This window comes from Peromyscus maniculatus, chromosome 3, assembly GCF_049852395.1.
Source record: "Peromyscus maniculatus bairdii isolate BWxNUB_F1_BW_parent chromosome 3, HU_Pman_BW_mat_3.1, whole genome shotgun sequence".
Classification (NCBI taxonomy): Eukaryota; Metazoa; Chordata; class Mammalia; order Rodentia; family Cricetidae; genus Peromyscus; species Peromyscus maniculatus.
The window spans coordinates 9,466,030-9,538,118 of NC_134854.1; the positions used below are offsets into that span (position 1 = coordinate 9,466,030).

The 72,089-nt window shown below is 42.9% G+C and overlaps 1 protein-coding gene across 1 annotated transcript; it reads left to right on the forward strand.

The window, feature by feature from the left end:
• The first annotated feature begins 1,543 nt into the window (after positions 1-1,543).
• Wnt2 (Wnt family member 2) lies at positions 1,544-42,383 on the forward strand. The gene is made up of 5 exons (XM_006991230.4): positions 1,544-1,758; positions 3,773-3,999; positions 9,501-9,778; positions 25,232-25,496; positions 41,578-42,383. The coding sequence occupies exons 1-5, from the start codon at positions 1,676-1,678 to the stop codon at positions 41,805-41,807; spliced, it is 1,083 nt and encodes a 360-aa protein (XP_006991292.1). The 5' UTR covers positions 1,544-1,675; the 3' UTR covers positions 41,808-42,383.
• Positions 42,384-72,089: the final 29,706 nt, after the last annotated feature.

Here is a 72,089-nt window from a genome sequence, read left to right on the forward strand (position 1 = left end):
CCCTCCCCCGCTGGCCAGCGTGCGTTCCTCCTCAGAACAGCAGCGCGCCCCCTCCCTCGCCCAGAGAAGACGAAGCAGAACTTCCCCTGGGTTGCAGCCCAGTGATATGGAGCAGCTCTGGCGCAGAGCCCTGCTCTTCCCGAGTCGTGGGTGGCGCGGTGCTTATTTCCCTCTCCTCCCTTTCCGGACCCAAAAGGGGATGTATCTGGGTCAGCCTGGGAGGGGCCGGACCTGCCACGGACAGCGAGGGGGAAGGGGTGGCGATGACAGCATCTTTCAGGTTTTTGGCATCTCTGGGCTGTGCCTCGTCCAGCCTCTCACCGCTCGGTGCTGGGCGATAGCTGACGTTCTGGCGAATCCGGCCCAAGAGGTGGGCGATGCGGGTGGGGAGTACCGTCGTCCTTCCTATCAGCATGCCTGCCCTACACAGAGTGACCACACAACCCCTTTATATTCCCTGTTCCCCGAGGCACGCTCCTGGGTGGTGGCCCCCTGCCCCAGGATAAGAGCAATGGAACAGTTCAAGGTCCCTGTAAGTTCCTGGTCTTCCTTTCCGGTGATAAACCTCGAGGCTACAAGCCAGTTGCTGCTCAAGATGCCCCACCCTCGGGCCCAAGCCCCATCTCTACTTTCTGGGGACCCAAGTCCGAGATCCAGCGTCACTGTACTTTGGCCAGACGCACAGGTTGGGCACCCTGGCTGGAGAGGTGCAGTCCAAGCCAAGGAGCAGACACCTGGATGTCTAGGAGCCCCTCTGTGAGCTTTTGCGCTCCCTCGACAGCGCTAAGAGGAGCTTGAGTGTGCATAAAAGCCGCACCTTCCTAGGGGCGCCCTGGCCGAAACTGTTGAGGGAGATCTCCTGGGTCCGAGCCCCTCTCCCCCACTCCCTTCGTGTATGGAACTCAGGCATCAAGGCCAAAGGCCATCTGTTCTCAACCTAGCCTACTCAGACACTGGAGATCCTAATTCCCATGAGTACTACCTCCCAGTATTGAAAGCAATGAGTTGAGAATCATTTTTTGGTTTCTTGTATCCTGTGCGCAGTTATCTCCTCATCCCCTCCCGGCCCCCGCTGTCTCCCAATATTGCAAGATCAGGGACCTTAATTTACCAGAAACTGCTGACCCTGGCAAAAACGGAGCCTACGTTCCGGTGGTGGCCCTAGCCCACTGAAGCTCTTAGGCTAGGAACTTCCCCCAAAGGTGCCTTTGCCTCAATGATGCTCGGGGTAATCCCGAGATTTGCCAACCTCCTCTGCTCCTCCTCACCCGGAGGCATCTCTTGCCATCGTTTCTCCCACTCCTCTATAAAACTTGGTGCCCCCCACGCCCCGCCCGGCGCAGCGCCCCCTTCTTTGCCTGTGCCTGGTGGGGAACCGAAAGGACAGGGTGCGCGGGAGGCACGCAGAGCTCGGGGCTGCCTGCGCGCTCGCAGCGCCTGGGGAATTGGCTGTGGGCGAGGCGGTCCCGGCTGCCCTTTATCGCTAGCTGGGCTCGTCTTTTGAAACTTTATCAGTGAGTCTCACCACTAGCCGCAGACGCGAGCGGCGGGGGGGCGGGGGCGCAGAGGCGCCGGCAGCCGTGACGAGGCGCTCCCGGAGCTGAGCGCTTCTGCTCCGGGCACGCATGGCGCCCGCACACGGAGTCTGACCTGATGCAGACGCAAGGGGGTTAATATGAACGTCCCTCTCGGTGGAATCTGGCTGTGGCTCCCTCTGCTCTTGACCTGGCTCACCCCTGAGGTCAGCTCTTCATGGTGGTAAGTCCACGTATATGGGCGCGGTGCTGATGGATTTTTGGAGATGGGAGTAGGGACCCTACTGGTCGCATAGACCCTCCCTGGCTGTTTCTCAGTCCTGGCAGTTGTGGATTCTGGAGCAACAAGATCTTATCACAGCACCCTGAGTCTAACCCCTTCGCTTTTCTCAAAAACCCATTTTAGCTTTGACAACTCCAAAAAATGCACATGCACCACAAATGAGAGCTCTAATGTTTGGTTGTTTGGATCCAGCTGAGTGACAGCAAAAGCAGCCAATATCTTATTCCACTGAGAAATGTGCTAGCCTGATCTCTAACTCTAATAGAGACGTGTGTGTGTGTGTGTGTGTGTGTGTGTGTGTGTGTTTCACCTTGAAAACTACAACTGCCACCCCCCACCCCACATTCTCAAAAAAAAAAAAAAAAAACTGCCTCGAGATCTTGAGATAAATCAATCCAGGCAGTTGGAGTTGTAGAACCTGAAGCCTGTGATTCTGTGTTATTTACCGTCCTTCCACATTCCTGGTGCTTTACCCCAATGAGACAGCCTCCAGGTACAGACTATTGCCTACATGCCAAACTACGGGGTCTCAGGTACCCAAGATGCTACTCAAAGCTGTTTTCCTAAAGGGTCACTGGGCTGCTGTCTTTGTATGCTGGTCTATGATTTATTATGAGCATTCTCTGCCTGTCCAGAAATAGTCCCCTTCTCTCAACTTTATGACCTTGAAAAGAGATGGAGTTGAGAACTCTGTAACGTTCTTGTACATAGAGTACCAGGGCAGATATTAAAGTACTCTGATACCAATTCAGAAAGATTGGCTATCCCCCCACACACAGCTTATGGTACTGGACAAAGGTAAGGCTCTCAGCCAAATTCAGGACAAAGTCACTGACTATTTAGACACCAGAGTGCCTGAGAGAGACAGAGCAAGGCACTGATGCTAACGGGGGTGGGGTGAGGGTGTCAGCTCCCTCCTCGTGACAATGAATGACTAGGTAAACTTGACATTGCTGACACTAGATCAAAGAGTGACTTATCAGATTGACCATTCTTTCAATAAAATGATGGTTTCTGTTTCCATGTGTGTTTAACTATTATTTATTGCCCCCGCATTTTGTCACATTGTCTCTCAGCTGTCACTTAAATATATTTTTGTAAGTCACAGCTGTAATGAGTTTATGATCATATAAAATAATGGCAATACAAGAAAAAGATACTCCCCTTGTCTGGTCACTTAAAAAGACACCCATGGCAGCTTGGGTTGTATAAAGGGTACCTTTCTAATCGTTTCACAACTAATGGAGAACATCTGCCCACAGATAACGATGAAATTTTTGTTAAAGTTTCTTTTCAAAACGTACTTTATGGAGCTATAATGCTGATTCTTCCAAATATTTAGTGCTCTTGATAACAACAGAAAGATTTTTTTTCTCTCCAAAAAAAAAAAGTGTCTATAAGTGCCAGAAAAGTAGAAAATGAAACCATTTTCAGGATTCTTTAGTGTGGAAAGAATGGCATGTTTGTAAGAAGAATGTAGCCTCAGATCCCAGCAGGTGCTAATAGGATAGATGCTGGCAGTTGTGAAGACATTTAGGTCAAACAAATGGGATTGAGGAACTTCTAAAGGTCAGCTTCCTCCAAAGCCAAAAGCAGACATATGGCATTCACTGAGAGCAGAGACTTCTTTGAAATTCTTTCTGTGTTCTCCCAAACACACTGCCCCCCTTCAGGCTCTGATCTTCACAATGCTACTGCCTCTGCCTCCCGGTCCAAAGCATCCTTTGGTGGCCCCAACTTCGGGAGCTAGTCATCACTCTGTTTGGAAGTAGCTTTGACCAGGTCGTTGGCCATGCTTCCCTTGCCTGCTTCTGCACGGAAGGAAAATGAAATAGCCCCTGCCTTCTAGTGTTAGCAGAGGACTGGGAATTCATGCTCTAGCAGTGCTGGTCTCCTGCAGAACGCCGCCGAGCTCTGTTCACAGCACTTTCGCCTTTCTCTTGGATTCCCACAGGTACATGAGGGCTGCAGGCGGCTCCTCCAGGGTGATGTGCGACAATGTGCCAGGCCTGGTGAGCCGCCAGCGTCAGCTGTGCCACCGCCACCCAGATGTGATGCGTGCCATCGGCCTGGGCGTGGCTGAGTGGACCGCAGAGTGCCAGCACCAGTTCCGGCATCACCGCTGGAGCTGCAACACCCTGGACAGAGATCACAGCCTCTTTGGCCGGGTCCTCCTCCGAAGTGAGTCTCCTGCCTCCCCCCAGCTCCCGGTTCCCGACCTTCCCCACTCGAGTGCTCAAAACCCCTGCTCATTCTTAGCGGCATTCTGTGCAGTGGAGTTTGTGCTTTGGGGGAGCATCATCTCCTTCCAGAGATGAGAGGTGTGGCAGTCGAGGAACGATCTCATGTCTGTATGCCTTTGGTGGAGCAGGTTGAGAGACTATGGGTGAAGGATTGCAGGTGGTGCCTTTTCATTCTTTGCTCTATCACTTCAACACTCATGACCATTGGGGATCAAATTTTGTCTCTGGAAAGAAAGAAGCAACCATAGGACTCTTTTTACTTTTTTTTATTTTTTAATGTATTTCTGAGGCCTTTCGGAAGAATTTGATCTGAAGATCAAGATAATCTGTTCAAATCTTTGGTCATCCAAAGACTATCATCGATATTATTTAAAATACACTGTGAAAATTTTGTGGGTAGAGACAAATCTCACCTCACTTTTGACTGGTTAGTTGAGAATTCCACTAACTAGATCAGGCTCACTCTATATCTACCTAACACTATTTTCCATAGAATGTAAATTCCACAAGGGCAGGAACTAGCCTGTATTTTGTGCACTTTGATTGGTGCCTGAGTATTGTAGGTCCCACACTTTTGTTATAATGAATGACTAGGTAAACTTATAGTGAGAACCTGTTGCTTTTCCAACTACATTTTAGGCAGTAAGAATATTTATGAATGAGGACTAAGGACCCTGAATACAGAGATTTCTTTTTCTCTTGGAGATTTAATTCATTTTTCTAATTAGATAAAGGGAGCCTTTAAGTGTCTGAATATTGAAAATAACTCAAAGCTAGTGACCTATTCTCATATAATCAGAGAAAATAAATTAAAGTCAAGTTTTACTTTCCAATAATATTCATCTATTAAGCTGGCAGGAGTAGCATTCTTCAAGAAATAATTCTGTCCAACTTATTTGTTGGAAATTTGACTAGAATTACAACAGTTTATGTGCACAGACAGAAACAGAGAACTTTACACTTGTTTTTGCCCACCCCACTCCCTCCCTCCCATTCCCAAGAAAATCATCCAGGCTGTGCACTTGGTAATGCTTAAGAGGGTGTTTCTACCATGTCATCATCAGAGCCCCAGGGTTTTATGAGGCCAAATGCATAAATGAATGTCTCTAAAATCCCCCAAGGGCGTAGTACTCTCACTCTTAGAGTATCCCTAAAGTTAATTTACTGTGATACTCTGCAATTTTATTCTCTTGTTTAAGAACTATATTCTTATGCATTCCTTTTAGAGTTTCGAGATGACATCGCAAATTTTTGAAAGGATAATAGCAAATGTCAGCCTCATGGAATTTTAAGACTTCACCTAGATTAGTTCACCAGTAAATCAATTAGTGCTGGACCTTGTCAAAGGGAATTTGCAAATATCCATCACAGGTCATCACAGGGTGTATTGTTTGTAGGTTTTCCCTGATGGTTTTCAATTAGAGGAAATTTCCATTTATACAGTGATAACTTATAGGTCCATTAAGTCTTTGCTTATGAACGGGTGAAAATAAAAACAGCCTTTAAATCACAAGTGAAAGGAAGCAATTTAGAATTTTTTTTTTTTTTTTTTTTTTTTTTGGTTTTGCGAGACAGGGTTTCTCTGTGTAGCTTTGCGCCTTTCCTGGAGCTCACTTGGTAGCCCAGGCTGGCCTTGAACTCACAGTGATCCGCCTGGCTCTGCCTCCCGAGTGCTGGGATTAAAGGCGTGCGCCACCATCGCCCGGATTGCAATTTAGAATTTTGAAATGTATTATTACTGGGCAGGGGTGGAGGCATGTGAAGGTGGGGAGACAAGTTTCAGGATTGGGGTCTCTCTCCCCACTGTGCATTCCAGAGGGTCAACTGAGGCTTTTCTTGCTGAGCCATGACACTGACCTGAAAGGAAACAGCTTCAACAAATGATCCAAAAGATGGCATCTCTGCCAAGCTGAGGATCGTTTCATAGAACACTTTGCAGTCACTGAGAGGGAAGAGATTTAATGGAGAAAACTGAACGAATTGACTTGGCCTATGGCCCCAGGTAAATAAAGGTTTCCAGTTGGGACTTCCTAGAGATGATGCTGAGCACTTTGCCAAGGTGCTAAAAACTTAAAACCCTCACAGCACATCATTTCTTTCCACTCTTCACAGAAGGCCAACTTCTTCCCAGACATCTCTGCAGATCCCTGCAACTGTCAGTGATGATTTTGTATTGGTTTGTGGAGGGCTGAATTTGGCCTACAGCAGCTTATCCTGGAAATAATCATGAAATTCCAGTGAAGTAATCCATAGACCTCTTACAGTTAATTACTTAGAGGGACATTTCAATGTACAGTTGTGAAGAACTCTCTGTTAGAAACCTAAATGTGCCTTTAGGCAATCGATCGGGGAAGACGAAGGCTAACATCGCTGTAGGGACATCATTATTGCTACTAAAATCCCCTATGATAATTCAGAAGTGGAGAACAATTGCCTTGTGCGCCCTAGAGACCCAGAGTAAAACACAATGACTTTTTTTTTTTTTTTTGGTTTTTCGAGACAGAGTTTCTCTGTGTAGCTTTGCACCTTTCCTGGAACTCACTCTCTAGTTCAAGGCTGGCCTTGAACTCACAGAGATCCACCTGGCTCTGCCTCCTGAGTGCTGGAATTAAAGGCGTGCGCCACCACCGCCCGGCTCAGAATGACTTTTAAGAACATTTGGAATTTACTCTTTCACAGGTAGTGAAAAGCCCAAACATAGTCTTTTAAGTAGATATCTCTGAAATTCTAGAATAGGCTTAAAAAACAAAAGGTGATCAGGGTTCATCCTTGTAAGTTACAAGAGGAAAAGACAACAGAATGTAAGAAAAGTAAAGTAAGGATAAAAGAAAGCATTTTTTAAGATTTGGACAACCCATGACCCTCAAGAAACTCTAGCTCAGTGTTTCGCCTCCGAACCCAAACAAACCCTGCCTGCCTGCCTAGTTGGCATTGGCTCTCAATTCTCAAATGATAGCAGCTTCAACAGTAACACACCAGGAAGCATCCATATCACCATTTAGATCAGGATCTTATTTCAGTTGTGATGAGCTGAAGGAGAACCAGTTTCTCTAAGAACCCCGTGATCCAACTTTGTTTTGTTATGAAGCCAGATCTCAAAATGTGCTACTATTTCACACATAGCATTTTAGTGAATCATCTAAAACACTTAACTGAAAACATCTTAAGTTCATATCTACATGTCCCTCGACATCTGGAGGTAAAACAAAAAGTCATGTGGTAATATCTAGACATTAAGGAATATGTTTGACTAATAACAAATATCTATAAAGATGTTTTTTTCAGAAATTGTTTTTGAATTATAGAAAATGACTATTTTTTGGTCAAGTCAACAAGTTAATGTGATTGTTCAGCAGTCGCATGAGGATGAATTTTGCACCTTAAAAACCTCTCTAGTGCTTTTAAAATACTGTGAGTTCCTAATATGCTATGATCCACATCTTCAGTGCTTTTTCTCACTTACAAAATATCTTGCTCAAATTATAAGATAAATATATTAATCATGTATGGTTATTTCTCACATATGATTTCTGTAAATATGGACACTGGGTTCCAAATCCCGAACTAGATTTTCAATGATAAAACAACTGCCGGGCGGTGGTGGTGCATGCCTTTAATCCCAGCACTCAGGAGGCAGAGCCAGGCAGATCTCTGTGAGTTCGAGGCCAGCCTGGTCTATAGAGCAAGATCCAGGACAGGCACCAAAACTACACAGAGCAACCCTGTCTTAAAAAGCAAAAAACAAACAAACAAACTATCAGCAAGGAATTTTTCAAAACTATAAAAATAAATAAGTGTTATTTATCCAAAAGCCCGTAGACAAAATTAAGCCATATTATTCAGCACCTCTCAATTCCTCTTCGGCTGTGTAAGCTCTTGCTTATGAAGGGACTTTTGAAACAGTTCCCAGGAGCCCACCATTCTCTCTCTAGAGCACTGCTTGCTACCTATGGCAAATACTCATCTAAGTGATCATCCCTGGAAATAACTGGTCCCCTTTTTAGATGGTTAGAGTTTTGGAGGGAGATATTCCTAAAGGGCCGAGGTAAGGGCCATTTCCTATGGTGCAGATATGTGTTCCTGGTTTTTAATGACGAGACTATCAATGCAAATTTTGCAAGGGATGCACAGAAAGCTGTAGCACAGAGGCGCACGTGGAAAGGAGTAGGGTTTCAATGGGAAAAAGTGGTCTGTTCTCCCAGCTGTGTGGTTCAAAAAGTCACACTAGTCTTGACAGATTGAATCACTGAATGGTTCTCTGCTTTCTGCCTTACATTGGCATTAGCTTGTCCAGCTTCTATTTTGATTGTTAATATATTTGCTGCAGCAACCATTAATAAAAAGCTATGCTAATAACAATGAAATACAGTTCCACTTGAAAAATGAGGTGCACACAGACCCCAAAGAGCCTTATATCTGTCACTCTACCACAACACTGTGTTATGAGTTACTACAGATTATTAAAAATAATTTAATGTAGTTATTGCACTGAAATATGTACCTCTCAGCCTGTAAGTGAAAGTAGGCTGCTCTCTAATAAAGAATAAGTCTACGAAAGCCCCCAAAGAGTTCTTGCCCAAGTCTAATTATAGGCGGTAAATTTGTTTCTTTCCAGAAAAACCAAAGGAAAAGCTTTTCACTGTCTCTGACCCGATACCAATGATTAGTGCAGGTGTTCCAGAAGAAAGGGAAATCACCTTAGTAGTTAGACACAGTATATAACCCAAGGATATTGCATATCACCTTCAACAATCTTCCAATTACTTGTGAGAGTTGATGGCAAGCCAGCTCTCCAGTGTTAATGCCAGGGGCTGGTGGCTGACTGAATTCTCTTCCTACTCTAGCCCCAAGATTTTCTTGATTTCAGTGTTGCACTGTCTTTAAGTTAAAATTGCCTTAATGTCTTCAGAAATGCCTAGAGATTTGGGAGGGTGTTTGTTTGCTCTGGCCTCCAACTCTTGGGTTCAAGCAGTCTTCCACCCCGGCCTCTGGAGTAGCCAAGACTATAGACAAGTGTCTGTCTTGACAGCTTTTTTCCAAGCTGTGATATCATGACTTCTAAAGCATACAATGGACTGAATGATAGGGCTGTAGAATCCAGACTGTTTTATAGATGGAGAAACTCAGATGGCTCATGCCAGTTGTACTCTTCTGGGACATCCAGGGTTTGGGGTGAATGCAATTCGCTGAACCCAGGAGCAAGTCCATCTTTTACCTTTTCTACTCTGTAGTTAAGGAGAGTTGGACATTAGATATTTAAATGAACCAAACCCTACATTAAGTATAAGTGATTCACATTAAAGAAACAGCCTGGGATCTAGAAAAGAACCCTTGAACACCATAGGAGATGGAATGCCCAGCAGCCACCATATGATAGCAATGCAGGACACTTCAAGAGAGGCTCTCTGACCGCTTTTAAGAAGAGCATTTTTGTTGCAGGTAGTCGGGAGTCTGCCTTTGTTTACGCCATCTCCTCAGCTGGCGTTGTATTTGCCATCACCAGGGCCTGTAGCCAAGGAGAACTCAAGTCCTGTTCCTGCGACCCCAAGAAGAAAGGAAGTGCCAAGGACAGCAAAGGCGCCTTCGACTGGGGTGGCTGCAGCGACAACATTGACTATGGGATCAAGTTCGCCCGTGCCTTTGTAGACGCCAAGGAGAGAAAAGGGAAGGATGCCCGAGCCCTGATGAACCTTCACAACAACAGAGCTGGAAGGAAGGTAGGCCTGCTCTCCTGCTCACTTGAGGGCCCTGTGGCCTTTCTTCAGATTTCCTAGAGTTGACTAAGTGCAGTGTAGACATGGTTTTCTGCTGACCCCCAGCTCGGGGCCACTTGTTCTAAAGAGTGCCACCAACTGGGCTGGGACATCCCCACCCATGCCCCACCTCCTTCCCACGGCTGCGTTCAAGGAGTCCACTCCATTGCTTGGAGCAGTTTTGTGAGTCAAGTATTTTATGATCCCTCTGGATAGTGTGGAGTCCAGGTAGGAGGTATCATCTGCCAGATAGTTCTTCATCTCGAATCGCAATAGCACATTGAATACTTGTATGGTGTATCAATACCCAGAGCATTTTCTAGATAGTTCATGAAAGCAATTCACCAAGCATGGTGGGTTGGCTTCTCCTGAATGCAGGAGCACTCTCTTTTGAAGCCAGAAGCAGCACTAGCTATAATACCCCCTCCTGTTTTTTATGTTACTGGTTGAATAAGAGAACCAAAGAAACACCCTTATCCTTTCGTCCTGATGAACCTCCCAGTCCATCGGACTCTGGTCTGCAATCCCCTTCAAACACCCATTTGGTGTATAAGGAAGCTAAAGTTCCCAAGGTTCTCACCAATAGTTGGCCAGAGGTCAGGACTAGAACTCATATTTAACTACTAGGCCAAGGTACTTCAACCTGGTATTAAACTGCTTCAGTGCCTATGGACAATGCATTAATGAGGTAGGACTGTTTAGGTGACAGTTTGGCCAGAGTAAAAAGAGAACTAGAGTATTATTATTGTTGCCTTTGGACAGAAAGCAGAAACTGGCCGAGATAATCAAATATTTGGTCTGAACCACTATAAGATAATATAATTGCCAGAAGAAATAGCTATAGTTTGCCTTTTGTCAATAAAACATCAGATACACCTGATATTAATTTGTAAAAAAAAGAAAAAGTAAGCAAAAAATTGAAAGATGTGGAGAAGGGAGTGATATGAAAAAGCATAGAAAAAGACTCCAGATCTGTTTGGACGTAATCCTCTTACTGTGCTCCTGCAAGGAACGAATCTCATTTAAAAGAAGCGGAAGAAGAGGGCCTCTTATTTGGCACATGAATAGGATGAGTGTGACCTGAGCTGTTTACAGACAGTACCCTTTTTGAACTTAAACATGAACATTCTTTATTGGCGTGAAATTGTGAGCTTCTGGTGGCCACTGCCAAGACTATAGACTATGATTGTGCAATCCTAAATTGGTAAATACTGTTTGTGCAATGATTTAGATAAAAATAATCTACACTGACCTTTGTTTTGACATCCATAGAGCACATGTAAGTTACAAAGTGTGGTGTCTTTGATAGGAGTGCACTGCTTAATGATTTGAATGGGGGTATTTTAACTAGACTCCTCTATTTGGAAAGATAGGCTCTATGACTCGACATTGTATCCAAAAGAGTGTCAACTTATTACAATATATGTGAAGTTTTTATAATAGGTCATTAGACACTGAATAGTCTAATCTTCAAAACAATAGATCTTAGCTATTACATACTAGGTCCTACATAAACAAGTGTTTTAATGTAAATCACATGACTGTTCACTGCAAAGAGGTGAACAGCTGTCAGGCCTCAGATATTCTCCTGCCTACTCCACAAAACTTAGGAGGCTACTTTTGATTGGAATAAAAGTGCACACACTGACTTTTTAAAATGTGGCTTTAATTAATGGTGGGTGGGCAGACTTTTTCAAGGAGATGCATGATGTCAGTGAATATGAACTTTAATGAGAGTAAATGTATTGAGATAAACATGCGTCTCTAATTCTCTTCTTGCGGTCATTAGGCCCCCAGTACTAACTCCCCCTTCTTCACAACAGAAGGTCTGTGGAATCAAAATGAGAACAGGCTGGGTTCATGTTTGAAGGCAGTCCTCCTGAGCTAAGTTTCCAACAAGCCCAGTCTAGAAACCCCAGCCTCCCAGGACTCACAGGAACATCAGTCCAGGTTTTTTATTCTGTTGCTTTTTAGTGCTTTCCAAATTGTCTGATATGAACACCATCTACCTTTAAAACTGAGAGTAACAGGGCGGGGGTGGGGGGGAGTAATATATTTTATTAGAAAGAAAAGTCATCTGTTCCAAGACATATCAGTTTAGCCAATGCTGTCACAATTCAACGCTGCCATCCATGTAAGACTTCAATTTGCCCCCAATAACTACAGTTTAATTAATTTATTATGACAGCTGGTTAGGGCATCCTCACGTGTTTCTCTTCTGTAATACCATCTAAGTCTGCATTATTCATTCTAAGCATTTTCAAGGGATTCTATAATTCTTTTTTTCTTTCATGTTCACCGGACGTTTGTCTTTCATTGCCTCTAGGTTTCTGGTTCCAGATAGAATTAGGAAGTAAGTTCACCTGGTTCAAAACCGTTCCTCCACAGCTTCCAGGCTGTGAGTCTGAAGCCACACTGTGGGGACGTGCAAGTTAGAGTAAGATCATTTTTAGTGAATGACCCGCAAACAACACCCGGTCCAGAGCCACCATTTATCCTCTTTCATGAGCTTGCAGGGGCCTTTTCAATTGTTCCATTCTTTTTCTAAGAGGAAATAATCTCCAGTTCATTAAACTGTCCTAAGAGAATCTGAATAAAAATAATCTTTAAATCTAATCAAATACTGCTCTTTAACAACTCCAGAAATTTCTTTAAGAATATGAATTTCCATAACAGAACTCTATAAAAATATTTTCTCCAAAATCCATCTCTTATTATAGTGAAAACAGAAAGAACATGGAATTTAATATTGGTTCCACTTTAGCATTCATCTTGCAATAGCAGTGATTTTGCTCACTGGATTTGTCAGATATAATGTTAAATGAAATATGCAGAGTATGGGAAAATAAGTATAAGCAAGTAGCTCAGGCCTCTGGGCGTGTATGAGCTGCTGAGCAAAAGTCCTTTTCCCATTAGTGGAGCCAAAGTTGTTTATAACTTGGGTAAGAGAAGCTGGCCCAAACCCAACATGAACCATTCTTTAGGGTTTAATCAGTTTTTCTGTCTACAGGCTTATCTTCTGTACAGTCCAATGCACTAATAAAATGGGCATAGTTTTGCTAACTTATAAAGTCTTTTTAAATGTTTTATAATAGGGTCTTCCTACATATTAATAGGACTAAAAAGTAGCACGGATATTTCTAATTACAGGTCAGAAATTGCCCACAAGGAGATAAGGGGGCAACACAGGGCCAGGTGGTAATGGGACACCTGGCCTGGGGTTCAAATACAGTTGTGTCTGCCCAAAGGCACATGTCTGTATTTCCACATTGTCGCTGCTTCTGAATTTTCTAGAAAAACAAACAGGATTTCTATTTTTTTTAATTAAAAAGCCAAAGAGGCAGCAGCCGCTGTCTTTGGAAGGTGGCTTTGGCGATGCCATTTTTCCTTGTGTGGCTTCATCTCACAGACGTTCTGCACTGAGCATGGGGTTCCTTGCTGTTCTTTCATCTTTTTGTTCTTAAAATTCTTTCAAACAATCTATTCTGATCATGAATTTCACTCCTCCAGCTCCTCCCCAACCCCACCCACCCAACTGTGCTCTTTCTCTCCCTGAAAAGAACAAAAACAAATAGAAGACAAAAAAGCCAACAACATCAAAAAACAAGGCATAGAGACATTCTGTATCTGTCAACCACTCCTGAGCACGAGGCTCTCCCTGGAGTGTGCTTGATATACCCAGTGTCACTACAGGGATGAAAACTAATTCTCCCTCTCCCAGTGGGTCTCAATGGCAAACATCTCCTTAGCTAGAGGTGAGACTTTGTGCTCACTCCTTCCGTGTCTTTCACTGCCCTAGATTTCAAGTTGCAGTATGAAAGTTATAGTAATAAAAACAACATGACGTTATAATAAAATATTACACTATTTATAGTAATAAAAACAGAAACACTGATGAATGGAATAGAATTGAAGACCTGGACATAAATCCACACAATGAAGGACACCTGTTTTGTTTTTTTTACAAAGAAGACTCTTAGGTAGCAATTCATTTTAACAGGGAAATGTCTTAATGTTGAAAACATTGCCATGGGTCATTGTGAGCTCAGCTTAAGCCACTTGATCTCATTTGAGAGATTCACAGAATTTCAATGAATGACACTGCAAGTCTGGAAGCACTATGTCTTACTGAAAGCATGATGTGTTACTTAGTTCAAAAGACAACTTGTCAAAGCTCCCTGGACAAACATATTTGGGAGTACTGAGTCAGATAAGAAAATGGATATGAAGAAGTACGTGGCCACAAAAGTAACTTTTAGTCAGAGAGATGGTGGCATTTAAGTACAAGATAAGCTGTGTCAAGTGGCAGACTAGGGTAGGATATGTTAACTGAGGAGATAAATGTCTCTCTCTCTCTGTGTCTCTCTGTCTCTGTCTCTGTCTCTCTCTCTCTCTCTCTCTCTCTCTCTCTCTCTCACACACACACACACACACACACACACACACACACAAACACACACGAAGCCTACAAGCTAGAGACAGACTTCCCATAGAGAAATGCCCTTCAGGATTGATGGAATGTAAGGTATAAAGGTGAGGAATGACCAGAGTTCCATGGGGAAGCTACTGACAGACGTAATGGGAGCAAAAGCTGCATATGTACCTTTGCCACACCTAGAGATCCTTAGGTACCGTGCCAAGACATTTGGATGTCACTGGAAAGACACGATACTTTGGTTCAATTTTCATGTATTTTTCAATTCCTTTTAAGTCTACTTTGAAAGAGTAATGGGTATCAAAGTTAAAACATTTTATAATATATTTGAATTAATGATTAAAAATAGATTTATTAATAAAATTGCAAGACTACTTCTAGCTCCTTGAATTTTATGACCAGTCTTAAGTATCAGTGTTGGGAATGTTATAGTTTGCTCTCTGATATTAATTAACTATAAAACAGAGCATTTGGTAACTGTTTATATTGATTTTTGTTAAATAAAACATAGTATTGTCTATGGTAATGTGAGCAATTCTACCTATAGATGTCATCTTGACTGGGGCAATAAGAAGGCAAGATTCTATAAGACTTGAACACATCCTTGGACAGGCTCCCTAACTAGCATTGCCATAGAAAACAAGATGCCCATACATATGCACCAGATTTCAAGAAAACCTAAAAATTAAGTATGTTTTACATGTGAGGAAACAGGAGTATAATAAAGTAGTCAGAATCAGGACACAAACTGGCTGTATTTACTAATTGAAGTGATCTGAAAATCCTAGTTCCGTTGGTACCCTGAATTTTGTAGGGGAGGACCTTCTGGAATGAGGGACTCCAGCATTCTGCCCAAATAAGTACCAGGCAAAGACTGGAAAGGGAGAGCACCAAGGCCCTTCAAGTGGCCCCCTGGAAAGCCGGGGCACAGCAAACACTTGTAAGTTCATCCACAGGAAATGCCTCCAAAGTAAACATAAAATCAGTGTTGTATAACTGGTAAGCAGAACCTTAAGACAAAACAACAACAGCAACAAAAACCTAAGTTCTAATAAAGATATCAAAAAATAGATCCCCTGATATCACTTGAAATAGGTAATAAACAAATAATAGATCGGACTTCAGAGAACTGGCATATGATGAAAAAGAAATCCCACTCTTAAAAAGCAAGGAATGTCAACGGGCAAGGGAGGGATCGAACCAAGCTGTGCTGCAGCGCAAACTGTGTGCACTTCTCTTCCTCCTGCCCTTCCCGTTAACAATCTCCAGCATCTTCACAGGGCACGAAGCTCAGTTTGCAAAGCCCCATTTCCCAGCCGATCCCCTTAGTTCATAATACTAAAAACTCAGTTTTTTGTATTTTTTGTACAATGTACAAAAATTGTAGATTTTGAAAAGTCAGAGTAAGCACCAGCCTCTGTCTCATTAAATCTCAAATTAATGTGCATTTGATACACTATGTATTACATGAATCACAACCCAACCAAAGTTAAAGTTCTCAAACAGAGGATAACTCTTAACAAAGTTATTTCAGTTCCATGAAAGTTCTATTATTAGAGAATGTGTCTTAGCCCTGCATCATTTGTCAACTAGAATTATTGTATATATGGTTGGTCTATGGGAATGCTAAATCCTACAAATACAAACCCCACACCTTATATTTCCTAAGCCCACCTACAGTCACTGTTTTTAATAGATGACAGAACTGAAGAAATCACAGTACCTTATTGGACTTAATAAATGTTTGCATAAGCTAACCAATTGCACCTTTTCTAATAAACATTCCTTGCTTCCCTGGTTCCAGTGCATGCACAGTTGAAGGATATAAATTGTTTCAGTGTTCAGTAACTCCTATCTTAGAGATGTGGGCCTGTCAAAAGCATTTAATTGGTAATAAATGCACTTGGCTCTAAGCCAATCTGGAAATTAAATAATGTGTTTTTAATGTGTGTTTCCTCAGGAAAACTGATAGGACCAGAAATATGTTGGCTGCTTTGTGCAATACAACGAACTAAAAATCGGAGCACCAACATGTCTTCCAATGCTTCAGTTTATAAGTGCTTACCAGGTAGTAAACCTAAAACAGATCATATATTTGATTTCTAAGGCAAGGCCAATCAATCATGGGCAAGTATTTTGTATAATATATAGTAGATGGACTTTTTCTAATTGGAAATGAGTATAACACAATTTAGGGTTTGTAAGCTTGGCAACATGAATAGAAAATAATTCTTCTATTCTTTAAGAAAACCTGATGAGGCCACCTTAGTGGTTCCTTCTGTTTGGTTTTCATAAAAGCTGGTGTAGAATACCTTCTCGTTGAGAGCAGTTTGTTCTTACAATTGGCAAAATAATGCTTTTCAGAACATAATTAAAGATGTAGACATTGTGTGTAGAAAAATGCAGGACTCACCGGATCTGGAGAACATGTACCCAGGGCCTCACAAATCCCAGAACAAGAAGACTAGCAAGGGAGTTAATGTGAAACCCCAGGCGTCAGATACTACCCCCCTGCACGTCTCACTAAGGGCCTGCGGACCTCCTGGAAAGGGCGGGTAATAATGGACTTTATATGCTTGTGTTGATTCAATAAAACAGCTACTCCACAACACAAAACATGGTCTGGCATAAAAGAAGAACCTAATGAATATTATGCCTCTTTGTAATATTCTGATAGCAGGCTGGGCAAAGAAATCTAAATAGAATTTTCTACACAATGTATGTATAGCATATCCTTCTATAATCCCCCCCCCCTCTTGTTTTTTCGAGGCAGGGTTTCTCTGTTTAACAGCTCTGTAGACCAGGCTGGCCTAGAACTCACAGAGATCCTCCTGCCTCTGCCTACCAAGTGCTAGGGTCAAAGGTACGTGCCACCACCACCCAGCCTACTTTTTCTCTCTTTTAGCATTCAGAATTTTGTCTCTGTGATATAGAATGCTAATATATAGAGTTCCTTTTAATAAAAGGAAGTTTAAAACATTAAATTCTAAAAGTAGAAAGTAGGCTCTAAGTAAAAAAAACTTAAAAATTATCAAAGTCAAATATTTAAGAGTTTCATAAAAATATGATCAGTTAGATTTTTAACCTTACAGCAACCCACTGGAGAATGTTAGGGAAAATGATATATATTGAGCTAAAAATGTTCTTTGTACTAGTGCTGAACACCAAAAAGCTGCTGCTGTCCTTGGGAGTTTTCTCCCACATCTGCCTTTTTTGGCTGTAGCACCCACCAAGCTTGTGGTGACAGGTTGACCAGATACCACAGAGTGAGAATCAGATGGGTTTCAGACACGCAGTGCTGGAGCGAGTCCTTGAGAATAATTCTGGCCAGTATGGTGACATACAGATTCATGAGGGCTGTGTGACTGAATAGAGATGCCCAGCAAGGACTGTGCACGTGGCCTCCAGTAAGAATCAAAGAGAGGAACAGAGCAGGAGAGCTTTCAGGAGAGATTTCAAGAGACAACAGAGAAGTGGAGATTGAATTGTATGATGGTATTTATCTGAGGCTGTGAATGAAGCTGTCAGTCTCACACTGGAGAGAAAAAAGTTGCAATTGATTCTTCTACAACAGGAAGATAGCAAAAGAAGAAAACAGTATTTATATATAGCTACAAAAATGATAAACTGAGCCATGGAAAAGTGTGTACCATAAAATGGAAAATGACTGCCAGATTAAAATCAGTACTTTAGGAAGTAGAGAAGAAATTTTACAAAGCCTGGTCAGTCTTCTCATGAGATTCAAGGAAACAGTAGCATCTGTAAATAAAAGTGGGTAGGGATGGCAAGAGAGCAAGAAATCAGAAGAGGAAGCTAAAGAACTCTCCCAAAAGTAAAGCAAAAACCCAAGTGATAAATGGAGTTTGAGGAGGTCACACACAATCCCCCATTTCTCACTCCAGTTTGAAACCAGGTACCAAATGGACAGACAGATGGAACAAACATGTCAATTTCACTGCCGGCTGGGGAAAGGCTGCACCAAGGGATGGGAGCCTTGTGTAGCACAGTGCTTCCAAAGAGACCCCAGAACGTGGACTCTGCCCTTTTACAGGCTAGGCATTGAACCCCATTCATGAGATCGCTGGCTGGTTTGAGAGGCTTGGTCACAGTGTATTTTCTCAGCAGGCTAGCAGATCCCACAGAAGAAGGAAGGGAAAGCCGTTAGTCCTTCCTTCAGACTCACCAGTTGGGCAAGTCAGTTTTTCCAGTCCGGGGAGAAAAGAACAAGGGATGTAAAGAACCAGAAATGTTACTTTAATACATTTTTTTCCTCAAGAAAATTCTTCAAGAAATAAATAAAATTGAAAGACATAGAGGATGAATTTTCAGGGTCTATGGGCCAATTAGAATGTCACAAAGACTATGAAAAGTGCAGAAAGGCAAATCTTAAAAAGAATATTTCAGCATTGAAGTCTACCAGTGTAGGTTGAAAAGGTCTATAACTGTCAGGGAGGATTAATGAATGGGAAAAATTCCTGAGGTGTGATATTTCAGAATACCAAGAACACGAGAAAGATTCTAGAAGTTTTTGTGAAAGAAAAAAATAAATAAAACAAAAGCCAAAATGAATCCATAGCAAAAGAATCAGTAAGATGTCCTATTTCCCATTGGCAGCACTGGAGGCAAAGAGCCTGCAGGGCTACACCTCTAAACTTGAGGGAAAATTATTTTCAATCCAGAATTCTATACCCAGCCAAGCTATTAATCAAATGTGAAGGCTGAAGTAAGACCTTAGACACGCAAGAATTCAGAAAATGTATCCTCTGTGCACCTTAAAGGAGTTAAACATGTACTACAAGCAGAAAGAATGAGCAGACAAAAGGGAAACCTGGCATCGAGGGAAGTGTGTGTGCAGAGGAGGAGGACCGAATGCTGAATCTCAGCTGTGAAGCTAGCCCTCCATTCTAAGAGTGTCCTTCATGCCAGAAAGGCTGTGGCATAGGCTAGCAGCTAATAAAATTCAGCCCCAGGACATCACTGCACTTGACTTCATGGTTAACAATACTATTATGCCTCAGCTTCTGTGGTCCATTGATTTCTGAATCTTCTGTGGATATCCAAATCTGAGATATTTAAACCCCTTACATAAAATAGTATATTATTTGTACATCACATATATATGCACACACATATTTATATCTCCTTCAATTTGCATCATTTGACAATTTAAATGCTACATAGTTGTTATGTCATATTGATTAGGGAATAATGATCAGAGATAGCCTGTACATGTTCAGTAAGAACACAAGTATCATAGACATAACAATATGCATGAACAAGATGTGCATGAACAATGTTCAAACAGTGAGTGGTGGAGAGAGACTGAAGATATATGAGATGGTAGAGGCTGCAGTCTGCCTACATCTGTACTTCATCTGGGTGGACTCAGCATAGAGTTCACAAATACAAACTCAAGTTTTAATCTGAGGAATTTTCTGAAGTCCCTCCTATTTTTTTTTATTCCATACTTCATTGAAGTCATAAATATAGAGGGCCAGTAAGTATTATTGCTTTCAAATTTTCAAATAAGCATCTAGATATATCATGGAAGACTTGACTGTAGTACAAAGTAGTGCTCTGATTTGGTTATTCAATCTTGTATCATCCAAATAAGATGTTACCAGTTCCTCCATCACCAGCTGTGCATGGGAGGCCCCTAGCTCTTTACCCAGTATGTCTGAAGACCTTCGAGTGTCCCCCTCCCACTCATTCAGCTCTTCTGTGTGGCCTACTAACATGCAAAGCCATTGGACTGGGGTCTCACACCATTGGGTGCCATCTTTCATTCTCTCCCAAACAGCCACGGTGGAGATTGTTTCTTGTGGAAATTTTTTCCTGGTGATTCAGACACCCCAGAAACACAGAGTGGGAAACCACTGTAACTAGATAACTAGTTTTCCAGGTCCATCGAAATGCGGTGGTGCCCTCCCCTGCCCCAGGCCTTTTCTTGTGCTCTGCCTCCCAGAGACCCCCAGACTCCTGCAGTGAAGCAAAAACTCTTTTCACTCTCTCTTGCAGTCCGGGGACATCAATGCTCAGCCCAGGCTATGCATTAGAATTACCTGAAGGACTGCAAGTCCTGTCAGGGCCTGGGCCTCATGCCTGGCCCACCCCCTCAAGGTTCTGATTTACTCAGTCTGGGAAGGGGCTGCAAATGATCCCCAGGTGATTTTAATGTGCGGCCAGAAACAAGAACCACTGCTCTGCTCTCTCCAGTTGCCAGGGAACAGTCCTCGGATTCCTGTAACTTTACTACAGAGTAGCTGGAGTCTTCCCCGCTCTTGCCAGACTCTGCATTTCCTCAGACCACAGCCAGGTTGTAAAAGAACATTTTCCCTTCCTCCTCTGTGTGGACACATATGCAGAGCTTTAAAAAGTGGGACATACCATATATATTGTTGTGCATTTTGTTTTCATCACTTGACTTTCCTTCATGCATAAGACACTGACCTGCCTCCTCATTTAAAGACCCACAAATACCATCATTCACCAGGTACCTGAACTGACATACCCATTTTCCCACTGGTGTCGTCTGGCTCTCTTCTCAGAGTTTGCTATTGCTAATAGTGTATAGTGAATTTTTGATTTCCCCTAAGAAGGGAGGGGAATAGTGTGTATAGTTCAATGTTTCAGGAAGATTCCAATGTGATTTTGGATTTTGTATGTCTGTTTAGGAAGACCACAGATCTGGAAGTACATAGTTCTGCCTCTGCCTAGTTAGTGACTAGAGATTTTACTGTCCTTGCTGGGACTTGATTTTCAGAACTGTGGAATAGGGATACTAATTTCCTTTGCTTAATTGTGTTGTGTACATGATAGTACATGTAAATCACTGTGCGTAGAGCCTGGCTAAGCCTGGTTAAGATCTCAATAAACGGTTGCTGTGACTAATAATGCTATTGTAGGACTAGAGATGTGGTTCAGTTGGTAGAGCGCTTGCAAAAAGCTCAGATGGAGTTCAGCTGCCAGCACCACATAAAGATTGGGTGTGCTGGCATATACCTATAATCCTGTGGAAACAGGAGATCAGAAACTCAAGGTCATCCTTGTCTACACAGTGAAGTAGAGGCCAGCCTGGGCTACATGTGACCCTGTCTGAAAACAAACAAGCAATGGGGTTATAACAGTGGGATATTAGAATTCAAGATCCTCATGGTGTGGCCCCATGTTTTCTTCTCTTCTCAAGCAGTTCAGAAACAGAACTTCAAAGCCTAGATGGTCTTCCTGTACATCTCTGCTTGAGTTGGACTTTGCTGTTTTCAGGGATAAGGGTTAGATTTGAAAGACTATGACTCCTGCAAATAGGAAAGGTAGCGGGGGCTCCTGAGTGCAGGTGTTGGACATGCTGTGTATTTACTAAAGCGGAGATGTGGCACAAAGTGAGTAACAGTGAGAGCTGTCAGCTGAGGTCTGTCACTAATCCACAACCAAGACTAACTTTGGTACTTTCACCTGCCAGGGACAGCCCTCCCACCCCCAGAGGGGGCTAAATAATGAGGAGGACTTACTGTCTTGGATCACAAGAGGTCTGGATGTTGGGCAAGTCCCAGTTGGGCTCACTGAGTAACCCCACAACACTCTCTAGAACCCAGTTCCTCACATCCTTCAAGACTATGTGTATAGGTTCATGTACAAACCTACTACTGCTCCCATGTCCTTTGTGTTATACTGTACAAAAAGAAATCATCCAGAGACAAAGAAAAAGCATTTCTCCTTGGATCTCTTTTTAAGAGTAAAGGAAACTTCCTTCCAAGTCCGACACCCATTTATCCTTGAATCCCATTGATACAAATTGAATCATCACGTTCCACATGCTAAGAAAAGTCAGTGTGTGAGCAGTGAAATGAACATTCATGATTTAGGCCACTCTGGGATCAGAGGGCCTGGCCAGGCCTGGAGCACACAGCTTCACAACCCCTGAGTAAAGCTGGTAGCCAGTAAGAGAGGAGGTGTGTTTACACAGATCAACAGCATCTGCCTCTGCTACATGGGTCTGCAAGGATTGCTTAGGTGTATTTTTAAGATCCAAAGCTAAGATGCAAATCTTCCCTCTAATCATAGGAAAATATCAGCTTTGAAGTGTGTCACCTGGAGACTTAGCATAACAAAGGCAGGGCAATGATGTGTCCTGTTACTTTTAGAACTAGGAACGGTTACCTACAAGTGAATAGCCTGGCTGCAAAAGAAATGCAGAAGGAGAAAGACAAAAGGTGAAGTCAGCACTTGGCATGGAGCGTGTTCTGTACGATGCCATCAGACCTTGGGAGAGAAGCTTTTAGACTGGAATACCTTCTAGGTTAGGTTTGTCTACGAGTGAGCCTCATACCCAACACCCAGAATGTAAAGGGTGTTGGCGAGACGGTGATTCCAGAGGGAAGATTCATGTTGAGATGTCCTCTATAGATGCCCAGGTCCTCATAATGTGGAGAACCCAATTCTTTGTCTTGGCCTTGCATTGCTGACTCACAATCAGGACTGACCCCAGGTATACAGGGGCACAGTCCTGCGTGTGCCTGGCCAAGTGGGGAACACTATGGGGATGCCCGTGCTCCGAGTTGGAAGACAGCGATCCAGCCACATACCCAAACAACCTCGGGCCACTAGGATGCCCTGACCACGGTAACTGTTGTCCGCTTAGCCCTTGAATGCTTTTGACACATTTCCAGGCTGCTGAATAAACTGAGACTGACTTCTGGAATGCAGAGCCTCTCTGCGCACCTGATTATACCGTACCTTGGTCAGGTAGCAAGCCTGTACAAGAGGCAACGCCAGGTCGCGTTCTAGGGCAAAAGGACCATGGCGAGGTCACCAGGGAGGGGCAGCTGAAAACACGTGTCCATGTGAGGGGCCATGCAGGCTGGCTGAGACTCGGGCTCCGGGCAGCACGGCTCAGCTACTTTTCTGTCAACTACCTCCATACTTCACACCCCACCAATATACCCAGATCTCCGAGAGAGTGCCGAGCAGGCTTGAAACTCCCACCTTCAATTTCTTAGAAAGAGAGACCCTAAAAATGTTGCTCGCGTAGCACTTTGGAGAATATCGTCAAGGGATTCACTGTCCCATGTATCTATGCCCTCCCTCCAGATACACTCTAATTTGGGGATTCAAATTGATTGGCAGACAGGCTCCACTGTGCTGCTTCTGAATGAGGACCAAATATAGACTGGTGGCTCCCGGGGCGTCTGGTCTCCTAAGTGGCCTTTTTTGGCATTCTGGCTTTGAGTTTCCAATATTCAGCACCCATAGCACCAATATCATATTGAGAGGTCTTTGGAACTGCTTAAAAAACAAAGTTGAAAAACAGTGAACAAAGGATGAGAAAAAACTTAGAGAAAATCAGTGTCAATTCTTGGATTAGGAATCCCGTGAAACAGAACAAGCGGAGGATTTTCAGCAGAAGCACGCTATTAGGAGATGTTTTAAAGTCTACCTGTACTGCTTGCTGCTCATCTGGGTCTGCTTCCATCCATTCTGCATGCTTTCCTGAAGTTCAGGTAGTCACGCTGACTCCTTGAGCCCTTACTTCCCATCTATGAAATGGGAAAGACAGTAGCTTGAGGTTTTTCTGCAGACCTTGAACATAATTTATTCTTCACTTAAGTATGCCAAGGGCCAATGAGACAGAGCAGGAGAAACTCTCTCTATGAATGGTGCCACATGGGAACTTATCCCAACACCAAAGCAGAAGTTTCCTTGGATAGTTCTGTGGTCTACCTGGCCTTCCCTCTGTCCACAATACCCACTGCCACAGAAGAGCAGCCTTCACATCAGGAGCCGGCGTCCCGGTTCCCTTGCTTCTAACAAGGGGCAGAGTGGGCACAGCTGGGCCGTCTAGGCTGCATCACTTGGCCAGAGCTGTGGAATAACTTTCAATACAGGATTAGTCTCAGTGGACTGGGTTTATCCCTCCCTAGCTGTGTTCCTTTGGGCAGAAACATTACTGTCTCTGAGATTTCCTCTTCCTCTTCCTAAAGCTGAAATGGTAGGAGAGGGCTGTTGCAGTGCATAAGGACATTGAGATAGAGTGTACACTGCAATCCTGTGTGCCCAGTACACAGCAAGCATTCCATATGTAGCCACAGTAATGGGGTCACTGAACCATGAGCCTTAGCAATTCCTTTATCAATCAGGTTTGAATACAGGTTGAACATCCCTCATCAAAAAATCTAACATTGAAAATGTTCTCAAACTTGACCTATGTCTTGTAATGGCATGATGGTGTGAGTGGAAAGTTCTCTACCTGGCTACACGAGACAGGTTGTGATCAAAACAGAAGCAATCCAAAACACAGTATATAATTGCCTTCCAGTTATGTGTCCAAAGTTATACATAAATAAATTTCCAGTTTACACCAGGATCCCATCTCAAAGACATCTCACATTGTGTATGCAAATATCCCCAAACTTCAAAACTCCAAAGTCCAAAATACTTCTGGTTTTAACCATTTCAGATAAAGGATGCTCAACATTGAAATAATATGCATTTTAAGATAAATAAGCCACTAGGTACTAGAAAATATTCACTTTCCTCTGCCTTTAAATTGCTTTTGAGAGTGAGCTGGGGGCGGGGTCATGAAGTTGCCTAGGTGGGAAGGGGAGGGTATCCGGGAGGAGTTAGCAGAGGGGAAAGAATAGTATCAAAATATATTGTATGAGAAACGCTTTAAGTTAAAAATAAATAAGCTGGCTATGTACCCTATAAAACAGTGAGCTTTGGTTTCATGGATCGTAGATGGGGTTCACAGTTGGACTCTTCCATCTTTTCTCTACCTAAGGCTGAAGTTACCACAGTGTAGCCAAAGCAACCACCAGGTGACAAGGGATGCTCCTGAACCCCAGGATCCAGCCTTCTCAGAGCTACTTCTCTGTGGCTCTGAGGTAGAGAACTCACAGCTGGGGCCTGGGCGTAGGCTGGGTCCTGGGCGTAGCCTGGGTCCTGGGCGTAGGTCCCACTGAGCTCGCCTCTGCCTTTTCCTGCAGGCTGTAAAGCGGTTCTTGAAACAAGAATGCAAGTGTCACGGTGTGAGTGGCTCCTGTACTCTGAGGACATGCTGGCTGGCCATGGCTGACTTCAGGAAAACAGGCGACTATCTCTGGAGGAAGTACAACGGGGCCATCCAGGTCGTCATGAACCAGGATGGCACTGGCTTCACTGTAGCCAATAAGAGATTTAAGAAGCCAACGAAAAATGACCTCGTGTATTTTGAGAATTCTCCAGACTACTGTATCAGGGACCGAGAGGCAGGTAAGTTACAAGAATTCCTTCAATGAACAGTGCTCTGCAATCTAATTGGGCACCTCTGTTTTTCAGCAGACTATTTGTATAATTGCAGATGCCTGCCTTCTGGTTCCAGGCTTGTGTTCTTTCTAATTCATATTGAAACTACACAGAAAATTCTCCCAAGCAGCTAGAGAAACAGGTTGATAGTGTGCAGATACTGAAGAAACACAAATTAACAAGAATGTATGTGGCAAAGAGTCAAAATGTGCAGCTCAGCAGAATTCTTGCCTGCACGGAATTCTAGTTAGGGGGATGGAGAAACGTTCTGTGCAATGCCCAGCATTCTTCCTGTGACTCTGAGCGGAGCAGGGGACAGTTTTAACAATCTTCCCCCATGACACATCCCTCCACTGTGGCCTGGCCCCAGGACTCAGGAATCTAGCCTCTCCTGAAGCCTGTTCTACTGTACAAGCCCTTGCTCTTTTCAGCACAGTTACAATGGTCAGATACTAAAAAGCAAGAATGAATCCCCACTCCTTTGGCCATAGGTGGGTTGTGTAGAGGGGTGACTGTAAGAGGCACCCCATTGACTAAACCACGCCCTGCCCTCCCCAACAACACAGTCTCCGTCTTGTATTTCAAGAGTCACTCTTCCAGCCTGAACATAGCAGCTCTCCCCACCTGTCTGCTTTCATAGAACCGTGCGCTCCACCTCTCACCCTCAAGGTCAAGAGGAGGCTGCAAAGACTGCAAAGATTCTAGAGCAAAATAAGAACGAGTGAAAAGGCCTCGGTTGACAGGAGGTGATGGGAATTCACAGCCCACTTTGGCTCAAGCCTTTTGCTCACTGGGAGGCAATGGCATTCACCATCAGAAAAAAAATAGCCTTCCATTTAGCTTCCGAGTTTGTTTTCCATTCCAAAATCATTGCAAAAGAGCCAGGGAGACAGCGCAGATGCAGCCAGCTGCTAAGGCTAGATCAACTGATAGACGAGATTACCAGGGAGCATCAGAAGAGGCCTGGAGCCCCGTGCTTGCCCTTGAGTTGTTCAAAGTTCCTTGGAGCTCCATGAGTTAGCTGTCTGCAGCCCGTAAGCATGTGTGTACATGCAGTGTGTGAATTCTGACTGCTGAGCCTGAGGACCTGATTCTGTGCCTTGCTGCATTCCTGTCGGGTTTTGGGACTGCTACCAAGTTACCCTTCCTGTCGCACCACAAGCTAAGTGGAACTGTGGTGAAACCTGTTGCTTTGACATAAATCAACCCAGGGGACCCATGTCCTCTTCTGCCCTTAACTAACTATTTGACTCTACACAGGCCGTGGGCCATGGAGTCACCTTAATCATTTTAGGTCCCAAGAATAGACACTTGCGTACTGAGCACTGTTGGTCTTGTTGACTCTTGCAGCCCTAAGACATCAGTGCACTGTAAATTTTTACCTGTGGAAAAGGGGACACCATGACAGATGCTCCTTAGCAATCAGCACCAACCAAACTCAGTTTACCGAGTAGAGTGAACAGCCCTGTATATCACTGTCCACATGGAGCACCCTTTTTCCATATCATGTATGGAAAGAGATGAACATCTGGCCCCATACTTGAACTGAGCCTTGAGCCCAAGAGGACACATCCTCTTTACCTATTTCCTCCTACATGTGACTGTGAAAAGACCTTAAGACCAAAATTACTTTTCTCTTTTCCTTTTTTTTTTTTTTTTTTTTTCCGAGACAGAGTTTCTCTGTGTAGTTTTGGTGCCTGTCCTGGCTCTTGCTCTGTAGACCAGGCTGGCCTCAAATCACAGAGATCTACCTGGCTCTGCCTCCCGAGGGCTGGGAGCAAAATTTCTTATCAGAGCTCAGAAAACCTGCTGTCCAGCAGGCGTTTTCTGCTTATTTGGGCTGAAATAGTTTACATAATGAGGGAAACAGTCATACCCAGTGAGTATTTTCTCCCTCATTGGTATTCAGGGAACTAAAAAAAAAAAATGCTTCCTTGTCATATAGAGACTTTCTGAATGCACTTCCTGCTTCCCTTTTAAGCTATTGAATTAATTATTCTTATAGACTTCATTCTTCACATTTATATTAGAATGGAATTCTGGTTTGCTTGTTTTTTTTTTAAGTGCGTGTGTGTGTGTGTGTGTGTGTGTGTGTGTGTGTGTGTGTGTGTGTGTGTGTGAAGTGTAGGTACCTACTAGGGGCCAGCAATGTAGGGACCCCTGGAGGTGGGGTTACAGGTGGTGAGTCGCCCAGCATGCATGCCAGGGGTCCAAAGCTGGATCTCCTGTGAGAGCAGTAGGCACTATTGAAAGCTAGCAGCCTGTAAGCCGACTTCTGGACCATAAAATCATAGGTATCGATTCAGTGCGTACTGCATCCCAGGGTCTGTCTGCTCTCACCAATTCTCGGCCTCTTGTTTATAGGAGAGGAAACTGAAGCTCTAGGAGGGTAAGAATCTTGCAGGACTCCCTGTCTGTCCTTCCCATCATTTTACTCTGCTTCTCGTTGTCCTAATCAGAAGGGCACACAGTTGAAAGACTGGCTTTCATTGTAAGCTATATAATCTGATCTTTTATTTCTATGAGTTCTTAGAAATATTTTAACTCATCTAATTTAAAAATAGGTGAATATTTTGGTTCTTGGGTAATATGGATCAAATAGGAGCCATCCTGATCATCTTAAGTATCCAGTTCCAATATAGTAGATCACATTTCCAATATGTTTACCGGATTATTTTTAGTTTTCTGAAATATATAGAAATGATACCCTTTGTGCCTATGCCAAAGACATGCCAAAGTCATGCATGTGACCTGAAAATGTTTCTTTTTTAATTGTGATAACTACACATGATTATTTTCATAAAAATATGGTTCAGAATGTTTTATATCACATTAGGCTAAAGTTCAGCTTGTTAGAAGAACATTTTTGATCGTGAATATTTAGAGTATTATGCAAACAGTCACAGGGGTGAAATACAGAGAGCTTCGCTTCAACCATACACTGGCGGAGTCTTGCCATCTGTCCTGTGACTATTGGTCGTCTTCAGATGAGGGTCTCCCTGACTGGCATAAGCTCCTGTGGCGTGTGCTTTACTAAGCTGGTCCACACCACACTCCAAGTTTCTGGGTATTCAGTCTTCTGGAGCAGCCCCCAGCCTCTGTGGAGACAGAGAGATGTGAAGGATAGTTCCAAGACCCATGAGAATGGAGGCTTCCTGCATCGAACTCACGGTGGGTGCCAGAGCCTTCCTCTGGGTGAAAGTAAGGTGTTCTGTCTCCAGGAGGGAAGCTGCAGGGTGAGTCTGTAACAGAATGAACACACACTCTGCTAGAATAATCTTCTCTTAGGAAAGATCTGCTTTCTGGTGTTTAAAACTCTCATGTGTTTAACATGGGTTATCATTAAAACATTTTTTTTATTAAAAATGGGCTAGACAAGCTCCAGGACAGACCAAAACTTTGTAGTAACATTTAAATCAACACACACATTGCTCTTCTTTCTTAACTGTTTTGTTTACTTTATTAAAATTCATACTCATGCTCCCTATATTTCATCTCCCATCCCTGAATGGTTGATTCGAAGCAATGAACACTTAATATTCAATTTACTGGGCACCTTTTCTTGGAGGGCATTAGGAGATCAAGAGTGGCTCTCAGGTGGGTTATCGGTGTGTATGTGGTGTTTGAACTAATTGGCTATGCTCCTACTGTTCCCACTGCATCCTGTTCAGAATGACAGTGCCCAGCAGTGAGCCAAGGCAGGGGGTATCAACTGTGTTTATGCAGTGGATGCATCTACATGTCCACTTCACTATTCTCCAGAGTGGGGGCCTCCTCAAAGACCTGCTGGATCAGAATTATGGGATCCCCATTCTTTTCAAGCTTAACAATAGTTTGGAAAATCAATGGTTTGGTTGTTCATGGTCCTGGCTTACCCCTATTATCAGAGAAAAGGAAATGCAAAGACTCTTTGTTCTTAGCATCTCTGGTCCTTAGAAAGGGTGAAAAGGGTTCTTTGCAGAGCTCTGAAGAGACATCACTCAAAAAAAAAAAAAAAAAAAAAAAAAAAAAAAAAAAAAACACCCCCTGCCATGGCTCATGTGGCAGAAGTTTTTTGTTTTTGTTTTTGTTTTTGTTTTGACATGTATGCCCAACATCTCCAGAAACTCTACTGCAAGTAATTCCTTTAAATGGTTTCAGCCACTAAGACTCCTGCTGGAATTGGTTTAAAATCTTGCTTATCAAGTCACTCCTCCAAGGAAGCCCTGACACAAGGATGCGAGGATGAGGGAATTTGATGAGAAGCTCACAGAGTGGAGAGCCTGAATGTTTCTGGGGAGAACGGATCTCCCTCAGTAGGGATGGCAGGAGCACAGGAGTTCCTGATGGGTCAGCTCTGTTCTGCATCCCTTCAGTGCACATACCCTAACTCTTGGCAGCCGCCCCTCCTTTACACATCAAGGAAACAGAATCCCAAAGTTTTGTACTTGGTCCAAGATTTCGTGGGCTGGAACTAGTTAACAGAATAGAAGGCATAGATAAAAATCGGAACAAAAAAATCCATACTTTTCTCACTATACTATTTCCCTCCTATCTGGATCCTTGGAAAGTGTTCTGTAATAAAGATTCAGTATGAAGATATGGGACTTTAATGGGGGGTACCCACAAAGCTGGGAGCTGGGAGCTGGGAGCTCAAAACTGATCAGAATTAAACAGCCACATTGAAATTATGTTAAAGCCCTTTTCAATTAGAAGCTCTCCAAGATTTTTTCCTTTTCTTTTTCTTTTCTCTTATGTAGTGTGCACGTGTGAATGTGTACATTCCTGTGCCTGCAAATGTGGAGGCCAGAGAGGATATTGTCTTCCTCTATCATTCTCCGTCTTATTCCCATTAGGCAGGATCTCTTACTGAACCTAACACTTGCCATTTTGGCTAGACTGGCTGGCCAGAAAGCTCCCAGGACCCACCCATCTCTGCCTCTCAACACTGGGGTTACAGACATAACAAGCCATACCTGGTTTTTTATCGGAATGCTGGAGATTTGAACTCAGCTTCTCATGCATCTCCCTAGGCCTCCACTTCAGATTTTTAAGGGAATATCTTTAATTGTTCCTAATAAACCATAGGAAAAAAATGCTTGACGAAGAAAGTGTGGAAACAATAACCAAACATGTCCCCTTATTCGTTAGCTGAAGAAGGCAAATGTTTTCTGTTGATCAACTATAAATGCCTCATTTGCAGCTCAGATTTGCAGAGTACTAGGAGCTGTGTGAGGTTGGGCATGTGATGTGCAGGTCAGATTAGAGAACACATCTTAGAGAGGGACTTTCTGGGATGAGCACTCTGGTGGCTCTGGAGTTATCTAGTCTGCTGATTGCCCCCAGGCATCTGTAAATCAAAGCAACCCTCCAGTTGGAGATAGGTACATCTGTAAGGAAGGAATGCCGCCCTCCCCTGCAGAGGAGGTGTCTGCACCTAATCACAGACCACTTTCGCCGGGTATGATGTAAAACCCTGACCCAGGCCAGAGGTCATCCCCAGGTCTCCTCTCCAACCAGAGGGAACAAGCAAGCCTCCGCCTCTTCTCCAGTCAAGTTCAAAAACAAATGGCGCTCTTGTGTAACATATTGTCCATTGGAAACTCAAAGCCTGACAGGCGGGCGGCTGTTCCTGGTGTCAGGATTTGTGCATTCCTCTGGAAACTATTTGGCAACGTGTCCCTTGAAGCCCATGGTAACCCAGTTCCTAAAATCATGGTATACAGAGACTGGCATTCTGGATAAGTCTTGTGCTGTGGACTGGCTTGCAGATATGCATGAACACTGACTATATCCTGGGATGGGATTAAAAACAAGGAAATGAGATTTTAACCAGTGGATAAACTCTGCTTAAATATTAATATGTGCAACTAATACCAGGACATTTTAAGTCCTTCATTTCTTTACTGAACAAATATTGAGATTGTTCTATATGCCAGAGACATAAACCCAGGCAATGCAAAGACCAGAAAGGCAGAGTTGGTTGGTCCTTGGCCTCAAGGCTTCACCTACCATGTGGTCTTTATAGGTAACCCTGATGGCAGCAGCCAAGCAACATTACACAGTTTAGGAGACAGGGAACCCTCAATCTGAGACAGGTGAAAAACTTGTCTTAGGGCTTGGCCCATGCTCCATTGGTCTGGACAAGCATTTCCTGTATATTTATTACTTTGACAACATAAAGAAGTCGCTCATCTCTTTGTGCTCCGAGACTTACAGAAATTAATGAATTAGTATCTAAAGAGAGCCAAACCAGGATTGTATGGAGAAGGTTTTAATGGGGCTTCTAAACAATCATTTACAGGGAAAATCATTAATGCTGTACAATTAATAGTAATTACAATCTAGTAAACTACCATTTAAAATGTGTAAGTGATATATTATATATATATATATATATATATATATATATATATATATATATATATATATTAATCTTTTCAACCTCAAAACCCTCAATTGTCTTGACTTGACTCTTGCTTCTCATCCTGTTCTGTTAGCTCATCTTAAGCCATTTCAGGGGCTGCTTGTAGTCTTGTGGATTTTTTTTTTCAGAGTTTCCTCGGGACCCTCACTTCTCTTTCTGTACTTTCTTCCTGGTCTGATCTTCTCTATTCTTCCAGCTTTAAATATTTCTATCTATCTGTACTTTCATTCTCTTGCTTTATCCTGTATTTAATTCCCCACCTGATAGACTCATTTAGATCTCTCATAATAGACTGATGGGCTTCATTCAAAGTTGAATTCCTGATTTGTACCACCCACAAAGCTTGTTTTCCTCTAAGGAAAATGGATCTACCATCTGCTATGGTGGCCAGGCCATCATCATGCGAGCTAATTGTAATACCCCCTCCTCTCTTGCCTGGATCCCCCACATCAGGACCTCTGCCATCTGTACCAGACCTTTCTGCTCCTCCGTGTTCTTTGCCACACCAGAGGCCCAAGCAGAGCTCAGTTTCTCCATTTATAGAAGGTGTCAGTGTTTAATTGTTAGTTACCTCTTCACCCCACTGGGCTTCACTGGGACTCCCATGTACCCCAATACCCAGCATATGCATGTGGTGAATTGAGTTAATGTTCATTCACTAGCTGAATTATGTAGCTTTACCGCTTAAAGGTAGCTTGGTTTCCTTGCAGAGAATTAAGGAGCATGTTTTTGTTTGTTTGCTTGTTTGTTTGTTTGTTTGTTTTTTTTATCACTGATTATAGTGCTCAACCTATAAAAGTTCCCACTTAAGCTTGAGTGTTAAATGAAACTTTTACATTAGAAGACATCTACCAAGATTCATGATTACATTATGTGGCTTGTTAGCCTTTCCCTGGATGGGATAAAAGAGGTCAAATAAATACAACAATCAGAATGAATGCAAAACTTGGTAAACAAAAAAGTAAAAGTCATTTTGTATATCCAATTCTTTGACATCATTTGAACCACTAACAACAAATTAATCACCAAATAGGTGAATGGCTTTTCTTGGGGCAGGAGGGTTGAATAACAAAGCTCATTTCCAACTGCTCTATTAATGCTTGCAGACAAAGAGAATTTTTAAAAGTACATTAAAATTATGAACTTAATTATTTCTTTTTAGCTTTCTTATTGAAATCCACTTTACAATAGGATACCTCTTCTTCCCACTTATGTAAATTCCACATTATTAGGGAGCAGCCAATATTAGAGAGAGCCCTGCATTATGGAATAGGCATCTTGGGGACTACAAGTTGTTCTCTACTACTATTTATACTGATTATGAAGCCATGGAGAAATTTACTTCTCTATTTCTCTTGATATGTGCTTCACCTTGTAATTTCTATGGTTCCTGTGACTTGGGAACTGAATACATTATTCATTTTACTCTGCTTGTAGTACAGATCCTTAACCTGCTGCCACAAACTCATGTTATCAATATGAATTTCTTCCATTTCAGTATAAGCCATGCTCTGATATGGTAGCACACATATATAATCTCACCATTCTCAGAGAGTTCCAAGTCAGCCTGGGCAACATATAAGACCATACCATCAAAATAGTAATGATAACCCTAACTAAATGCATAAAATTTAAAAAAGAAGAATGTGCCACATTTCTTGCATGGACTCTCGGTACTAAGTGAAAACATTTAAAGAGGGCTAGGCTTAACTGCTGGGCTCCCGCTGTGTACCTGGCAACTGTCAAACACTTCTTTGAAAAGCATGCCTTCACCAGACAATCGGAAGGCTGTTCTTAGTGTTTAAGAAATTGTTCTTAATTTTGTGTTTAGTAAATGAGCAAATATACATTGGCACCTGAGTATTATACAGTGTGTAAAAGAAAGGATGAGACCCATCCCCTATCCCAAGGAAGGTGGGCTCAGATTACAAAATGGTACATGCACCCAATTTCAGAAAGGCCTTTGGTAGCTCAACAGAACGTGGACAGACAGGGTGTAGTCCTCCACAGAAGACGTTAATGCAGAACTGAATCTTGAAAAGCTGAGAAGAGGTCCCTTGGATTGAAGGGAGAGGAAAACTTACAGTTAGAAGTTGATCTTAAAGAGCACAGTCTACATGGCTGTAAGTGACGCCAGAAAGTCACTCTGTCCATTGCGGAGGAGAGAGCCTGTTTGGAGAGCACCCGGGCTGGGAGTTCAGTGGGGTGAGGCTAAGGGTGGGGAGAGGGAGCGCAGGAAATAACTTTGACCAGGCTAGATAGATCAACTATGGAAAGTCTGAGTCTGCCATAACCATGTTAATTCCATTGTAGAATCTGCTAGCTTAAAAGGACATGGCCTTCCTGTGCCAGGCAAACTCTTTCAGAGTAGGAAGATGAATAAAAGTGAGTAAAATCATCTGAACTAAGTACAGAGATTGCCTTTCCTAAGTAGCATTAGCGTTGCGATCCTTCACGCGAGGAAGGGGCAGGCTTGCAAGCAGATGAATGTGCGGTCTCTAACATTTGCTCTGCAACATTCTTTTGTTCCCTCAATAAATCTGTGTCATTAATGACAACGTGTAAGTCAAGCAGAGGAGAAACAGCCTATTGGATGACAGGCTTAAGTGAATCTTGCTTTATGCCCTAATGGTCAACATATGGGCCTCTGTTGGCCTGAGTGGCAGGAATTTCTGAAGATAGAGGCAAGGAGGGAGAGGGGGAGAAGGAAGGGAGGGTGGAGAGAGAGAGAGAGAGAGAGAGAGAGAGAGAGAGAGAGAGAGAGAGAAGCGCCCTTCCTCCAGGTTTAGAGGTATGGGTCTGGGAACTATTAGCCAAAGCCCTCTGTCCCTCCTCTGCTGTCAGGAAGATGCATGTTGGTGGAGACAGAAATGTTTTTACACTGGGAACCCTGACTCCATTATTAATTTTATAGCTCTGGGGATGGGATGCTTGATTCTGTAAGTTCCCTTGATATTGCCCCACCAAATATGATATGTGGTCCAAAACACATGCGATTTGGAAACTTCCAGTCTTTTCCCATGCATATGTGAGATCTTATTGTGAGCTGGGATGAGGACATAACACAGGGAAAGGGAAAAAAAGGTGCATTTAGCCAGAAGTAGCACCCTCCACCTTCCCATGACATAGGCTCCCCACCCACAGAGACTGTCGGCTTATGGATGGTCACAGAGTTTAGGCAGCCAATCTGAACGGTACTTTGTGGGTAATGATGACAGGAAGGCTGGAGTCTGAGCCCACAGTTCTCTATGTCAGGGGACTGAGCTCTGTCACCAGCCTGGCAACACATCTGGGCATATTTCACAACCAAAGCAAAGGAGCATGTGAACTACATAAATCAAAGTATAACAAGAGACTGTTAAAAAGCAGCATGTCTTTTTAGAATAAGTGTGTTAATTAAAAAAAAGAGAGAGCACCTAAATACATGTTTGTCCTTAATAGATGACAGTTTGGGGGGTCTGGTTGAGAAGACCATTGGCTGAAGCCATGTTTCAAATGTCTAGCTGGCATTTTTAAACTACCATCTATGCTGACCGACCACCTGAGTTTGGAGCCACAGAACCCACAGGAAAGCAAGACACAGTAGTGAGTGTATTTGTTATCTCCCCTGGAAGCTCGTGGGCTAGCCTGATGTAGTCAAGAAGTCAGCAAGAGACCCTGTTTCAAAGAAAGGAGAGGCCAATACCCCAGGCTGCCCTCTGACCTCTACACATAATCCACTTATACTCCCACATACATACACACATACTATACACACATAACACATACTTTTTTTTTTTTAATGAGAAACAGACTATCAATCCAGGGGAAATGCAGCATAAATCACCATGCTAACCAGCCCTTTTTTTCTCACAAAACCTTATGTGACTAAATAGCCTACAACATGTCATGAGCTGCAAAATAAATAAATAAATAAATAAATAAATAAATAAATAAATAAATAAATAAATAAATAAATAAAAACCCTCTCTCCCAACCCCTCAAAAGCTACAAATCAGGTAATTTCTTTAGAGGAGGTTAGGGGTGGGGTGTGTGGTACTGAGGATGAAACCTCCAGCCTTACCTGTGCTGGGCAACTACTGTAGCACTGAGCTACATCCCTGCACCTGGACTCAGGGACATAGTCTCACTATGTAGCTCAGCCTGAGCTAGACCTCATGATCTTCCTGTTTCAGCCTCCCTAGTGCTGGAATTTTAGATGTTTCCAACTACATGAAGCTTACAAGTTCATTTGATAGAATTTTTTGATAGAATAATTAAGGGGCAGAGCAGGGAAGATAATGAAGTATCATTTCTGCTTTGTTCTGAGGGTACCCACCACTTGCTGGCTGTGTACTTGTGAGCAAGTTACTATACCTCATAGACTGCTCTGTGCCTCCCCATTGGCCCATTCCCTGTCCCCAGTACCTAAGGAGGGCCCAGGACAGCTCCAGGCCAGGACCCCACCACTGTGTTATATCAGTGCTCTCAGTCTTCAAAAGCTCTCTTTTATCTTTCTTCTTCTTGGCCTCATTGAGCCCCATTTGGGAAACAGTTCGCATTGCTTCTGTAATTGAGCATTTTATAGTTGAACTAATACACTTCATGGCCTGGTTTTGTTTCACACGCCAACGCCACCTTTTGTCTTACTTCTTCGGGGGCACTAAAGACTGAGGCCAGGGTCTTGCACATGCTAGGCCAGCGCTCTACCAGTGGGCCACATCCCAGGCCCCCTTGTTTTCACAATTCACTTTGAGACAAGGTCTCACTAAGTTGCTCAGGCTGACCTTGAACCTACTCTGTAGCCCAGATGTGCCTAAATTCAGTATCATTCTATTTCAGTCTCCCAAGAAGCTGGGATTGTAGGCCAGGACCAGCAGGCCTGGCTCTGAAACCACTTTTAGACCAAGTTTTTCCAATGGCCATTGCCTTCTCTTGCCTTTCCTCCCCGAGTTTAGATGATGTTGAATTCAATTCGGCAAACAATCCTTGGGTTCAGAGGGAGTCCAGTCCAGATTTCTGCATTTGAAAAACAAAATCTACCATGACAAGTCCCCAGGGCTAAGTGAAAATACTGTCTGAGACTTCCTTAGGCTTCAGATTGTTGGGGAAAGACCACCAAGTTAGAAATCAATAAAGGAGCCACAGCCTAACTTGGAAACAAGACACTTCACCTCCCCATGCTGGCCCTCTCAGAGTCACAGCCCAGGAGGGAGGACAGAGAATTCAAACGTGTCCTAGTACTGTCATAGTTTGATAACTGAAGATTGGTGAGATGAAAGAAAGTTTGTTGGTACACAAGACTTAAGACAAAACTCGAAATATTACAAATTGAGTCATCACTGGAGTGCCAGGATCTCACTCACAGACCTGTGGCTTCAGTCCCTACCTCCTGAAAAAGATGGCCAAGTCCATGAACACCATCCTCACCTTTTTCCTAAATCCAGGTGTCTCTAATGAACATTTCTACCTCTATAATCCCGAGTTACAGACAACTCAGTATTATAACAACTAAATTCATCTTTACTTAAAGTCTTCCCTTCCCAGGCATTTTTCACGTTAGGGATCCCTAGTGCCAACACGACTGCTTAGACCCAAACCTGAAAGCCCCTCTGGACTCTTCTCGCCCCCTTCCCATCCACCCATCAGTCGCTATCTGCTTGTCCTGTCCTGCCTTTTCAACTAACTTCTCTTTTCCTCACTCAGTGTCTTCATCTAGGCCATCTTGTGCCTGGGTCACAGTTCTGTATGGGTCTCTAACTTATCTCCTTGCCCTTATTTTGTCTTGCTTCCATCTCTTCAGTCCCAGCACATTGCTTTGCCTCCTTGAACACACATTAAATACGTGTTGCTCTCTGCGTGAAGACTGTCAATAGAAATCTGTTGCTCACACAGTAACATGCAAACCCCCTGCCCTGTTATCTAAAGCCATTGGCGATGCAGCTTCTACTCACATCTTTAGCCTCAGCTCTTTTACTCCCCCTTTGAACACTGAATCCCAGCCATGTGGAATGTCTTTCTGCTCCTCACATAGAGCTCTTGGCCCATGTAGCCTCCTCCCCTTTATTTTTCCCTCTATCACATTCCTCTTACTAAGACACATAATACATGTGGAAAAGTTCAAATAACACTAGCTGCCTTCACTATAATCATAATACAGTGAGTTTTCTCAATTAAACACATCCATACACTTTGTGCCCAGATCATGACCCAAAAGAGGCCCGGTATTCTAGGAGCTCCCTCGTGTTCTTTGTCCCTACCTCTAAGAAAAACCAGTACCCCAACATCAAATGTCCCTGGCTAGTTTATCCCAGTTCTATACTTAGTCTAAGGGGAAACTAGCTTCGAGTGAAAGCCCGTGTCTGCTTTCTCTTGATGTGTAATGATTTACCCAGACACTTACGGCCTGGAATGACCTTGAGGTCCCAGCTTCACCCATCTCCGTCCTCACAGCTGTCTTTTAAGTCAGCTTTGCCATCATGCTCCTGGAGGACTTGGACTGCCATTCACACACTTTCCTCTCTCCACATAGCATCCTCCTCACCATATTCTCCTCTTCTTGCTGTGGAGCCGAATGAACATGTTTGGTCATTTCCTACTTGACCCCTCCACCTCCAGCCCTACACTTCAACAGATTGCCAAATTCTAGTAGCTCCCCCTCTGCGGCCTCTCAGGCGCTGTCCTTTGGTCTCCATTCGTGGCCTCTTGCCTGGACTCATCCCAGAGCTCACGTTTGGCCTCCTTGTTCCCAGTCATTCTAACAGACTTAGGTATGTTTTTCCTGGATTGAAATCAATACTTGTTTCACACCCACCATAGAATAAAAGCAAAGCTCTCTTTAACCTGTTGCTCTGGCCTTCCTTTCTGTGCTTTTTGCCATACTGAATCTGCCCTCCCAAAAAGTTGTCTGAAACATGTCTGCTAGGAGCTTCTTGTGCCTGGAAATGCCTTTCACTCCATTCTTTCCCCAAACATCAACTCATCCTTTACACACCCTCTCTAATGCCACCTTCTTGTTCAAACCATGTAGTTGAGGACTCTTTACCTGGACCTGTTTCCCACCATTAATATTCATAACTAAGAAATCTCATTATGACAATGATGTAAGTGCCTCAGAGCAGCATCTCTGCTTTGTTCTCTGATAACCCCCAGAGCCTACCACATCGGGGGTCTCAGGAAACACTTCCTATATAAAGGAAAGGCTGCTTAACCTTTGTTGAGCACTTGTTCTGACAGACACTTCCACAGATAATTTTAGCCCATCCTCACTGAAGCCCTATGAAGAAGGAGCTGGTTTTGTGCCAACGTTGCAAGAGAGGAAAAGGAAGCTTGCTTACATTTAAGTAACTTGCCACAGCTGTACAGTTGACACCTGGCAACACTACGAGCAAAGCCCTAATTGCCCACACCCTAAAGACCTTAGCTTTACAGTCTGAACTTTCTCTGCCAATGATACCCTGCATGGGATTCTACAGTGGCCAACAGATTTCATAATGATGTGGAAGTTGAGGTAGCACCTCTCACACATTTATCTCTCCACTACATTACAAGTCTGCTGAGAACAGGAGCTGGTCCTATTTATTTTATTTCTTCCCTGCCTCCCAAACCCCAAGCAGCCAACACAGCATCTTACACATGTTTATGTCAACTAAATGTTTATCAAATAAAATGATGGGTGTGATGTTCAAAGGCAGCTTTTGGCAATGAGTCCTTTTTGCATAATCAGTGATGTTTGAGGAGGCTTTTCTGATGGTCGTCCTGAACACAGGCCCAGCTGCTGCCTCTTCTAACCCTTCGCTTCTTCAGCATGATGTAGGCTCACGGCCATCCCTGGCTGACCCACCCTCCACCCCAGCCCGGCCCTCTGCCATCCTTCCTGTCCTCAGGAAACTCCTCTGTCTGTCTTCCTGCTCTCGGCAGCTGATCACGCACAGCAAGTCTGGCCCACCCTCTCCTTCTCTTGACCTCACACCCTGCCTGAACCCTGCTGTTTCCTTGGTCATTCTGCACAGGCAGAGCAACATGACACTCTCACAGATAATTTTCACACAGAGCAGAGAGTGATAAACAGAGTCACGAGGTGTAAGTGAAAAAAAAATAGTTAAGTCATTATCTTGTTTCACCCTGTATTTGTGTCTCTTCTGTAGGTCGCAGTTATTTTGCATTGTTGATTGTAATAGAAACGGGAGCAGTTGAGCTAAAAGTGGCAGTTAGCAGAAGGATAAAGAGCTTTAGGCTGGGGTTGTAGCTCAGTGACAGAGTGCTTGCTTGCCTAGTATACATCAGACACATGTTCAGGCCATATTATAGGAGATCACAGAGTCTCTGGAACTTCCATGGTTGACGTGTGGCCAGGCCCCCAGAAGAAACGGAAGCAGAACAAAACAGTGGTCCATCTTGAGCCGGACTCCTTTTCCTGGTCTGGCCTTCACTGTCTCTGTGCATTTGCTTTAGCCATGTCTTTCTGGGGCTCTGGGCCAGAGACACTGAGTTCATGTACGGCAACTATCTCCTGGGCACTCTTCCTTATTGGCCCAGGATAAGTCAGGTGCCTACCTGTGGTCCAGTGAGGACGGCGATACAAACACAGCACGGCTGCCAATGGCTCATCTTGGTAGGAAAGACTGATGAAGAAAGGGTCATTGCAAGTGAGAAAACTCTCCAAAATGGTCCCCTACTCTTGATTGTACGAAAGGGATAGGAAGGATAAAGTTGTAAAAGAGCCGTCTCTGTTTGCCCAGGGATGGAGTAAATTAAAGGGCTTTGTATACTTGAAATTCTTCTTTCTTTGTTTGAGATGGGGTATCACTATGTCCTGGTCTGCCCTGGAACTCAGTATATAGACCAGGTTGGCCATGAACTTTGAAGTGGTTGCTGACATTACAGGTGTGAGACACCACACCCAGCTCTATCTTTGAAATTCCTTTTAAAGAAACAGATGCATGCATATGGATGGCCACTTAGCAAATGTATCATTGGTTAACTAAGACGACATTAATACAATGCCATATTTCTTCTTTGAAGGATGGGACTTGTGGCCTCAGACAGGCACTTCCTGTGGTCTGCTCAACTGCAAAAGTCTTTTCAACTGGAAAAGGAGAGCGGTGAGCAAGGCCAGGCCACACCCTCCCTCCTCTATGGCTCACACAAATGGGACCTGCTCTCCCCAGCAGCTACAGCTCAGCTCTACCAAGTCCGTGTGAGCAGGTCCAGGGAAGCTGACCCCTCCCCTTTCCAATGTTTAATACCTCCTACACTTGGAGAAAGTTGGCCTTGGCCACAGCTTCCTTTTTGTGATTTGAAGTTGGAAGGGGAAGGACTGGAATAAATCGTTTCTTTCTTATCTAGCACTGTCCACCCAATGGCCCTTCATTCGAGGCCTGGATAAGGGTAATATGGAAAGTCAACCCAATTAACCGAAGGAACTTCAGGTTGCCAAAGGAAAATCCAAAGTTTCTGGTCCACCCTTCCTAGCTTCTGCCCTCTGGACACCTCTCAGCTGCAGAGAGGGACAACACACGGGCCCATAAAACACAGATTCAGCAAGCTATGAGGAGGTTGGGCTAGGCTCTGTTCTTAAGGATGGACCCCATGCCTCTTCTGTCCAGACTATTGTATTCTGCCCACACATTTCCAGTGACATCTCTCTGGCTTGTCTTTCAGGCTCTCTGGGTACAGCAGGCCGTGTATGCAACTTGACTTCCCGAGGCATGGACAGCTGTGAGGTCATGTGTTGTGGGAGAGGCTACGACACATCCCATGTCACCCGGATGACCAAATGTGAGTGTAAATTCCACTGGTGCTGTGCTGTGCGCTGTCAGGACTGCCTGGAGGCCCTGGATGTGCACACATGCAAGGCCCCCAAGAGTGCCGACTGGACAACCCCTACATGACCCCAGCAGAAGCCGTCCTCTCCCTTCCTTCCCTCAAGGACTCCAATCGCATCTGCAAGGACACTGGACCTCTGGGTTGTCTTCAGGGGGCTATTTCTTAAGGCATGTGGCCTTTATTTCAATAGAAGCCCATATTCCCTCCCCGGGAGCCCCAGGACTGGGAACCACATGCCGCATACAAGTATACCCTATTCTATCTATCTTGGGCATTCTGAGGTCACCTCTCTTCCTGCTGATTTCTTTTTGGAAATGGCATGACAGGCTGTTAGAGGAGGAGGGTCACGGGCCCCCACCACTGTCACCTAGACATTTCCTCTTCCCTCTTTAGCCATGGGGAGAAACATCATCACATAGTAGAGGAGCGTTCTCTGTGTCTTCCCACTTCTAACAGTTCGGAAAGTCTGTGCTTCCCTCTGTGGGTGGGGGTGGGTATGGAAAATAGAATCAACTGCACCAAATTTACTTGTATTTTTTAAAAAGACCAAGCAAGAGCTTTATCTAAGTGATAACTGTTGCTACCATCCTTGACAACTGCCTGGAGAAGGATGGCTTTCAATAAACGCCAGGTTTAAAATACGTGTGTTTTCTAAGACTTTATTCCATGTTAACCTCTGATATAATAAGGTGAGAATGTTTGTCCTTTGAGCCAGTGCTGCTTTGTACTTTCGTGTCAGCCAACACCTCAGAAAGGGATTGCTGTTCCTCACTGTTCCCTCCATGTAAGGACCCTTAAGAGATGAGGGTTCCCACTACGCTCTGGAGAGAATTTGAAGGGGGATGGATGATCTGGCAGTATTCTTTAACCAAGGAGTAAATACGGTAATAATAATAATAATAACAACTTACTGAGTGAAACGTCAGAAATGTGCTTGTACAGCTAAAGAAAAAGAAAGCAACAGAATCCCAACACAGCCGTGAGCATGTGACCAGTGGGGTTCCTGACCACCTTGTGGATGCAAACTTAGGTGAGACCAGTGTGATGCTGCCAGAGAGGTCTGCAGAGCCTAGGACCCCCTCTCCCATACTCTGATGCTCAAGAGAGCTATTGAGGAGCATTGGCTAAGACCCACCAACCTTAAGGCCTGGCACTTCAACTATGTTTGTTTAAGGCTTACGAGATGATGTGAAGTGTAGTCTACAGAAAATAGCGCATAGCCTGGCCTTTAAAGTTGCTAATACTAGTACATTACATCGCAAACAGTTTGAGACTTGGAGACGATATTTAAGTAACCCAGCTGTAGTTACGGGAGTTTCAGTGTGGAAATGGTGATTGACTTCTGCCAGGAGATGACATTTAGAGAAAATGAAGAGGCTGCCTGCTCCATTTTTTTTAAATGTTGGATGAAAGGAAGTGAACTTGACAAGGCTACTTCTCATTGTGCTGTACAATTAGGTTCTTGTTCTACACATAATTTCTTCATAAAGCTATAGCAACTAACAGGGTGTCTCATGGTATACATCTGGTGTCAAATTGCTGCTTGCTCATGGTTTCACACTTTGGATTTCATCTTTCCATCCTTGTCTAGGTCATTCGGCCTGAGGCTCATGGGAAGCAAACTGTGGGAGTTATTTGTCTGAGCGAGTACTAGCCTCCTAGCCTTCTTAAAAATGACTTAACTCCAGTACTATCCTCTCCTCCTCCCTTTTTCTCCTCCCTTTTCAGTGATCGGGGTCAAACCAGGGTCTTGTCTTGTCCGTGCCAGGCAGGTGCTCTACCCCTGAGCCACATCCTCATCCTTCTCGTTGTATTTCATGGACACAGTAAGTAGGAACAACGGAACAGGAAAGTGGCAACTCTGGGCTTAGCAAGGGGGAGGTCAGACTGGTTCACAGCTCCCAGTATCCAGGGGACGCTTCCCTGAGTCACTAGCCCTTCTTGATGCTAGATGAATGGTGAAATCTTAAATCCTTGGGTATATTTAGGGTGAGGAAGATTTTTAGAGGATATTGGCTCCTTCCAATTCAGGCAAACTAAATCAAGAGACATGAAGGGATCCCTGTAAACATCAGCTGGAACTCCAGGGCTCCACATAAGTAGGATCACAAGAGAACTGCGGGAAGCCGAAGAAGCAAATGGAATGTCCTCATCTGATTTTATTTCGGAAAGAAAATATTTATATTTGAAAAGAATTAAAACAGGTAAAGGTTTATGAACTCACTTTCTTGAGGGCTTAGTAGAGGGTTGATGTTCTAGAAATCTGACATACATACACTAAATTCTTGGGCTTTTAAGGAAAATAAATTATACTAACTTCTAAAATAAGGAGAAAGTCCATTCAGCTCAAATCCCCTGCAAGTAAAAGTCTTATTATAAACTGATTCCTTAGGCCTTGGTTATTTTTAACTAATTTTTTTTCACTATCTGAATACATTTCCAAAATACATCTTTACTAGTTTACTAGGGCTTTCTACAGAATAGTCTTTTGTTGTTGTTGTTTGTTTGTTTTTTGTTTTGGGGACAGGGTTTCTCTCTGCAACCCTGGCTGTCCAAGAACTCACTCTGTAGACCAGGTTGGCCACAAATTCACAGAGATCTGCTTGCCTCTGCCTCCCAAGTGCTAGGATTAAAGACATGTGCCACCACCGCCTGGCTCTACAGAATAATCTAAACACGACTCAGCCTGTGGGGGCTTTTATCAACAGATTTTCTTCATCAGCTTGCTTGTGTTGCTGACTGATAGTTGTCTACCGTCCTGCCACAAGCTTCCTCAGCTAACCCTCCGATTATAGCACCCGCACACCACCCTTTCTAGTCTGAAATCAATGTCCTAACTGACGAGGTCAATCTTCCCCTCAGATGTTTAAGCGGAGCAGAGACTCCTCAGAGCCATAGTCATGCTCAGGTCCCACTCGGCACCGGCACCTTAGCTGTCCAGCCGATTCCTGAGGGGAGTGAGGGAGCCATAGGGAGTCACCAGGTTGGAACACATCCTTGAGAAGTGAAGCCTATCAGAAGCTAATCGATCTGAGTGAAGCCAGATGATGCAGAGGAGCACGACGAAAAGAACCCGCTAGCTTTGGTCACACGGCTGGCTGAGCTCTGGAATCACTGGCAGTGGCGTTTTCCGTCCTTACTGCGCACGCCTGCCCTTTCTGCCATTGCGGCTTCCCCGTCCCTACCACCAAGCACCTTCTTCCTGAGGGTCAGGGGCCCTGGCTGGAACTCAGGTTCTCCTTACCCACTGGATAGCTCTCTCTACTTGAACAGTCAACATTCATTTCAAGATGATTTTTAAATGGTCACGACTCTATTCCTTCATTTTAGAATTATCACTACAATTTTTAAAGCCAGGTATTGGGTTGCTTTTGCAAAAAAAAAAAAAAAAAAAAAAGTATCTTTAAAGTCAGAAATAAAACCAAGCCTCCTAATGACTATCCTGGGCCCTGTTAGTTTAGAGTGGACTCTTACCTTCCTACAATATATCATCTCTGAGCCCCTGCATGACTGGGCTTCTACACGCCTGGTCCACATTCTCAACTTTTAGAGGCTGGCCTGCAGCTGGTGTCTCACACAGCTGAAATACATTCACCTCCACCACCACCGTCACCGCCTCTTGCACACTTCAAAATAAAGGCTCAGAGAAGTGTCCGATGGACCAGACCCTTTTTTGTGTCTAGTTACTGCCTTTTCATCGGGGCTTCCTTATCTGAAGAGCAAGGACTGTGCTCCACAAACAGACCTTGCTAATTCTAAAGCTGGAAGACAGCCTCCGCCAGGCATGTGTTGAACTTGTGGAAAGAAAGGCTGGGCCGTGGGCTGACAGGTAAGGCAAACTGACTTTGACCTTCTTCCAAGGCAGAGAAAAGTTTCACTCACCCATGAGGATGTTCTTTACATTTTTTCAAGGGATCAGCAAAGTGACCTGTATTTTGCAAAATCCAACATGGTCATTATTTTTTTAGATCAGAGTTATCCCAGCCCTGACTGTTTTGTTTTTTCTTTCGCCCTGATATTCCTGTGGATTCCTGTTTAACCAAACTCCCACTTCCATAAGCTAATAAAAGTGTCACCTAGGTTGTTTTGAAGAGCTATTGTTATTTAGAAGTTGGCGTTTTCTGTGAAATCAAAATCAAAACACAATAAAGTGATTTTTGGTGTTAACTTTGTTATTTTAGACTCTTGGTAATCTTGCCAAACCTCTGCTAAGAAACTGCTTCAGGTTATGTGAGCTATTTACTCCCTCATCTTTTCTCAAGCCCATGGCCGAGAGACATCTTTCATGTTTATAAAGAGTTTCGGAAAACACAGCTGACTCTCTTTACTGATGGCTGTTTCTGTGAGTGAAGAAATAAGACTTACATTCAGGATGGGAGTATTATTCCTTTTTTTCCCCATGTTTCACTATGGCTGCTGTTCAGAGGCTTGCTCCTCTGGGTGCTAGCATGTTGTAGCCCTAGTTCTAAACACAATATCTCTTTGTAGTATCTAATGCACTCTCATCAACCTTCTCCAACTGCTGCTCTTCCTGTAGACTGAAGTGTCATTTTCTCAGCTTGATTAGAAAGGTGAGATCACATGACCTTTCATGGCAATTTGTACATACTGAATGTGTAGGCTAATTACTTCAAGCAGTAAAAGTTTGTCATTGCGTGGGTACAAACTCTCCCCCAACAAAGGCAATCCATTCTTCCATTTTCTCTTCCCTACTAGTCTATGTTCTAAGGATAGAGGACTTGGCAAGACTCTTCCTAAACTTTAAGCATCAAGGTAGACCCACAGTAGAGATGCTTACTAGACTTCTGGGACTCTGCTATCTCTTCCAGAAATCCCTACAGCTACTTGGATTATCTGAAAAAGAGATGATTTTCATAGAGATATTTATTTCTTTTTCTTTCTGTGTGTTTGGTTTTTGAGACAGGGTTTCTCTGTGTTGACCTGAGTGTCCTAGAACTCACTTTGTAGACCAGGCTGTCTGGAAACACAGAGGTCTGCCTTCTGGGATTAATTCTAAGTGCTGGGATTAAAGGCGTGCACCACCACTGCCCAGATATATAAGGACATTTCAACAAAATGTTTTAAAGCAAAAATTATCAATAGAATTTCCTGGTTCTTAAACCCTTTGTGTAAGAGGGATGACTTATGCAGGGTGGGATATACAGAAGATAGTCTGGCCTATAGCTAGAAGATGCCAGAGTCCAGGCCCTTCAGTCCTAACTGTGACAACCAAATCCATTCAAACATTAGCAAAATGTCCCCTGATGGAAGAAGAAGGGAGAAGGTGATATAAATGGTCCTTATCAAGTGCCAGTGGTCTAACATTTTGAACTAGTCCTCATAAAGTTTCAGTTAGGGATACTTTCCTCCCTTCCCCTACCCTAGGATTCTCTGGATTGATGTATCAGACTAGCTGGGAAAGAATCCTCTTGAAAATGTGAAGTTTTGGAGTCCTCAGCCTATCACAGCTCATAGGAAAGGGACTATGGATTGAAGCTCACCCAGGCCTACGCTACATGTCCCAGGGGTCCGAGAAAGCATGAATCTTCTTGGTTTTAGCAGCTGGAAGCATAATTCTTAGGAATTCCTCAATTTCACAACGCTTAGTTTTTTGTTTTCTTTTTAAGCAAAAGACAAAATCCACAAGATGTGTTCTGGAAGGCGGAGGAGTAAGAACATTAGAACTCAGCATCAAGTAGTTGAGCAATTTTGAGTTCCTCAGAGCAATCTTAGGAGAGAGTAAGAACAAAGGAGAGACCGCAGGATACAAACCATCTGACTTCCAAATAAAGAAAAGCTAAGGTCCAAGTCAAGCCCGTGATGCTAGTTGCTCTTATTGTAGCAGCAGATTTCAGGCAGCCTGGCCCACCAGGGCAATAGTTAACCGTTATAGTGTTTGTTATCTTATCTTTATTGTGACCAAAATGCCTTACATAAACAATGTAGGAGAAGAATAATTTATTGTAGCTTATGGTTTCAGAATGTTTAGTCAATGGTGCCTTGGCTTCAGGTGTTTGGTTAGAACATGGCAGTGTGAGCATGTGACATAGGAAGCTGTTTGCTTCGTAACAGTCAGGAAGTCGAGAAAGGGTATAACCAAGGTGCCAGGATGAGATCCAGCCCCACGATATACACCCAGTAATGTACTTATTCCAGTGAAGTCCCACCTCTTACCCTTTACCACCTTCTCCCAATAATGTGAGGATATTATGATCCCTTCAGAGGTTTTATCATTCATTAGTATGAGTCCTCATGATCCAATTGCCTCTGGAAATACTATCACAGAGATCTCTAGGATCTGCCTTATACATCATCTGATATTTTTGATCCAATGAGGTTGACAATCAAAATTAAACCATCACAGCATCGTAAAAATATTATTAAATCCCTGCAAATGTCAATGAGAAGCCTTTTTTATAGTATACCCTTGCATGTTTATTTTTTTTCTTTAAATAAGGTAAGATGTTGGGGTCTCAGACTACTTGACTCCCTGACAACTCTTAGCTCCTGGTGCCCTTGCCGTATTGATAGAGCTATCAGCCAGCTGGACTACTGTGCCAGCATTGGCTAATTTGAACATGCTACAGATGCTTTGAAGAAGCTACATGGCAACCATGGCTGCCTACTCCTGAAACACAATTCCAGCTTCTAAAGGGCATTGTCCCAGACATGACTATTTCAAGCAGCATCCACTTGATTTTCGTCACCGTAAAGGTCAATGTATTAAAAAATGACTCTCTTACTCTGCAGACATTTTCACCCAGGTTGGGGTAGGGGACACTTCCAGGAAAAGGCCTGGGATTAGCACAAGCACAGTACTTCGTTTCCATGGAAGTCTGCATCATTGCTGCAGATACCCTTTCTGCAATCTCTTTCGGGCTATTATAACAAAGACATTTGGCTCATTTGTAAGCCAGCTAGGAGATGGTCTTTTCCTGTCTACTTTTTACTTTAAAAATGACTAGATCAAGCTACACTGGCCACACAGACACGGCCACGGCAGTGCAGCAGGGGCAATGAAGCAGGAATAGCGGCATCAATAACAAGAGTAGCAAAGAGAGGACATCTAGAAAGTTCCAGTGAGCCTCCGGAGCTAGAGGACGCCACAACAAAGACAATGGATGCTGTGGAGAGCTGGAGAGGACAAACTCTGGACCCTGGTCACTGTATTTCCAAAGAGCTACCAAGCCTTAAATGTCAAAGAACTCAGCCATAGCAACACTTTATCGCAGCTATAACACTATATGAAGCGTTCATGTATTAGATGTTGTAAAGGGCTCAGGATTCTAAAGGCACTGGGCCTGACAGCTGTAATACTTGCCCTGTTGAAGGTTCTGGCACTACAAGACCAGGCAAGAGCTATACCCACAGGAGCTACCACCTGCGGCTACTTGCCGGCTTCTGCCACCACCTACTGCTGCTGCAAGTTGAGGATCACAAAAGCTACCAAGTGCTGGGGCCCACTGGGTTTCAAAGCCCAGGACAAGAAGCCTCCAACCTGAGTTGCTTGAGCCCCGAGTTTGGCTTCTAAAGGATGGAGCAATAGGCCTCAAACTCTCAGGACATGGAGTTGACTTTAGCCCTTAGGTTGGAGGCAACCTAAGACCCAGGATTTCCAGCATGAAAACAGCTTCCTCGCTCCCACCCACAATTTCTATTCAAGTAGTGCAAAGGGCCTTCAGAGAGCTGGGTGAGAACTGGTGACCCTAGCCTTATGTGAGCCATAGTCAGAAATCAAGGTGCGATGTAAAGGAATGGCCCAGGGAAGATGAGGTACGGCGAGGAAGCAAGAACTCGGTTGATGGATGACAAAATGGCTAGCCCCATGAACTAGAGAACTTGGGACAGATGGCAACCGGTGTATGGGAGGAATTTGAAGGTCTCTCTTTGTGACTTGATCATTTCTCATGGACCAAATTAAATTTCCATTTAATGCTGCCCAAAGAAGTAATGAACAGTGAGAACCACTTGTATCAACAAATAGTTCACAGTCTGTTCCCTTGAGTTATCATCTAGTTCTAGATAATAGCATAATGAAAATGAACATTTGTAACAACAATTAAAGAAGAAGAGTCCGTGAATTTGAGAGAAAGTAGGGCAGGGGTGTGCATGGGAGGGGTTGTAAGGAGGAAAGAAAAAGAAGAAAATGATGTAATTGTATTTCAATTTCAAAAAATAAAAAAAAAACAGATTTTAAAATCTGATCAATGTGATCAGTTTGCATTTGAACTACGTTTGGACTCCACTTGATTTTGTATTTCTGAGTACCAGTTGGCCTTGTGAAAGCCTCTGTAATCGAATTGTGGTCTGGATTTCCTCAGCCAGTCCACCCCGTCCTCTTTTAATAGCATCATGGGCTATTATCATTAAGTTCTCAGAGAAATCACATTACTGTCTGTAAACCCAATTCCCATAATCAAATGGCAAGGATGCCTCTGGTATCCACTCAGCCGATTGCTCACAATAGTCACTTTAGTGGAATCTCACAAACCCATCTACAGATATTTGGGGACTTGGGGCTACAGGTGGAGGTCATCTGCCAACCAAATCACTATCAGGTGAGACAGACAAGACTGGAGTCTTCAAAAGTCTACCCACCTTCATGAGCTTCGGCACCTGCCCTTGCTCATCATTCTTCGACAGTAACCGAGGCCCAGGACTCGGAGTCGTCGTTATTTTGGAATCATGATTAATAAAGACAAATATTCCAGGCCAAAGTAGGACTAGACAAAGAAGGGGGTATGGGTTTCATTTTCCTATACGTTACTGTAACTATAAACAATGCCTTATCTTCTCAACAATTCTCATGAAATAATAAGCACTGGTGTTTTTAAAAGTATTTACACCAGCCCTTGGAAATTTTCTTAGGATCATGATTCACAGATGAGAAATTTCCCTCTTCTACAGGGTTTAGTAATTGGCACAAGAACTACTCAGTAGACCATCAATACAAATGAATTTGGATGGTCCTTCTGCTAACTATTCATTAACAAATTTCTTTTAATTTTTTCTCAAACTGACTGGATGATGGAGTCAAGATGATCTCTACTTCCCATATTGTAGACTGATAATTCAATGTGTTCTGAAAATTGGATTGTTCTGTCATGTAGCTGACACTTCAGTGGTGCAGTGAGATCACATGGTATTTTCAGGATCCCAAGAGTAAGGATTGCTGGGATCACGGAATGTCATATTTGTAAGAACCTTGAAGATCATTTATTCCAACCTTTACATTTTATTAATGTGGAAACAAAAGAAACTGCATGGTTTGGACTATGATGTTAGCAAGAGACTCTGAATCATGTTTAGAAGAGAACATTTGCTCATCACTCAGTGAGTCTGCATTGAGCATCCCCTGTGAGTCAGGCAGTGTGTTATGTTCTCAAGACAGAGCGGGGAGCAAGACGGGTATCACTTGCTCCTACCCAGAAAAGACAACTTATGATTCACCCAGTGAGTCTGTGTTGAGCATCCCCTGTGAGTCAGCCTATGTACTACCTAATAGAGATCCAGCAGAGACTGAGGAAGACTTGGAGTGTCTGGAGGTTCTACCTACACCTAGAACTTACTAGTGTATAAGTTTGTTCAGGGTCATGATTGGATTTAGTGATTAGAACCATTCTTAGATCTGGATATGATTATCCTCATTTTTGAGCTGAGGCAAATTTCAGAAAGATTTAGTAATTGGCTTAAGGGCATAAAAGACTCATAAAACCTTAGAAACAAGTGGATAACCCAAGAATCACTATGATTTTTGATTAAATTTATATGACAACAAAACCCTTCACAAAGTCACAGAACTCTACCAGGAAGCAAGTGACCTTTCATTATCTATTTTAAAAGGTACTTTTGTCCAAACTCAAATGAGGTATGCCTAGAAAAACCTAGAGTACAGTCATGAGAAATCCACTTGGATGTGGAGATTCAATCTGCTGATGAAGATGCTGCTAAAATATCACTTATTAGTGTAAAAATAGCCTGAGCCATGATTTATTTAAAATTTCCCTAAACTCTTTCCTAATGCTTCATGGGTGGGTGAAATGGACATGCTAATATGTATATATATATGTGTGTGTGTGTGTGTATGTGTGTGTGTGTATACACATATATACATATGTATGTGAATGCATATATTTACATATGTACATATCTATGTAAATGAATATATATATATATATATATAAAATCTTTCATAATGGTCTTGCTTCTCATACAAAAAGAAGACAGACAGAATTTTCTTAGCAACAATGCCCAAGAAATATTTTTCAGAATTGTCTTCAAATGTAATAATGTATTTTGTATTTTGAAAACTGTTAAAGGCACAAAGCACATATAAACATAATTTGGCATTCATTTGCAGTAACATTTTTACTTTACTTGAAATAAAGTGTGGGTGCTCTTTGTTTCCATAAGGAAAACTGGGAAAGTATTAACAATATTGGGTGATTGGATACAGGTTCTAGAAGCAACAGTTTCCCTGCCCCCTTTCATACAGCAAGCTTGGAAGTATAATGGAGGTTTCCAGTAGTGACCTTGAATTGACCCCTAGTTGACCGTTCTAACCTGTGGCTGGGATTATTCTGATGGAGGCCAAATTCCTCCGAGTTAAGTCCCTTCAGAAACTGAGGGAGCCTGGGGCAAGTCCTGACGTGACTATGTGAGGAGTACAGTGAGAGCCAGGGAAGGAATCTGTCGAAGTGGAATCTTAAATGAGGGGTCAAGGGACAGGGTGGGGAGCTTTTATTACAATTCTTCTAAAAGTGTATGGAACAGATTGACACTCATGTTTATTTATGATGTAGAAAAACTGCCCACAGACATGCATTTTAGTCTGTGAGAAAACTGCTAAGAAGTGTGAGATTATGAAGGAAGTGCTGTAAACACACAAATAAATAAACAAATAAATAAATAAATAAAATATAGGGAGTTTAATCCTGGGTAGAACATGATTCATTGCTTTGGAGCAATAAACAGGGTGAAATGATATCCAAAAACATTTTTCCACTTATTGGACACATCAGCAATTTCCCTCATAACTATAGCAGATTCTTTCATAAATTATATTGACACCCATGAGAGGCAACTTACCCCAAGTGTCATTTTATTTATTTATTCATTTATTTATTTTAATATATTTTTTATTAAAACAGAATTGCATCATTTTCCTCCTCCCTTTCCTTCCTCAACCCCTCCCAGGTACCCTCTCTTCGACCCCCAGATGTCCCCCGACTCCCACCTTTTCTTATGACTGTTACATACATATGTATTATGTATATGTATGCACAAATACGTACATAGAACTATTCATTCTGTTTTGTCGTTTGTGTGTATGCGGATTCAGACCTGACCATCTACATCACAGCTCCTGCATGTAAGGTTCAGGAAACATCTTGGAGGAGGAGAGGATTCTAAGAGCCAGGAAACCAGAAGTCTTCTGTGAAACATTCTCTCCTAGAAATGGCAGTAAAACAAGACCAAACTGTGGCAATATCACTAGACGCGCTAAAGTGGAGGGGGAAATTTCACAGTCCTACCCCTCTACAAAGAACTACAGCAACTAAAGACTGCTGGAAGGCAGGAAAGCAGCCTTTCCCAGGCATGAGCCCCCATTGGTCACTTCCTTTTTATTACTTTCAGTGGGGCTTAAAAGTCTCACCAGCACTTAAGGGTGGCCTCAGGTCTCGCAGAAGAAGATAATCAGCACAAAATGAATTCAGTGGTATTTCTGTAGACTTTTTGTCTCATACTGTTTTGTTTAGACATTTTGTTTTGTCTTATTGGTCCTTTGCTTGCATATTATAGTTTCTGATTCTGATTGTGTGTGTGTGTGTGTGTTTCTTGTGGGTTTTTTTCTTCATTCTGGTTTGTTTGTGTTTTTTTGTTTGATTGTTTTCCTGTTTGTTTGTTTGTTTGTTTGTTTGTTTGTTTGTTTTATAAAGCCTGGAGTTGGTGGCTGGGAAGGTGTGGAGGATGTGGGAGGAGTTGGGGGAGGGGAAATCATCGAGATCAGAATATATTGTCAGAAAAAAAATTTTCAGTTAAAAAAAAACCTTAACAAAGCTGCCTGGTATTAAGATACTATTTTCTAAAATTTCTTTTGAAGTTGCATGAATTTTATATTCTGTGTTTACATTATTTTTTGCCAGGTAATAAACCCAGGACTATGAAACCCAGACCTATATTAGATTCTTTAATAATTTCTTATTCAACAATCACCCAGCACAACTTACTGTCTGCCCACCATTTCCTCTAGTTTAGAATCTCTCATTGAATAAGATAAGTAATTCCCACTATGTTAAACCAAATGTTCCTTCCCTGCCCACTGGAAATCTTCTTGCTACAAAATGTCCATGATTCAGGTAAAATAAGTACCCTTCAGAATTGTATGGGAACTCTACCAACACCCAAAACCAAACACAAGGATGTTTCTCCAGCCAGAAAAAGAAGAGGAAATTGAAAACTCAGGCTTGGGAGATTTGTGGTGGTTTACTATTTTTTTCCACGCAGAATTTGAGGTTTTAAAGACCATATTGATGCAGGAAATAAAGTCACAGTTTTTTGTGATGTGGGAGAATTGAAATTAGGAGACAACGTACATATAATCAACACCTTCAAAAGACCATGCATTCAGGAAAGGAAAATTCTGGATAGCAGCATAAGGAATCAGCAAGGAACTGCGGTTATGCTCGCTTAACATTGAAGATACATTCTGAGAAATGCATCACTGGCAATTTTGTCATTGTGCCAACATCACATAGTGTAATTAACCCAGGCTAAGACTGCTACAATGCCATTGAGTCACATAATTTTATGAGATCACTGTCCTACATGTGACTCATCATCAATCAAAATATCATAGAGTGTATGACTAGTTTGTTGTGAAATGGGATTGTGGTAGAGAGATTTGTCTGCTGACCATGTAGAGACAGCAGCCTCTTCTCACTTTAGTGTTGGAATCCATATAATTTGTATGTCTTAAGAATTGTCTAGACAAGAAATTAGCTGTAGGAAAACAATTTTAGACTGAGGTACCTAGCTGATGGAAAGCCTCTTTGAAGGTGACATTTCCAACCAAATAGAATCTGGTAGAATCAAACTGCACCAAACATGAGTTCATAATCTAGAATTGCAAAATACAGCACAAAATAAGGCACCATAATCACAAGACAAAACAAATTATATAACTAGACTTCCCAAAATACCAAATATTAAAGTTACATTAAAATTTTGAACAAGGTAATTAAGCACCAAGCATTCCAGTCCTTGAATTTCTTCCATATTCCATGATGGCACAACAGATCCATTAGAAATAAAAGATTATACAAAACAGAAGAATAGTGATGTGAAAAGGGGATCTTGAAAAAGATGTTCAAGAAGGGCCCACTAAATATTCACTCATGGTCATATTTTAAATTAGTATAGACATTTTGGGAAACTGTGGCAATTCTTTAAAAAAAATTAAAACCAGAATTACTGTATGATCCAGCAGTCCCATATATCTAAAGAAATCAAAATCAGCATGTGAAGATAGTCTGCATTCCTACATTCTTTGCGTTGTAATTGCCAAAATATAGAGTCCACCTCAGGATACATCAACAGATGAATGGGCTTTAGAAATTGTGGTCTATTTACTGACAAGCCTCCACAATTTACAATGGTTTCATTGCAGCGTAAAAGTAATCAAAATTCTGGAGAAATCAGACTACAAATTTCAATTTTGATATTTTCCTGCCCTAGCAATACAAAGATGTGATGGCCAGTGATTGGCCACAAATGTAGCTTTCAGTCATACATGTGAACAAAAAGATGAACACCTAATATTTATCCTACAGGGGACTGTGCTGACAAGCTGTTTGGTATGTGGAATATTGTAAGGGTATTTTGAGTTACAGTATTCTCAAGTTATGATTGGTTCATCAGACCTATCCCATGGTAAGTCAAGGAATTAAGTGTTCTTACCACAAAGCAATGAGTTCATAAATATTGGAGGTGATGGATATGCTAAGTAACATGATTTGAACATTATATAATGTGTACTCCTATCAAACGTCATCTTGTAACTCATAAATATGATGATTTTATCTGTCAACTAAAAGCAATCGCTACTTATAAATGCAATATTTATGTGTGGCATTAGGAAGACGTGTATGAACTTATTTTTAGGAATATGGGAACACTGAACTGATGGAAAGCATTACTGACCAGAGCAGGAGCAATAAGTTTGCTCCTGTAGCTTTTGATATTCATGAATTCATAGATATGGTGGTGAGAATGAGAATGGTCCCCATGGCTCATATGTTTGAATGCTTGATCATTAGGGCGTGCACTATTTGAAAGGGTTAGGAAGTATGCCTCAGGGGGTGACCTTTGAGGTTTTTAGAAACCTAAGTCAGACCCAGTGGCTCTCTCTCACACACTCTCTTCCTGCTGCCTGTGGACCCAGATGTAGAAGTCTCAGCTATTTCTCCAGAACCACGTCTTCCTGAATAATTTCTGCAATGATGATAATGAACTAAACCTCTGAAACTGTAAGCAAGTCTCAATTAAATGCTTTCTTTTAGAAGAGTTGCCATGGTCATTGTATCTCTCCATTGCAATAGAACACTGACTAAGACAATAGATAAAATAGCCTTCACCAAACAAAATAAAACAAAGTAAAAAAATGTTATGACTTTGCATCACTATGGATAAGGGAGAATCTTGGCAAAGCAAGAAATTGCCAGTGTCTTATCCAAAACAAAGTGATCCTGAAAACTGTGGTGGGTGTTGTGCATGTAGTTTAGAAAGAATGACAAGTTTTGTCAGAGAGGAAACTACTATGATATCCCTGGAGGCAGCCATGTTGATGTAGAGAAGACTGCAAGGGATATAGTTTATTTTTCTAGTTTGTTTCTCTGCTGCTGTGACTCAACACTGACCAAAAGCCATCTGGGAGGAAAAGGCTTACTTCTCCTTGCAACTTCCTGGTCATAATCCATCACTGAGGGAACTCATGGCAGGAACCTGGAGGGAAGAACTGAAGCAAAAATCATTAAGTAATACTGCTTACTGGCTTTCTTCCCCTGGCTTGCTCATCTACTTCTCTTATACAGCTCAGGCCTATCTGCACTGGGATAGCACTGCCCACAGTGGGCTTGGCCCTCTTCTATCAATTATCAATTAAGAATATGTTCCCACAGACTTGCTGAGGTCCATCTGAAGGAAGCAGTTCCTCAATTGAGTTTTCCTTTTTCCAGATGGCTCTAGTGTGTGTCAAGTTAACAAAGAGTAGCCAGCACAACTGACCCTTGTAAACATGAGACACAAATACGTCATTATTCAAACATAACCTTTCCTTTCCTGTTTGTCCCCAAGATCCCATGTTAATATTACAATATAAACTCAAGTCAAATTTAGAAGTCCAAGTCATTAAAAAAATCCTTCACTTAAAAGTCCAGTGTCTCTTTAAAATATTTAGTTTTTAACAGTGGGATCCTATAAAATCAAAATAAATTAAATAATCTTATTATTTAATTAAATAGGCCTTATTCCAAAATGGAAGAACCAGGGCACAGTTACAATCAAATCAAAGCAAAACTAAAATCTGAAAGCATAAATAGTTGGATGTCTAGCACTCACTTACAATCTTCTAGTCTCCAAAGGTTTGGGTGGCTCCCCATCCCACAGCTCACACAGCCGATCTAGCAGGCTCGGCCAGCTCCACTTTCCAGCTCTGCTGTCCTTGGAGAGTGTCCCTTACTTAGTCCAGGCATCTGTACGATCCTGAGGTCTGTCCTGCAACCGAGGCTCCCCTTCACTAATGGCTTCCTTGCCTCTTCCCAAGGACTCTGACCCAAGCCTCAGCTTCTCTCAATGACCCCTTCACTCCTGGGGTCTTTCCACAACTGAGGTGGCACCTTCACCAATGGCCCCTCCTGGCCTCTCACGTACCAAGCCTCGTCTGCTTTCCATGACCCTTCAGAGTCCTCCTGCTTTTGGGTCACAGATTCCAGTATCACATGGGAGACTCTTACATATCACCAAGTTTGGATGGCAAGCTTGGCGCCCTTTAGGGTCACAGCTTCTGTGTGCTGACCCTGAGGAAACACTTCCCAAAAAATTTCACCTCAGTAATACTGGTCTCTTATTGATCACAGCTGATTCTTCAGGTCCAAATAACCAGCTTTGATTGTCCTAATAAAAGCACAGCTTTTACTTCCCCAGATTCCTCATTTAAATATATCACACAAATAACCCTGATAGAACCTTTGCATCCCTGTGAAATTTCTCAAATCAGGCCTCCAATCATCCATTTCTCTCAACATTCTTTTCGTTCAAGCTCCCACAGCAGCCCATTAAGTTCTGAAGACTCACCAGTTGTTCCACAGTCCAACCACCTTCCTCCCATTAAGCAGCGTGGTCAGGTCCGTCATCTCAGCATCCAACTCTCTAGTACAGATTTCTGTTCTTGTTACCATCTGCTGATGTGATAAGACACTGACCCAAACGAACTTGAGGAGGAAGGAGTTAATTTGGTTTACACATCCTGATCACAATCCATCATGAAGGGAAGTCGGAGGAGGAGGAACTCAAGCAGAAGCCAAGTAGCAACCGTGAAGGAAATCTGCTTACTGGTGTGTTTCTCTGGCTTGCTCGGCTACTTTTCTTTCATATACAGCTCAGGCCTACCTGCCTTGGAATAGCACAGCCCACAGTAGGTTGGGCCCTCCTATATAAAATACCAATTAATAAAATGCCCCCCATGTTGGAGAATATTATTTTAAGATATGTTACACTTGTTTATGCTGTGGAACATTTGCTTTAAAGATGCAAAGACGCATTACATTTGTTTGATTAAATGAAATTAACCTGGGGTCAGGAGGCTGAGCCAGCAACTAACTGACAGGAAGTGGTAGGGAGGAACCATGCATAGCTAGGATTCGCAAATGGGGATGGAGCAGAAGAATGGCCTGTTTGGGGGAGAGACTCAAGCTAGAAGAGGGCTTAGCTACTTGCTATTCAACTTCTCTGAGTGAGCAAAATTTCACATCAGCCTTTGAATCTTGAGTTCTTCAGAGGGTTAGAGATCTAGATAAAGTTCCTTTTATGTGCCACAATAGAGCCAGTGCCTGAGGGAGCAGATTTCCTGCCTGGTTGTGACCCAAACCTCTGCTGCTGGGAGCTTCAGGAGCTGCAACTGCAGATTAGGACAGCCGTTGTTAAGGGGCCGCTACTGAATGAAATGAAAACAACACCCACCGGCCAATCTGATGAAGGCCATTCTTGAATTGAGGGTCCCTCTTCCTCGATTATTCTAGTTTGTGTCAAGTCACAAAACTAGCCAGCACAGTGGTGATGTGTTTGGCAAGGACAGAGCAATTTGTGTGGTGATAAAAAAAAATACCTACGGCCTTTAGCAATCGTGATAATTTCCAAATTCTGAACTTAGAAAAGCAGGAGACGATGAAGGCCGATGCTCTGATCCTTACAGAGGGAAGGCCAAACCACAAAGTGAAGCTGGCTGTGATGCTCTGGCATCAGCGGTCGCTATGGAAATCGTGGGGCATTTGAATTACTACAAAGAGAAACAATAGGCGGAGAAGCACAAGGAAACTGTAGATAAAGTAGGTTGATGACCATAGCCAACCACAGTGGGGGGACCACTTTCTGCAGGTGGTTCTATAGACCGTAAAGCAAGGACGATATTTGTGGCTAACTTATAGCATGTATTCAGTGCAAAGTATCTCAACAAAAGACCAATAAAATTTTACCATTAGAAATAAGAAATACTTTGAACACACAGAAAGAATACTACAAGAAATATAAAATGTCAAGTTTTCACTAAAATCAACCTCTATAGCGACCCTTCAAATACAAGACCAGACGGAATGATCAGGAAAGTTTCCCTTAGGAAGGGAAGACCTTCTCAGCCCCCCCCCCCCGCATCTGCATTTCTTCATAGTTCTTTGAAGCCAACTGCAATGAAGTAGGTGTTTGGCAGATACTCAATAGACCAATGTCATTTTAAAATAAAGAAATAAATAAATGAGTGCTTCAACTATTCTTCAAGCAATTTTGATTTAAACTTAAAAGACCACTTTCCACCAATCATGGAACACTATGTGTGAAAGTAGAACCCAGTTTTGACTCATCCATGTAAGTCAATATTCTGTCATGGTCATGACTGACTGCAATTGGAAAATCATTGCAGTAAGTTTTCCGAGAGATTCAAACAGATGGCAATATTTAATTATCAGGATTAATCTAGGGGCTGGGGTGACTGTCCAGTTGGTAAAGTGCTGGAAAAGCAAGCATGAAGGTTTGAGATTGATCCCCAGCACCCAGTAAAAAGCAAACTGTAAATCCAGTGCCAGGGAGGCAGAGACCGGAGGATCCATGGGGCCTGATGGCCATCTAATCTAACCCAATGGATGGACGAGCTCCTGAAAACCAAGCATGGCTCAAAAACCACTGTAAAGAGGGTGATCAAGAAAGTCATTCAACATTAACCTCTGGCTTCTACACACACACACACACACACACACACACACATACACACACATGCATATACACAAACATATAACATGTCATATACTACATTCTTAAAGTTATCCTAAAAATAAGCAACACTGATTAAAATATAAGGACAGAAACTAGTACATCTAAAATAGTTGTTAAAATGAAGAAAATCTGATCTTAGGTCCCAACTTCAATAGCTCCCCATGTGTTATGTGGCTCATGAACCATCTTGAAATTTCAGGAGTGTGAACATAAGGGATGACCTATGGGCCTCAAAAATTCTGGTAAATTTCCTGTGGATGATCAAAAGGAACTCAAAAGCTTAATGGTCACCCAGGACTTATCTTCCCGAGGCACAAAAATGCCACAACGTTCCTTAGGACTTTTCTCACATATGCCTTGCCTCTAGTCACACCGCTAATGATTGGGCTAATTCTGTGGTAACGACTAAAAAATGAGTCTCAAAAATGGGTGTTCAAAGGGACAGTGATGAGTTTTAGAATTAACACAGAGAAGAAACACTGAATTTTCTGGAAAAGGAAGGCCTTCCTCAATAGCCTCCTTGATGCCCATTTTCTCCTCTGGCTGTCAATCGAGGCTGAGGCTTGGGCCAAGAAAAGAGCGCTCACAGATGAATCTGAGATTTAAATATATCATCTAACAATAGAGGGTGATTTGAAACCAGTGATAGAAAACCAGTGATAGAAGATCTCTCTTCCTCACCCCTCCTCTCTCTCTCTCTCTCTCTCTCTCTCTCTCTCTCTCTCTCTCTCACACACACACACACACACACACATACATCTGTACATTGTAGGTTGTTGATAAGGCAGAGGTGGGGTAGGTGGAGACAGGGATGTCTACACATGTCGCTCTCTCCATGTGTTCTCATCATGTTTCCTGATGTCAAGGAAGCTCTAATGCTCTGGCACTGCGGTGTATGTGACAAGCCTGAGGCATGTGTAATGATGTGACCTGCCCCCAACCCCTTCACTACCCTGCATTCTACCATGTTCTATGAGTCTTGTCCAATAGCAAGGCCTTGAAGGCTTCTGCCGGAAAGTCAACACTTAGCACTTAAGAGACAGAAAGGAGAAAGAGGTATAGATGAAAACTTGAGTAACTAAGACCGTTTGCTCCATCAGGAAGGATGCTGAGAGGGGCAGGAATGGAGAAGTGGACCTGCCTTCCTGCACTTAATGCCCCAGCCCCTGGGCACAGTCTCCCTCTCAACTCGAGCATCCCTGTACTCTGGGTGTGAATCTTATACTAAAGATGTTGTTTTTAAGGTGCAAATGGCCCTTTTAACACATAACCAACCACTCCTTCAAGGCTCAGGGTAGAGTAGGCAATGTTTCAACAGGAGAAGCAATATTGTTGGCCCACGGGAGCTCTGCTGTCTGCACATGGTAACGGGAGTTCAAGGCTTCTTTTGGATGTAATTTGAATGTACCTTTCTTACTGGCTTCAGTGTCTGCTTTCTGGGTAAACTGGGGCTCTGCTAGGCTTGAGAAGTCGTTTTTAAGAACTGTAGCCTGGGCCATATCTTCATTCACAGAAAGGCCAGGGCACTCACAGGCAGAGAGAGTGAAACTGGTTCTTTTTCTACTTAGAAGTCCAATTAAAATTGTGGATGCTTTTGTTTGGGGTTGAGACTATGCAAATTCAAATACCCTACTGGGCTCAACATGGGAGCAGAGATTGCTCGGTCTGTGGACTCTGTATCCTACAAGAAAGTTTCCCCATGCCAGCAGTGCTGTCCATCCATGGAGCTGTCTGGGGCCCCCAGAAAATGTATGTGAGGAAGCGTTCAAATAGATAACCAGAAATGCTGACTTAAAAACTGAAGAAAAAAAAAAAAAAGAAGCACACTGAGTTTTGGCCACATCCTCTACCTCATTCTCTGACCCACCCTAAGCTACCAAGCGTATCCCTAGCCTCAGCCCACCCGTGCTGGGGCAAAATTGGCTCTATAGACCAAAGAAATCAAACTTTCTGAAGATGGGCCAAGGTGTAGTGCACTTCGAAAGCTTCTTGGGTGATTGTGCTGACTCCTGGAGACCACTGAAACACACTGCCCTGACCAGCCTCCACCACATTGGGAAAATACTGGGATATAAGAGCAGATTGTCGGGAGAATCCAGTTCTAATATGCAATCTAGCACTTTTCCTGACTACACAGTCATCAGTTACTGATGTCAGCTTAGTGAAGGCCGTCCAAGGTCACAGAGAGGCACTGAGAGAGCTGTGCCCTCACAGCTGCTGGGGAAACAGGGAAAACTAGAGTTTTTCTTCCCCCTCTGAAGGCAGAATCGTTACTCTGCTCCCTAGCTCCACCCCCAAGCTTCAGAATTATCTCATCACACTTTTCATACAATAGCCATGTCTGACCCTTCCCATCTATCGTTCCTTCAAAATATTTCTTCCTTTTCTATTTTTTCCTTACCACCATCCAAAGCAAGGCCCTTAGCGGCCATTTCCAAGGTTCTGTAGCCGATGCGCATGAAAGCTGGCTCATATAACTCTCCTCCCTTCAGTCCATTCTTCTATAACTCACTCTAAACCACTGGACTGGAATCTTCCAGAGTCACCACTGCTTCTCATGTCCTAACGGGACCAAATATCTGCTCCCTGAATCCAGGCGAAACTCTCTAAGCCTGCCGGCCGTTTGCTGTCGGACAGTGCACCATGTGTGGCCTTGCATCAAGCATGTATCCAGCACACTGCATCCTTTAAGGTGGGAAGAGCTTTGAAATCAGAGAAGCCTGAGTTCAAATCTCCTTCTGCCTGCTGTGTGCTGAGTAAGGATGGAGAGTTATTTCACCTCTCTGCTCTCTGATAGGTGAAAACAATACTGATTTCATAAAGTGTGTGTGTGAAGATTAAGGAATGAATGGGATGTGATTAGAGCTTCACTTAAAGGATTTCCCCCTTTGAGATACCCCATCCTGTTCCTTCTGAGCTGACCTCTCCTTGGAACCACACCCTGGGCTGTGCTCTGCCCACTGAGCCGAGACGTCAGCACTCAGGTGCACTTGATCGGACTGTTCTAGAAGGAGGTGCCCGAGAGGACCGTAAGGCTGAGGGAGGAGGAAGAAGGATAGCGGTGCTCGGACCCCGGCACCCCAAAGACAGGAGGCACGTTTGCAGTCCTCTATCACACTCTGTCCTAGCTCCCCACAGTGCCTGGCAGCACCAGCGCCACCACACAGGTCTCATCCAGACATTCCCATTTCCATGTCCCTGCAGACTCAGTCTTCCCTTTGTCCCGCCCTGGTCTCAGTGACAGCTGCTTCGTGCATTTCCTATCTCTGTAACACCTCTGTAATCCCGTTCTCCTCTTCATCTACCAGTTCTTTCGACTGATCTGTCTGTCACCATCATTGGCCTGCTGCGTTTCTGCCCCATGACTTCCCCATTCCAGGCTGAATATCCATTACAAGAATGCCTCCATGGCCTCCCGTCCTATGGACCAGCAGACTCTCATACTCACCACAGAGCTAGGAGGAACCTCAGGAATGAACGTGAGGTGTGATTCTCTTTTCTTGCAGCTGAAAACAGTGGATTGCAGTGCATCAAAGGTATGATGTGGGCCCATGTCCCTCAGGCGCTCAGCCTGGGCCTTGTATTTAGTGCCCAATCGTCTTAGGCCTAATAGCATCGCCTCAGTTACTTCCTGGGGGTTTCGTTTTTGCGGGCACGGCTTGACTTTGCTTCTGGCCCCTTTCTCGAGGAACACTATACTGTGATTCAGGGGCTTGACTGAAAATTTTGGCCACATCCTGAAAACACTGTGAATGTATACACAGAGAAGACTCCAAATGAAGTTTATGAATGAATGATTCAATAACCCAGAACTTAAGCATACCTTTTCTCATACCTCTTACTCACTCTGGATTGCTGTTAGCAGTGACCAACATCTGGATCCAATAAAAAATGGGCAAGTGTCATTTTATGGCTCCATAGATGCTGAAAGTCCTCCTGAGTTGGTTAAATGCTCCTTAATGCAATACAACACACGTTTCCCGGGACTTTGTAAGACCGCACATTCTACTCATTACATGGGAAAATGCATGTAAATTCACAGCACAGTTTTATCAGGTGATGTCTCCACAAAGGCAGGATAAAATATTAAAAATTATAAATAAAATCTTAATGGAACGAAATATTTTTAAAGAGCTAGTCTACTTTCCAAATTTCCGTCTGTAAATTCGGCCATAATAGAAAAATCTTGAATAACGCAAAAGGAGGGCAACAGACCTAAGGAGTTTTTCCTCCCAGTAATTTTTTGGGGTGACATGCAGCAGTGACAGCCGGCTACAGGAAGAGTGTGGAAGGTTCAGGGAGTGGGATCTGGTTGTTTACACATGTTTCCACTTCTCCAAAGCACCTCAGATTCTTTACCCAAGAATGTAGCCTCTGCCCTGGGATAAATTAGCAAAAATAAGTCATGTGACTGAGCAGTCACCAGAGTGAGGAGGCTGAGGCTCAAGAAGACTTCTGGGAGGAAGTAGGCCTCTGTCACCAAAGGCAGACAAGCATGGATCAAGACAAGAGGGCTAGAATTTAACTGTGGCCCATGCTACTTAATTACATTTGCTTACTATGAAATTTCACTGGAATTTGATTTGGGGGCTTATATCAGTAAGAGTCTTAATTTCTTTCCATGCCCCACACCCCTTAATTTTGAATAGCTGCCAACCTTAAAATTTAGGGGTAAAATATCCGATGGACCAGAAAAGCATATGGAGACAAACTTTAGCAGAAACACACACAGTTCACTCTGAGCACACTTGGAGAAGATGTGCAAGAGGCAAGCTCTCATAGAGGCCAAGGGCAAAGGTCTCCCAGTCATCCTACAGAAGAGAGTCACACGAGGAACACTGTTTATATACTGGGTACCCAGGCTATACTGGTTATACCCAGGTGCCAGTTAAATAAGAAAGTCCATGTGGAGCAGTGTTCTCTAAAGTTCTCCTGATTTTAACCAGCCATGAAGACTCGGAGCACTGGTCTAGGAGAAAGGGAATGGTAGTTGAACTTAAAAAAAAAAAAAAAGACCTTTGTTTGCTTTCTGAGTTTATAGTTCACCGGCTGGGTGTTCTTACAAAGAAATGTAAGCTTTTTCTGTCTCCGTTTTTATTTTTTCCTTTGTTAGGGATATGACACCATTTTTCAAGAGCTATGGAAATACTGAGAGCAAGGAGTACAGCAGTTGCTACTAAGGAAGGCTTTTATGAAGACTGAAGTGAAAATAGTCATGCTCAGCGCAAAGTCAACTAAGTACTAAAGGTAACGAACAGTCTTTACCTATTTTCTGTTGCTTTTAGAAAATAAAGGTTGATTTGACTCAGAATCCTGAACACAGGCATGTTCCTTATTAGGGTGCTACGTTGGTTAGCTCCTTTTGCGAGTGGAGACTGCCTGTCCCAAGTCAGGGACATGACACGGTGACACAGAGCGTACTAGCTCAGACCTCTCTTCTTACAAACCCACAGGCGCATGGGATAAATGTCAGCGTGATGAGGTGAGAAGCCCTGACTGCCGGAGCAGCTTCCTCTTTCATTCTGTAAACAGTGTTGACACTTGACTGTGTGGATGGAACTAAAAGAAGGAAAGAGAAGATATTCCACAAACTTCTGGGCTCTTTGAAAAGAATTATTATTATGGTAAGCATATACAATATGAAGTCTATCTTCTTGCCCTGTAAGAGATCCATCACACCATTTTTAATTATAAACATAATGGTGTAAAATAGATCCATATGACTTAATCACCATTATTGAAACTGTACCTATTGGAGAACAACACTCATCTTTTTAGGCAGCCCCTGGCAAGCACTAATTCAACTCTGCTTTCATGGTTTGACTACTTTAGAACTACGCTCTAAGTGGGATCTTGCAGTATACATCTTTATGTGACTGGTTTATTTCACTTAGCATAATATTCTCAATGTCTACCCATGTTGGAGATGATGCAATGTCCTTATTTATTAGGTTGAATAATATTTCTTAGGGTTTTCTTTTTTAGTTTTGCTTCTTTGTTAATTTCAAGTGTTTTACTTTTATTTTTTAAATTTTTCATACAACATATTTCAGTCATGTTCCTTCATTCCCCCAATTCTTCTCAGACCCCCATACCACTTCATATTCTTTTTCCCTGGTAAAAACATACAGTCACAACCACAACATTTTAATAAAATATGGAGACTGTTTTGTCTTGGCCACTGCTCCTGACCCAGGCGTGCCCTGGAATGTGGCTGATAGACTGGGTGACACTCCACTGGAGGCTGAGTTTTCCTCTTCCAGCGACTGTCACTTGTAAATAGCTTCTTGGTTCTGGGGTGACTTTATACCCACTTTTCCTTCTCTGTTCTGGGGTGTGGCTCGTGAGAACCTGTGCAGGTCTGTCTGCTGTCACGGACTCTGTGACTCTGTGTGCACCTGTCCTGTTGTGTCTGGAAACTGCTGTTTCCTTGGGGTCATCCACACCTCTGGGTCTTACAATCTTCCTACCTCCTCTTCTGGATAAATTCCTGAATCTTTATTTTTTTACCTTTTATTGAAAATAGCTCTTTTTCCTCACATATTGTATCCTGATTATGGCTTCCCCTCCCTCTACTGTCTCTGTTCCTCTCCACCTCCCCTTCCACCTGGATATACCGCCTCTTTGTCTCTCAGAAAACAAACAGGCTTCTAAGGGATAATAATAAAATGAAATATAATAGGATAAAACAAAAAACAATACATTGGAATAAGATAAAACAAACCAACAGAAGAGCCCAATAAAAGATACAAGAAACAGATACAGATGCAGAGACCCACGCATTCACACATTGTGGAATCTCATTAAAAAACAAAACAAGCCGGGCGGTGGTGGCGCACGCCTTTAATCCCAGCACTAGGGAGGCAGAGCCAGGCGGATCTCTCTGAGTTCGAGGCCAGCCTGGGCTACCAAGTGAGCTCCAGGAAAGGCACAAAGCTACGCAGAAAACCCCTGTCTCGAAAAACCAAAAAAAAAAAAACAGAAAATGGAAGCTGTAATTTATACACAAAGGACCTGTAAAGCAAAAAGAGATGAAAAAAATATAAATAAAGTAAAAATAAGATTAAAAAATAAGTCCTGACATCACATTGTGAGATGAGGAACCTCCAAAGATGCCATTGAATTCATTTTCTGTAGGTGTCTGCTGCTGGGTGTTGCACAAATCTTATTATAAAATAATAAGTCTTATTATAAAAACCCAGAGCCAGATATCAGGGTGAAAGCTGAAAGATCAGAGAAGCAGAGCAAGCCACAGCTACCACCTCTTACCTCACCAACTCCTCAGCCTGACAGAGCCTCTGCAAGAGAGTGAATTCCTGTCTCCTCCTGCCTTATATTCCTTTCTCTGTTCAGCCATATCATTTCCTGTTTTAACCTTCCTAGTGCTGGGATTAAAGCTGTGTGATCCAAAGTGCTGGAATTTTTAGACTGGATTAATCTCATGTAGCCCAGTGTGGCCTTGAACTCACAGAAATCCAGAGAGATCTCTGCCTCTGCTAGGATTGAAGGTGTGTGTGTGCCACCACTGTCTGAACCTCTATGGCTAACTCTGTGGCTGGCTCTGTCTTCTGATCTTCAGGTAAGCTTTATTTCTTAGATTTCAAATATATCGTCACAGCTGGACATGCAGCCTACCCTTAAAAGTAGTTTGTTCCCCCAGTGAGACACCCTTGAAGAAAACTCAATTTTCATTTGCAAATGGTTATCAATTGGAGATGGCTTCTGGGGTAGGGATGGCCGTGTGTCTACTTCCCCTTTTAGCTCTAGGACTCTATCTGGTACTGATGCATAGTGGCCCTGTGCATGCTCCCTCGCTGTTTCTGAGTTCATATGTGTGTTGATGCTGTTGGTGGTGGTTTAGGGTTTGTTTGGTGTGTGTGTGTGTGTGTGTGTGTGTGTGTGTGTGTGTGTGTGTGTGTGTGTGTCCATCCTCTGTCCCCTCTTCTAGCTTTTACACTCTTTCTGCCTCCTCTTCCATAGGGTTCCCTTATCCCCAAGGAGAGGAATTTGGTGGAAATATCCCATTTAGACCTAAGTATTTCAAGGCACCTCACTCTCTACATAAGGTATGGCTGTGGGTTTCTGCATTTGTTCCGATCTTCTGCAGGAGGAAGTTTCTCTGATGATTTCTGAGCACGGCACTGATCTTTGAGTATAGCAGAATGTCATTAGGAGTCATTTAATTGGGTTTTGGGGTTTGCATTTTTTTAGAGCAGTAATATTTAGTTTTACCCTAGCTAGGTCCATGAGCTATCTAGTCTCTGGTTCTTTGACATTCAAGCAGTACAGGCATGAATTCCATCTCACGGAGCGAGCCGTAAGTCCAGTCAGACATTGGTTGTTTACTTGCACAGACTTAGTGCTACTGTTGCACCAGCATATCTTGCAGGCAGGACACCACTGTAGATCAAAGGGTTTGTGCCTGGGTTGGGGTTTACGTTTCTCTTTTGGTAGCATGCAGAGTAACCTCCTGTACCAAAGACACCAGAATGTAAGTGGGAAGGCTCTGTGTAGGCACCAGCTCAACTTATCCATATCCAATTGTGTAAATGTTTTCTTCAGCATGAGGCCCTGCCATCAGTGTATGGAGAGAAACGTATAGTCTTGACAACAGACTGGGTTGTCTGGGGGTTCCCACAGAATTCCTTTGGCCAACAACTCAATTATATGTAACCCAATCCTGGTACCAAAAACTTCATTTGGTGACAAGAGATGGTTAGTTGGGGCTCTGTCTCCCAGTTATTCAGCAATTTCATTTAGAGCCTCTTCAATTACATATAGATTTTACAAAGCTTCTGTTGTATTAGGTTTCTATACTATCTTTCAAATAGACCTTAATTTTAGCTGTCTCTTCATAGTCCCCGCTTCTGCCCCCTTGGTCCTCCTGTTCCAGTCTTCGCTATCCATCCTATAACCATTCATAACTATCTATTCTATTTCCCATTTCTAGGGAGATCCATATGCCCCACCTAGTCTCTCACTCTATTTCTAACCTCTGTGGTTCCGTGGATTATACCTTGGTTATTGTTGACTTAACAGCTAATATCATCATATAAGTAAATATATACCATGTTTGTCTTTCTAAGTCTGGGATAGCTCACATTGGACTATTTTTTTTCCTCGTTCCATCCATATACATGCAATTTTCATGATTTCATTTTTTAACAACTAAGTAATACTCCATTGTATAAATGTGTGGTGATCTATTGTGTACCCCAATAAAGCTTGCCTGGGGATTAGAGGACAAAGCCAGCTACTATATTAAACATAGAGGTCACGCAGTGGTAACACACGCCTTTAATCCTAGCATTTGGGAGGCAGAGATCCATCCGGATTTCTGTGAGTTCAAGGCCACATTGGGAATAGAGCCAGGCATGGTAGCACACGCCTTTAATCCCAGTACTAGGAAGGAAGGAAGATGGCAGGGCACAGAAAGGTGTATAAGGTGTGAGTAAACAGGAAGTCCCTCTCTCGTGGCTGAGGATTTTGTAGAGGTAAAAATGTGGCTAGCTTGCTCTATTTCTCTGATCTTTCAGCTTTCACTCCAATATCTGGCTCTGGGTTTTCTATTAATAAGACAGTTTAGCAATTCAAGTTGCATAAATTTACCACATTTTTTTTTATCCATTCATCTGTTGAGGGATATCTAGGTTGTTTCCAATTTCTGGGTATTGTGAATAGAGCAGCAATAAATATGGTTGAGCAAATGTCTCTATGGTAGGATGAAGCATCTTCTGGGTGTATGTCCAAGAGTGGTGTATCTGGTTCTTGAGGTTGATCAATACCTATCTTCCTTAGGAATCGCCACACTGATTTCTATAGTGCACTCCCACCAGCAATTGATGAGTGTTTCTCACATCCTTACTCCACATCCTTGCCAGCATGAGCTATCATTTGTTTTATTGATCTTAGCCATTCTGACAGGTGTAAGACAAAATCTCAAAGTAGTTTTGATTTGCATTTCCCTGGTGGCTAAGGATGTTGAACATTTCTTTAATTATTTCTCAGCCATTTGAGTTTCCTCATTTGAGAATTCTCTGTTTACATCTGTGCCCCATTTTTAAAAATTGTTTTGTTTCTTTTTTTTTTTTTTTTTTTTGGTTTTTCGAGACAGGGTTTCTCTGTGTAGCTTTGCGCCTTTCCTGGAGCTCACTTGGTAGCCCAGGCTGGCCTCGAACTCACAGAGATCCTCCTGGCTCTGCCTCCCGAGTGCTGGGATTAAAGGCGTGCGCCACCACCGCCCGGCAAAAATTGTTTTGTTTCTTAATGTCTAGTGTTTTTTTTTTTTGGCTCTTTATGTATTTTGGATATTTGCTCTTTATCAGATGTGTAGTTAATAAAAATCCTTTCCCGTTTTGTAGGATGTTGCTTTGTCCTAATGATGGCATCCTTTGTCATACAGAAGATTTTTGGTTTTGTGAGTCCCATTTATAAATTGTTAAGTCCCTGAGTCTTGAGTGAAGGTATGATGAAGGCACCCCATTTATGGCTGACTGCTTCCAAGTCTTTCACTGTCTGCACATTGTCCAACTGTAGATCTTGTTAATTGCCATCTAGTGCAAGAAGAAGCTCTCCAATGATGGTTGAATGATGGACTGATCTATGGGTATAGCAATATGTCACTAAGGGTCACTTTATTGCCGTATTTCTTTAGCAGAATAATAGTAACAGGTTTTCCCCCTAGTGCCTTGGCCTGTGTAGTCTCAGGTTCTTGGCCTTTTCAATAGTGTCAGTATGGATTTCACTTTGAGAAGTTCATACTCAAGTACTATAATTACATAATTTCCAGGTTCTCACTGCTCCAACTTCTCTCAGGCCCCTCCTCCATCCTCCTCTCAAAGTCATAACCTGATTGTCTATAGTTACTGTTTCTTTTTAAAAATAAAAATAGATGCCTTCATTTTTATAAACTTTATTGTAAAAAACTCTAAAATAAATTAAAACATGTCACATGCTAAAATTAACTAGAGCCAAAGTCTCTATAACTCAATGAACTTTTATACAGTTAGAATAGGCATCAGGAGAGGAAGCTGTGGAGCTTCACAAGCTTGCACTTTCAGTATTGAGGATGACAAAATTACAACTAGAGAAAATAGTGTGTGGGGTGTGTGTGTGTGTGTGTGTGTGTGTGTGTGTGTGTGTGTGTGTGTGTGTAGGTGGGTGTGTGTGTGTGTGTGAGTGTGTGTGTGTGTGTGTGTGTGTGTGTGTCCTACTGAGTCTATTTAGTGGTGTTACTCTTGTGACCACTCGGAATTGGAAAACCTCTCAGAGAGCTTATCCTGGAGAAAACTGATCTTCCTCTCTTAGCAGCCATTGGTTGCCTATAGCTCTTTAGCTAGGCGTGAGGATTTGTGATGGTTCCCCATCCAAGCCTGCATGTCCGCTGGTGTTGCCATTGTTTAGGTCTTGTTCAGGTAGCCATATTGTTGAGATTTTATGAGTGCGGCTTCCCTGTCATGTCTAGAAGACACTATCTAACAGCAGGCGTCCTGGTCTTCCGGCTTTTACAGTATTTCTGCCCCTTCTACCCTGATGTTCCCTGAGTCTTAAACGAAGGCGTTATAGATGTATCGTGTAGGATTAATTGGGGTGGGAACCCCATGGTCAGTTATTCTCTTCATTTTGACCAGTTGTGGTTCTCTGTAATGGTCTCTATTCACTGCAAGTTTTTTTTCCTTTGATTAAGGGTGAAGACTACATTTTTCTGTGGGCATAAGGATAAATATTTCAGATACAGTTATGAGTTATATTTGTTTAGGAAAATGGCAGTTGTAGGTCCTTCTCTAGGGCTATGACCTTTCCAACTA

Coding starts and splice junctions, on each gene's coding strand:
- Wnt2 (XM_006991230.4), top strand. CDS start 1,676: ATGAACGTCCCTCTCGGTGGAATCTGGCTGTGGCTCCCTCTGCTCTTG. Junction 9,779..25,231: donor ACAACAGAGCTGGAAGGAAG/GTAGGCCTGCTC, acceptor CTTTTCCTGCAG/GCTGTAAAGCGGTTCTTGAA. Junction 25,497..41,577: donor TATCAGGGACCGAGAGGCAG/GTAAGTTACAAG, acceptor CTTGTCTTTCAG/GCTCTCTGGGTACAGCAGGC.